At 41.2% G+C, this 72,089-nt stretch overlaps 1 protein-coding gene across 2 annotated transcripts; it reads left to right on the top strand.

The window, feature by feature from the left end:
- Positions 1 to 24,542: 24,542 nt before the first annotated feature.
- Positions 24,543 to 47,602, top strand: TNFRSF9 (TNF receptor superfamily member 9). Of its 2 annotated transcripts, XM_049877811.1 has the most exons (8): positions 24,543 to 24,611; positions 25,681 to 25,867; positions 26,587 to 26,694; positions 27,306 to 27,443; positions 28,002 to 28,068; positions 30,590 to 30,720; positions 31,609 to 31,743; positions 47,253 to 47,602. In XM_049877811.1, exons 2-8 carry the CDS (start codon positions 25,753 to 25,755, stop codon positions 47,339 to 47,341), a joined length of 783 nt encoding a protein of 260 aa, XP_049733768.1. In that variant the 5' UTR covers positions 24,543 to 24,611; positions 25,681 to 25,752; the 3' UTR covers positions 47,342 to 47,602. The 2 variants fall into 2 exon arrangements, with proteins under 2 accessions (XP_049733768.1, XP_049733769.1); XM_049877812.1 differs by lacking the exon at positions 31,609 to 31,743.
- Positions 47,603 to 72,089: the final 24,487 nt, after the last annotated feature.

The raw sequence follows: 72,089 nt of genomic DNA, 5'->3' as shown, positions 1-72,089 counted from the left end.
TAAATTCCCAGAAATGGGAAATGCATTTGAGCAACTCCACAGAAGTTGAAACACTTAACATTCCCACCAGCAATCTATGAGATCAAACAAAATTTTAAATATGTCAGTGTTTTCTAAGTTTCAATTTAGATTTTTAAAAATGTTTATTTTCAAGAAATAACTTTCTTTCCTTTGTTACTTTACAAAGCACTTTCATATATTTCATGTGATCCTTATAATCGTGGGGAGGGCTTTTTTATTTAAATTAAATGTAAATCGATTCATTTATGCAGCACTCTGCACTGCAAAAAAAATTGAATGTCTTTAAATCATTATTTGACATTTTAAGAAAATATTGTTTGGGGAGTTCTGGAATGACTTCATATTTGGCAAAGGAAGCAGGCAAAAGCCACCCTCTTTCAGCTTTGAAGGAGCTTCTAAAATAGAGACAGAGAGGGAGGGGAGGCAAGTGGTCAGATGTGTGCTTGAAGAACCAAGGAGGAAGTTCAGTAGATGGAAGGAAAACCAAAGAAAACAGACTGTTTTGATCCTGTCCTCATAGTGAAGTCTGGCAAGGAGACAACCATGCTCATGGCATGCTGCAGCAGGAGACAGCCATGACAGAGTAAAAATGGCAAAACAGATGGATTGGCAGAGACAGAGTTAACACTGCTGAAGCATCTGCATCACCATCAAGATCTAAAATGGACCTGTTTGTTGTTGTTAGGTGCTTTCAAATCAGCTCTGACTGACAGTGACCTCATGTAGAGCAGAATGACCACTGCCCGGTCTGAGCCCTCCTCACAGTCATTGCTATGTTTAAGCCCATTGTTGCAGCCACTGTGTCAATCCATCTCATTGATGTTCTTCCTCTTTTTCACTGACCCTCTACCAAGCATGATGTCTTTCTCCAGGGACTGGGCTCTCCTGATAACATGTCCAAAGTATTTGAGACAAAGTCTCACCATCCTCACTTTTAATGAGCATTCCTGCTGTACTTCTTCCAAAACAGATTTGTTTGTTCTTCTAGCAGTTCATGGTATATGCAATATCTTTGTCAACACCATAATTCAAAGGCATCAATTCTTCTTCGGTCTTCCTTGTTCACCGTCCAACTCTCAATGCATATGAGGCAATTGAAAATACCATGGCTTGAGTCCGGCACACTTTAGTCCTCCAAATGACATTTTTGCCCTTTTTTTTTTTTTAATAAAGAGGTCCTTTGCAGCAGATTTGCTCAATGCAATACGTCATTTGATTTCTTGACTGCTGCTTCCATGGGCATTTACTGTGGATCCAAGTAAAATGAAATCATTGAGAACTTCAGTCTCTTCTCCATTTATCATGATGTTGCTTACTGGCCCAATTGTGAGGATTTTTGTTTTCTTTATGTTCAGGTGTAATCCATATTGAAAACTGTAGTCTCTGATCTTCATTAGTAAGTGCTTCAAGTCCTTTTCACTTTGAGCAAGCAAGGTTGTATCATCTGCATATTGCAGGCTGTACATAAGTCTTCCTCCAATCCTGATGCCGTGTTCTTCTTCATATAGTCCAGCTTCTCAGATTATTTGCTCAGCATACAGACTGAATAAGTATGGTGAGAGGAGACCACCCTGACACATACCTTTCCTGATTTTAAACCACAAAGGGTCCTTTGTTCTGTTCTAAAGATTGCCTCTTGATCCATGTACAGGTTCCTCATGAGCACAATTAAGTGTTCTGGAATTCCCATTCTTCTCAGTGTTATCCATAATTTGTTATGGTCCACACAGTCAAATGCCTTTGCATAGTCAATAAAACAACAGGTAAACATCTTTCTGGTATTCTTTGCTTTCAGCCAAGATCCATCTGAATCCAGTTTGAATTTCTGGCAGTTCCTTGTCGATATACTGCCACAACTCTTTCTGAATTATTGTCAGCAAAATCTTACTTGTGTGTAATATTAATGATATTGTTCAATAATTTCCACATTCTGTTGGATCATCATTCTTTGGAATCGGCACCAGTATGGATCTCTTCCAGTTAGCTGGCCAGGGGGGCTGGACCTGAATCAGCATTAATTTTTATCAAATTAATACAATGCACATAGTTTTAAAAACTCAGATACTACCTATGATAGATTGGATTATTTTACAGAAATAGTCGCTTTTTCCCCTTCCACCTGCATGGGTCCAGTGTACTTCCTGCCCCTTGACTTTGGGTTTGGCCTTGCTTTGGCCAATGGAACGTTAACAGATATGACCTGAACAAAGGCTTGAAAATTACTGACCCAACCTGATACTTAGGCTTGCTGTCTTGCACTTTTGTATTGCCATAGGAAGAGCTTCCCCCCAGGGAAGTTGCTGCTCACCTCTCAAACTGGGTTTCAGAGTGAACTCACATGGAACAGAGCTGGCCCAGCCAACAGTACAAGACAAACCTGAAGACTGTACACTCAGGTTTTGTTACACAGCAATAGCTAACCAATACAGTATTAAAAGCCTTATATTTAAAAACAGTATTCCTCTGACTCAGACCTTCCTACCCCTCAGCTCTGCTGCTCAGAAGTAAATACTTTCAGCTATTTCTTCTGGTAATTATGTCATCATCCTTAACAATATGCTAATAATATTATTTCTCATTTACCAGATTTAGACATTGTATATTGGCTTCCTGGCAGATGTTATCACAGTTTTAATTTCACAGATGCAGACTGAGGTCCAGAGGAGAGAAATGATTATATACGATCCTGCCGAGCTTGGGCAAATGCGGGTATTCTGATGTCAACTTGCACATGGTACCCCCCATATACTCCGAGAGGACTACTTAATGAGTCATCAACACTCATGACACTCTCAACTTTATAGTTCATGCAGGTTTCTCGTCAAATTGTTACAGAACAAAGCCAAAAAAGTAAACCATTTACCAAAAAATAAGAGCTGGAGATTGAAACCCAAAAGGGAAGAACACGCTCTGCATTTCTCAAGCTGAAAGAACTGAAGAAAAAATTCAAGGCTAGAGTTGCAATAGTGAAGGATTCTATGGGGAAAATATTAAATGACACAGGAAGCATCAAAAGAAGATGGAAGGAATAGAGTCATTATACCAAAAAGAATTAGTCAATATTCAACCATTCCAAGAGGTAGCATATGATCAGGAACCAATGGTACTGAAGGAATAAGTCCAAGCTGCACTGAAGGCACTGGCAAAAAAGAAGGTACCAGGAATAGAACGAATATCAATTGAGACTTTTCAACAAACAGATGCAGAGCTGGAAGCACTCACTTGTCTATGCCAAGAAATTTTGAAGGCAGCTGCCTGGCTAACCGACTAGAAGAGATCCATATTTATGCCTATTCCCAAGAAAGGAGAGCCAACCAAATATGGAAATTATCGAACGATATCATTAATATCACGTGTAAGCAAAATTTTGCTGAAGATCATTCAAAAGCAGTTGCAGCAGTATATTGACAGGGAACTGCCAGAAATTCAGGCCAGATTCAGAAGAGGACATGGAACCAGGGATATCATTGCTGATGTCAGGTGGATCTTGGCTGAAAGCAGAGGATACCAGAAAAATGTTTATCTGTGTTTTATTGACTCTGCAAAGGCATTCAACTGTGTGGATCATAACAAATTATGGATAACATTGCGAAGAACAGGAATTCCAGAACACCTAATTATGCTTATGAGGAACCTGTACATAGATCAAGAGGCAGTTGTTCCGACAGAACAAGGGGATACTTTGTGGTTTAAAGTCAGGAAAGGTGTGTGTCAGGGTTGTATCCTTTCACCATACCTATTCAATCTGTATGCTGAGCAAATGATCTGAGAAGCTGGACTATATGAAGAGGAACGGAGCATCAGGATTAATGGAGGACTCATTAACAACCTATGAAATGCAAATGACACAACCTTGCTGAAAGTGAAGAGGACTTGAAGCACTTACTGATGAAGATCAAAGACCACAGCCTTCAGTATGGATTACACCTCAACACAAAGAAAACAAAAATCCTCACAACTGGACCAAAAAAGCAACATTGTGATAAATAGAGGAGAGACTGAAGTCATAGGGGATTTTACTTTACTTGGATTCATAATCAACACCCATGGAAGCGGGAGTCAAGAAATCAAAAGATGCATTGCACTGGGCAAATCTGCTGCAAAAGACCTCTTTGAAGTGTTGGAAAGCAAAGATGTCACCTTGAAGACTAAGGTGTGCCTGACCCAAGGCGTGGTATTTTCAATCGCATCATAAGCACGTGAAAGCTGGACAATGAATAAGGAAGACAGAATTGACACCTCTGAATTGTGGCGCTGGTGAAGAATATTGAATATACCTTGGACTGCCAAAAGAATGAGCAAATCTGTCTTGAAAGAAGTACGACCAGAATGCTCCTTAGAAGCAAAGATGGCGAGACTACGTCTTATAATACTTTGGACATGTTATCAGGAGAGAGCAGTCCCTGGAGAAGGACATCATGCTTGGTAAAGTATAGGGTCAACGAAAAAGAGGAAGACCCTCAACAAGATGTACTGATGCAGTGGCTGCAACAAAGAGCTCAAGCGTAACAACTACTGTGGGCATGGCGCAGGACCTGGCAATGTTTACTTTTGTTGTGCATAGGGTCGCTGTGACTCGGAATGGAATTAACTGCACCTAATAAAAAAAAAAACAAACTTTTTTTTTTTTTTAACAGCAGCAGCAACTGGCAATGCTGACACCTCCTAGTTCAGTTCCCTATTTCCAAGCAGGACGACCCCATCCTATCCACTACCTTTTTTTATTAAACATTTCATATGTCTTCATGCATCCCATTTTCAACCCACTAAAAAAAAAAAACCCACTGCCGTCGAGTCGATTTCAAGGAGTTTAAAATTATCACTTTCCTGCAACAGTTGCATCATTTAATTAAGAGATATAGTTCTGCCTAGGGGAGCTTGTTGTTGCTGTTAGGTGTTATGGAGTCGTTCTGACTCATAGCGACCCTATATACAACAGAATGAAACACTGCCTGGTCCTGCCCCATCCTCACAATTGTTATGCTTGAGCCCATTGTTGCAGCCACTGTGTCAATCCACCTCATTGAGGGTCTTCCTCTTTTTTGCTGACCCTCTACTCTACTAAGAAGAGCTTACAATTCAATAATGGAGAAATGGCGTTGACAATATTAGCAACAGCCACCCATAGGGGTTCTAAATCCTGGTTCTGAAAAGCAATTCCCCTTAGAATTACCCTGATCACAATAAATAGCAAAGAAACTGTTGCCAGGTTATATATTATTTTTTCATGGGTCACTTGCACCTAGAACCTCATCTTACTCTACAAATACTTTGAAAGAAATCATTATCTACATCTGTATCCTTTTATTTTATTCAAAGCACATCACTCTGGCAATTTCTTGTCGTTTATTTATTTATTGTCTATCTGTTCCCAGTCCTGTGAACTCCATGGGAGAGGTTCCCTGTCATGTTCACTGCTGAATCTAGCATTTATTAGAGCCCCTGGCACACAGCAGGTGCTTAATAAGTACTTGCTAAATAGTATCTTAATTTCACCCAATGTTACTTGACAGTTTCCTTTGATTCTCGCTATAGATTAATATTTGTTTGCAGAACATCCATTTACAAAGTGATTCAACCAATTTCTTGTTTCTCTCTGAATCTTATTTCCCAAGTCAAATTCACCTCAACAGTGAATGTGACATTTTATGTTCTATTGGGAAGTTAACATTATTGTTTCCAGGCAGCACTAAACAGCAGAGCTTTGAGCTGGTTCATCCCAGTCAGAATGCCTGCTGAGCCTGCATTTTCACCCCAGGTATACTGATTCAGGATCTACATTTTAACAAGATCCCAGGTGATTCTTATGTACGATATATTTTAAAAACCACTGTTCTACTAGTGGAAACGCTGGTGGTGTAGTGGTTAAGTGCTATGGCTGCGAACCACAAAGGCCGGCATTTCGAATCCACCAGGTGCTCCTTGGAAACTCTTAAACTTAGAACTAACTTAACCTGTTGCCGTAGTGTCCATTCTAATAGTGACCCTACAGGACAGAGTAGAACTGCCCCATATGGCTTCCAAGGAGCACCTGGTGGAATCCAGTTGCCAACCTTTTGGTTAGCAGCCATAGCTTAGTCACTATGCCACCAGAGTTTCCTGCAAACTCTATGGGGCAGCTCTACTCTGCCCTATAATGGGCTCATGAGTCGGGAAGACGGCACAGCAGCGAGCTTTTTTTTTGGGGCTCTACTAGTAGTTCTCAGAATTGGTCCCTGATCAGCAGTATTAGCATCGCCTGGGAACTTGTTAGAAATGCAAATTCTCAGCAGTGGTTTGAACCGGAACAAACCGGTTCAAAGCCCTGCTAAAGAGAGGGAATTTTAAACTACAGTTATTGGACCTAAGGAAGACATGTGAGACATTACCTAAATGTACTTCTCAACACCCAATGACGGTTGGGCTGAGAGCACGCTCCAGACAAGTGAGGTCCAGCAGAAACGGCAAATTTCCCCTCCAGAGCCCCCGAAAGGTTAGGTCGTCGAGACCCGAGAAGAGTGGGCGAGCCCTGACATTTGAGGCAGCGCTGGCTCCAGGGGGAAATTCTGACACCGAAGACTGTGAAAGGCCCCGCGAACTACTTCGCCTCTGCTCCGACCCCGTGTGAAGAGCCCCCGGAGCGCAGCCCACTCAGGGTAACTCCCCCGGGGACCCCACTGGGCTGACCCGCAGTGACGTAACATCCACTTTCGTCGGCCGCGTTGCGCGACCCCCGCGTCCCCGAAGTCGCCCGGGATTGGTCAAGCGGGCCCGCAGTGGGCGTGGCGGGGGCGTGGCGCACAAGGGGGCGTGGAGGGCGCGTTCCCAGCCGCCCGCGCGGTCGCGGTGGCCCCTGCGGCACAGGCTCTGCAGCTTCTCCTGATCTGGGAGTGGCCAGTGGGAAACAGGTCGGAAAGGTTACAGCTTTTGAGCGTATCTGGGTGACCGGGCCAATGGGTGACCGGGCCAATTGGTTTAGGTAAACACACACACCCCGCCGCCCTGGGGTCACCGTACGTCGGTGACCCCGCGGACTTTCGGGGCGAGACTGCGGCGCGCCGAGGGCGAGACAGGAAAATCGACGTCTTCCACCTCCCCATCCCAGATTTCCCTGGTGATCGAAGCCTCTGCGTTCACAAAAGACCACTACCATCTAACCAGTTTCCAATCCTGGGACCCTTGGTGTTTTGAAGAATCTAAATCCAATCCCTGTTGCGTTCAACGTGTTAATCACCTCCTTGGTGGTTTATTGGAAAGCAATCTCTCAGATTGTTTCCGGAAAAGTTTAACCCATGCTCTGCTGATCTTGACATCTTATTTCTCCAAGCGAGAGTGAGACTTGATTATTTGGTTTTCAGTAATGTGCTATCAAACAGCTTTTAAATTACTTTTCATTTGCAAAATGTGAATAATATCAGCCCATGGGTTCTGGAGGACCTAGTGATACCTTAAGTAGAACACCAAGCTCCAGGGAATTGCTCAGTAAATGATGGCTCCCTTCTTATAATTTCCTTTTGTAGTTCTTTATTGTAATTCTGCTTCAGTGGTATCTCCAGATTCCGATTATCTTGGAAACATAATGATGATCCAGGAGCCACGCCAGTATTTCTCTCAATGGGCAAAGTAATCAATATTTTACTCAGCTATATACATTTGAGTCTAGCAAGACTTAGTCCTGACTCCCTGCCCTCTGCCCTAGCCTGTAGATCCCTTTATTTTCTCCAGGCCCACTTACTCCGGGGGTTGTTAAGCAGTGGCTGCGCCCAAGATGAAAGCAAAATATTTTGGTGACCTTTTGCATCTTTACATTGTTTTGTGGAAGTGCTGACGTCACACACCTATGTAGGGCATTAAAATCGATACAGTGGTTATGTCTGCGTTCAAAGCCCTCTACAAGGTCTTTGCAGTGGCAACCCTGGTGGTGTAGTGGTTAAGAGCTAACCAAAAGGTCAGCATTTGGAATCCACCAGGTGCTCCCTGGAAACTCTATGGAGCAGTTCTACTCTGTCCTATAGGGTCACTATGAACCGGAATCGACTCAAGGGCAATGGGTCAATTTTAACTCTTCCTTCACTCATTTTCTCTGTTCCTTGAACATAGCCTGCACTTTGCCACCTTCATGCTTTGGTATCACCAATTCCTGTATCTGGAATGCCTCCACTTCCATATCAACCTTTCAACATATTATCTATCCTCCAGGATCTTACTACAGTGCCAATCCCTCCAGGAACCTTTATATCCCCATAATAATTTGTCCAGCTAATAGTGGAATCTTTAAGACTAGTCTCACATACTTTTGACATGTTATCTGGAGGGATCAGTCCCTGGAGAAGGACATCATGCTTGGTAAAATAGAAGGTCATCAAAAAAGAGGAAGTCCCTCAATAAGATGGATTTACACAGTTGCTGCAATGATGGGCTTAAGGATAGCAACTATTGTGAGGACGGTGCAGGACTGGGCAGTATTTTGTTCTGTTGTACGTAGGGTCACTATGAGTCAGAACTGACTCGAAGTCACCTAACAACAATGTAAGACTGTGTGGCCTTGTCTTAGCTATTTGTATAAAATTCTTCCTTCCTCTCCAGGCTGTGAAGGCTGTTGGGATGGTACCTTTTCTTTAAATGTGTTACAAAACAGCAAAGTTCATTCCAGAAGTATTTATTGAGCACCTGTCATGTGCCCTGGGTCACTGCTCTGGGTGCCAGAGATACAATACTGAAAACACAATGTCCCAACTCATGGAGTGTACATTATAGTGGGGGAAGATGGACAAATAAACAAATACACAAACAAATATATGTGCCAGGTGGTATATACTAGGAAGAAAGTAAAGGAAGGAAAGGAGATAGAAAGTAACAAGGAAAGGGACTTTTTTTTTTTTTTTTTTTTTTACCGGTGACTTCATTTTCTTATAACAGTTTTTTTAAATTTATTTTCTTTTTTTTTTAATAATTTTTATTGTGCTTTAAGTGAAAGTTAACAAATCAAGTCAGTCTCTCACACAAAAACCCATATACACCTTCCTACACACTCCCAGTTATTCTCCCCCAACGAGACAGCCCGCTTTCTCCCTCCACTCTCTCTTTTCATGTCCATTTCGCCAGCTTCTAACGCCCTCCACCCTCTCATCTCCCCTCCAGGCAGGAGATGCCAACAGAGCCTCAAGCATCCACCTGATCCAAGAAGCTCACACCTCCCCAGCATCCCCCTCCAACCCATTGTCCAGTCCAATTCATGTCTGAAGAGTTGGCTTTGGGAATGGTTCCTGTCCTGGGCCAACAGAAGGTCTGGGGGCCATGACCACCGGGGTCCTTCTAGTCTCAGACCATTAAGTCTGGTCTTATGAGAATTTGGGGTCTGCATACCACTGCTCTCCTGTTCCCTCAGGGGTTCTCTGTTGTGTTCCCTGTCAGGGCAGCCATCGGTTGTAGTTGGGCACCATCTAGTTCTTCTGGTCTCAGGATGATGTAGTCTCTGGTTCATGCGGCCCTTTCTGTCTCTTGGGCTCGTAATCACCTTGTGTCCTTGGTGTTCTTCATTCTCCTTTGATCCAGGTGGGTTGAGACCAATTGATGCATCTTAGATGGCTGCTTGCTAGCATTTAAGACCCCAGATGCCACTCTTCCAAGTGGGATGCAGAATGTTTTCTTAATAGATTTTATTATGCCAATTGACTTAGATATCCCCTGAAACCATGGTCCCCAGACCCCTGCCCCTGCTACACTGGCCTTTGAAGCATTCAGTTTATTCAGGAAACTTCTTTGCTTTTGGTTTAGTACAATTGTGCTGACCTCCCCTGTATTGTGTGCTGTCTTCCCAGGAAGGGTACTTTTTTAGAGAAGGGTCTAGGAAGGCTTTTTTCAGAGGAGGAGACATGAACAAGGTGAAGGTGCAAGCCATGTAGGTAATGGGAGGAAGAGCATTTTTAGACAAGAGAACAGCAAATGTGAAGTCCCAGAAGTGGACATGTGTTTGGCATATAAAAGAACAGCAAGGAAGCCAGGCCTATAAGACCACCAGTTGTCATTAAGCTGTCTCTGACTCGTGGTGACCCCACATATGTCAGAGTAGACCTGTGCTCCACAGGGTTTTCAATGGCTGATTTTTTGGAAGAAGACTGCCAGGCCATCCTTTGGAGGCACCTCTGGGTGGATTCAAAGGAGAGTAGTAAGCTGCAAAGTAGAAAAAGTAAGCAAGGGTTAGATCATGTATAGCCTTGCATTGTATATTCAATAAATGCTTCTTGAATTTATTGAGTTGATATGAGAGAAAAATTTAATGATAGTAATAATAAAACATGGAACTTGCTTGAGATTAAGTGTAACAGACCCTGTAGGCATACATAAAAAAAATTCACAGTTTACTCAAGTGCATTAACCAAAACCAAACCAAACCCACTGCCATGAAGTTGATTCCAACTCATAGTGACCCTATAGGACAGAGTAGAACTGCACCATAGAGTTTCCAAGGAGCACCTGGTGGATTCGAACTACCAACCTCTTGTTTAGCAGCCATAGCACGTAACCTGTATGCCACCAGGGTTTCCTAAGTACATTAGAACTCTTTTATTTAGTGTAGCAACATTTAACTGAATTAAAAAAAAAATCTTAATAGAAAACAGTGGCTTATGCGATGATCTTCCATTATAACAGAAAGCCAGAAGAAGAGGAGTCAGATTTGTGGAGTTAAAAATGGATTGGCTTGAGAATGGAATTATTTGGCACATAATACTGGTCACCATTAAAAAAATTCAGAAGGAAACAATCTAATTATTGATGTTCATCTTGCTTTTTATTTGGAGGAAAAAAAATGTTAGTTGACAAAACTTGAATTCATGAAATGATCAGGTAAATTTACGTATTTATTAATTTTAATAGTCTTTTCCCTCCCAAAGGCTAAAGTGGATGCTAGGGGTGAGGAGCCAGTAATTCACAGTCAGAAGCTGGCCTTTAGCACAACATAATAAGCTTCAGAGTAACGTTGCTTGTTGGGGCGATACTACTTTGATTACAGTCATCATTTGTACCCTTACTGGAAGGTGGCAACTGTCTCTCTTCCTCAGAATTTAAAGATACAGAACACTCATTTATTTAATAGCTTTTGGTTACATGCTCTTCAAAATACTTAAAAAAAAAAAATTAGTTTAACCTAGCTCCCCCCAGAAAGTGGCTAATATGAAGCTATGGGATTCTGCTCTTCATCTCATTTCTTAAAGTTTAAGTTGACTGTTAGTTTCTTCGCAATCATTCACGTAGATGAGATCAGCTGTGGTTTCCGATTTAGCTCTCATACCACTGAATTGAGTATGTCACTCTTGGTTGCTGAGTCAACACATCTTTTTATTCATTCACAGGAACAAACCATTACGAGTATCTCCTGAGTTGGCAGAGGCATCTGACCTCCTCTAACTTCACAAGGGGGAGAGAGGATCACCATCAGCATCAGCTCAAGGCTGAGTCCCTCTCTCCAACGTTTTTACCAGTTCTGACACCAGCCATCCCTCCCGCAGCACTCTTGACTTCTCTGGTGGGTTCGATAATTCGTTGCAACAACCACAGAGAACTGACAGGCAATATTCATGATTATAGCATTTATTAGGGAGATAACAGGTTGCAAATCACGATCAGGAATGACTCAGGATACAGTTCTTTGGTCAGGCCAGCTTCACAGGCAGTTCTCTCCCTTGCCCTCAGCTCCTCAGCCCTCAGCCCTTGGCACCTCGGGTCTCTTAGGCGCAGCCTCTGCTCTGTTCCAGCAAGTGTTACAAAGCTCTTTAACTCCATTGATAAGTGCCCAAAGGTACCTCACTCTACCAGTAAGCCTCAGCCCCAAAGGCACTCAACTTTCTCCCTCTGGGGGCTGAGAAACCCATTGCACCATCTCCTGCTAGTCTCCTGTTTCTGCTGCCTCTGCTGTTGCTGCTTCTCTGCCTCTCCTTCTCGCCATCTCTTGCTATCTCCAGAGTTACAGCTCTGTCTCCTGGGTCTAGGAGGTTCTCAGCACAGGGATCCCATGTCCAAAGGACATGCTCTACTCCTAGCTTTTCTTTCTCATGGTAGTCAGGTCCCCCCCTCTGCTCTGGGATTGGCACTCTTAAATCTAGTGGGATGGCAAAACTGACCAATCCCTTCACTAGGGTTCCATACACCTTATTTGCATGGTTCTACCCCACAGGGGTTCCATGCACCTTATTTGCATTATTAACAAGCTGTCCAATCTCCATGATGGGCCACAAGTAACTTATTTGCATAGTTCCAGCCAATCATTTGGTGGGAGTCAAAAGACCATGGTGAGAAAGTCCATATAAAACCAATCCATTGCACCATGGTTAGTCATAACTCTTGGCAAAATGTTGAGGTAGCTTTGGAACGGGAAGACCTATACTCCATCCCTGGCTTCTCTGTTCCTTAAAGTGTGGCAGTATGGCGTGGTGGGAAACTATGTGCACTCTAATGCTTGCCTGTCTGGGTTCAAGCCCAGCCCTGCCCCATGCTAGCTGAGTGATCTCCAGCAAGTTACTTGCCCTTGTGCCCCAGATTCCCCACGTACAAAACAGGAATAACAGAACCTACATACTTCAAAGGGTTATTGTGAAGATTAAATGAGTTAAGAGAGTTAAAGCTAGAACATTACTCAGTATAATAAGCACTAGATTCTGCCATTAATACTTGGGAGTTACTTGAGCTCCCTTAGCTTTCATTTCTTTAATATCAGGATAGTAACAATAGTTCTTACCTCACAGGGCTGGTAAGTGGCTAAATGAAATATTTAATGTGCTTAGGGTTACATCTGGAATACAGGAAGCAACCTGTAAGTATTAAAGTATTAAGTATTAGAAAATGCTTATCCATGGAGCATCTAGCTCAATGGACATAACATAGTTTATAAAGAAAATGTTCAACATTCTACTTTGGTGAATAGCACCTGGGGTCTTAAAAGCCTGTGAGCAGCCACCTAGGATACTCCACTTGTCTCACTCCTTGGGGAGCAAGCAAGAATGAAGAAAACTAAAGATGCAAGGGGAAGATTCGCCCAAAGGACTAATGGGCCACATCTACCACAGCCTCCACCAGACTGAGTCCAATACAACTAGATGGTGCCTGGCTACCACCACTGACTGCTCTGACAGGGATCACAATAAAGGGTCCCAGAGAGAGCTGGAAAAAAATGTAGAACAAAATTCTAACTCCAAAAGAAAGACCAGACTTACTGGCCTGACAGAGACTGGCCCCTGGACATCCTTTCAGCTCAGTAATGAGGTCACCCCTGAGTTTCACCTTTCAGCCAAAGATTGGACAGGCCCATAAAACAAAACAAGACTAAAGGTGCATACCAGCCCAGGGGCAAGGACCAAAGGGCAGGAGGGGACAGGAAAGCTGGTAATAGGGAACCCAAGATTGAGAAGGGAGGGTGTTGACATGTTGTAGGGTTGTTAACCAATGTCATAAAACAATGTGTGTACTCTTTAATGAGAAACTAGTTTGTTCTGTAAACCGTCATCTAAAGTACAATGGTAATAATAATAAAAGACAGACAGTACCAATTGTTGGAGAGGAAGTAGAGAAATTGGAACCCTCATTTATTGCTGGTGGGAATGTAAAATGTTACAGTCACTTAGGAAAACATTTTGGCAGTTCCTAAAAGGTTAAATAGTGTTATTGTGTGACCCAGCCATTCCATTTCTGGGAAATAACCAAGAAAAGTGAAAACATGTGTCCATATTATTATTCATAATAGCCAAAAAGTGGAAACAATTTAAATGTCCATCAACTGATGAATAGATAAACGAACCATGGTATATCCATACAATGGAACATTGGTCACCCATAAGAAGAATGAACTACTAACTGATGCCACAGCATGGATGAATCTTGAAAATATGCTAAGTGAAAGAAACCAGTCACAAAAGACTATAATTGTATGATTTCATTTATACGAAATCTACACAATAGGCAAATCTTAGAGGCACAGAACAGATTATTGCTTGCTTGGGGAAGGAGTGGATGGAGGAGAGTATGAAGTGACTGCTAAAATGGATGTGGAATTTTTTTGTAGGGTGATGAAAATATTCTAAGCTTTATGGTGATGGCTGTGCAACTCTTGGATATACTAAAAACCATTGAACTGTACACTTTAAATGGATGAATTTTATGATACTGGAATTATATCTCAATAACGCTGTTTTTAAAAAGTAGTAAATAAATAAAATAGTTATCAATACTCACAATCTGTTTAAATTCCATGGTGAAGGATTCATAGGTGAGGAGTACGGAAAGTGATATGCCATTTAAAAAAGTGCCATCCTGAGGAAAACGGTAAGGGATAGAAAATGTACAGGTAGGGGGAGTTTTTGTCTTAAGATATAGTGACAGAATCTTGATGTAAGGAGTCTAAATAAGAAACAACCAAAGTGAGAATAGATTTAAGAGCATAGAATTAAGAGCAAGAGAATAGAATTAAGAGCAAGTTTCCAAAACTGAAACGAAGTATTGAGTATCTGTATCAAAACAAGGCATTTATGTTAGCATGAAAGACAAGGAAGGGATACAGTATAGGGGTTGTAATCCTGGGGTCCACAGATCCCTAAGTTGTTGTTCAGTGCCGTCAAGTCAGTTCCCACTCATAGCGACTCTATGTACAACAGAATGAAACATAGCTCGGTCCTGCACCATGCCCACAATCGTTGTTATGCTTGAACCCATTGTTGCAGCCACTGTGTCAATCCATCTCATTGAGGGTCTTCCTCTTTTTCACTGACTTTCTACTCTACCAAGCATGATGTCCTTCTCCAGGGACTGATCTCCCCCGGCAACATGTCCAAAGTATGTAAGAGGTAGTCTCGCCATCCTTGCCTCTAAGGAGCTTTTTTGTTGTACTTCTTTCTTCTTTCAAGACAGATTTGTTCGTTCTTTTGGCAGTCCATGGTATATTCAATATTGTTCGCCAACACCACAGTTCAAAGGAATCAATTCTTCCTTAAGGGGCACAGATAAAATTCAGGGGGTCTGTGAAGTTGGACTGGGAAAATTAACATCTGTACTTTCACTAACCTTAAATAGAAATTTAGCATTCCCTTTGGAAGAGAAACATTTGAAATAGAAAAATTCACGAAGCACATTTGAAGGTGTAGTTCCTGTAGCTTTGCACCAATAGAAATCAAAATTGTTTTCATAGCTTGTCACAGTTCTTGCAGTTATCAGGAAAGGCCATTTACGTTCATGAGAAATTTGAAATTAATGTAGGTGTGTGTTCATAAAGAAGCCAGTATATTACCACATCATAAATTTGCTTTTTAAATGTTTGATAGCTGTATTTCAATACAATTTGTTTCCTTGATAAGCCTTTGTATTACATTTGATGCCCTTAAGAACATTACTGGGAGAGCTCTCCACCAGCTTAGGCTGATAAGATGGTTCTGGGCACAGAAAGAGTCCTGGGTAGGAGGAACATCGACTCTGGAGCCAGACAGTACATTGGAACCGTCCCTCTGCTCCTCAGCAACCAGGTGGCATTGGGCATCCGGCTACCTGGCTTCTCTGTGCCCAGTTCCCTCAAGTGTAAAACAGGGACAAAGACTGATATGAGGTACAAATGAGGAAATGCATGTGGGCTCACAGAATGCTACCAGTCAAACAGGCATGTAGTAATCGCTCAGTAATGTTAGCCATTGCTAGAAGAACATTTTATCGGAGACCTGGAAAAGGAGAGCTCACTGTACACCTTAGGTGGACATATGATTTCCTGAGGAAGGAGAAGAGAAATAATACGTTGGGTCACGAAGACGTAGGCAGACTGCAGCACCAAAATTAACAAATTCATCAATGCACCCATTTATCCATTCAATAAAGTTTTACAGAGTGCCCACCGTCTGCCTCTCAAGTGTGCGTCTAACATTTGTGGGGCCGAGAGCTAGTATATAAGTGGAGTCCATGCACACCATATGTCTCAATATCTAAACCTGGCAAATCAAGCTAAAGAAGTGCTAAATGTGGAAAACCCCAAAGTAACAAAATCAAAAAAGTATGGCTTTTATGTGACAAATTTGGCAAAAACATCAAAGATGACTGAATTTAATTATTATTGCAGATGTCCTTTGATGGTTCTGGCAATGTTTGAATGGGCGGTAAATAAAGACACAGATAGTTCATAGTTATTGTATATTTGTTCCATAAAATCTATTTTTCTTGCTTTCATTTCAGTTGTTATAATCGAGCACTCCACAGAATTTATGTTTCATCGACAGTAATAACTTGAAGGATTAAAAACATAATTGTGTTCAAAGTGTATAAAATTTGAATGTATTTTCAACAAAAATATAAATTTAAGTATGTAGAATTTTTTAATTAAAGTTATTTTTTCATGTTTGTTTTTAAAAATTACCTTTCTCCTGAATGCTTCCAAATCATCGATTAAAATGAAAAAATATAAATTGCAATTGCTAAATATAAAATATTTAAATAAAAGTTAGTTAAATAGATCTGAAATTTTTGTTTTCGGAATTTTATTAAATGTGTTTATGAAAAAGAAAAATGTTTGCAATTCTAGGGCTCAATGTTCTGGTTAATTCTAGTAAAGAGTCAGTATCGCGGTTCTTATGCTACATACAGCCACATTTAAGAGTAATATCATTTACAAAGAGTCCCTCAGACTGCTTGTATAATTGTTGTGAATCCCAGCTAATTTCTAGAACCACAACTTGGAACATAAATAGAATCAAGAAAATGCACCCCTGGAGCTGTTGAGAAACAATATTCCTTGTGCAGAGTCTACTATAGTCTTGGTAGCAAAGAAGGATTTGACAAATTAATCTCTTCTCTGACCTAGAAGCTGCTGTGACTCATATCCTCCCTGTGCTCTGAGACTCCTGGTCTCCTCATTGGACTGAGCCCAACCTCAAAGCATGGAGATCCAGTCACCTTTTGTTTCAAGGACAGAAAAAGAGAATCAGAGAAATCTTTACCTGGGGCCCAACGATGAAAGTCCCGAGACCAGATGGAGCCAGTGTTTTGAGTTATGTGTCCTCTGTGACAGTGTGAAGAGCCAGGTCCCCAGCACAAAGGCACCCATGTGTTAACTGTGTATGTGGGGGAGGGTGGAGGGTGGGGAGGGGAGCACAGTGAGAGAGATTTGTGATTTGTGGGGCTCTGTCCTGGATAGGGGACTCTGGTGGCACAGTGGTTAAGAACTCAGCTGCTAACCAAAAGGTCGGTGGTTCGAATCCTCCAGCCACTTCTAGGAAACTCTATGGGGCAATTCTACTCTGTCCTATAGGGTCACTATGACTCAGAATCAACTTGATGGCAACGGGTTTTTTTTTTTAATGAGTCCTAGATAGAACATGTTTTATTTAACAGTTTATTAGCTTGATTTATAACTTCTAAATAATTGGACATATGGTATGTGTTCCTTCATTGTATTCTTGCCCTGGACCCTGCACAGTGTTTGGGTATTCTAAAGTTGGAGATAAATATTCATGACTCATTAACATATAAGTGCATACCATAGAGAGAAAGTACAGAACAGGCAGGAGAAGAGAGCAAATTGGATGACTGCTGGCATCCCATTTTTCCTTACAATTGCTGTTGTCAGCTGCCATGGCGTCAGCCCCTGATTCTTGGCAACCCCACACACAATGGAATGAAACACTGCCCAATACCGCACCATCCCCGTGATAAGTTGCAGATCAGGGCATTGTGATCCATAGGGTTTTCACTGGCAGATTTTTGGAAGTAGATTCCCAGTCTACCTTCGTCTGGAAGCTCCTCTAAAGCCTGTCCAGCATCATAGCAACCAGCAAGCCTCCACTGAAGACAGGTGGTGGCTGTGCATGAGGTACACTGGCCGGCACTCAAACCTGGGTCTCTGCAGGGAGGGTGAGAGTTCTGTCACTGAACTACTAGTGCCTTCATTCCTTGTAATAAGTACTTCTTATTCTTTCTCTACTCTACCTTCTTCTTTTTCTCTGATTTTTTACTCATTTTCTTTTTTCTCCTTCCTTTTTATTTTATTCCCGCCTATTTTTTATTCTTCAGAATACCTATTGACGTCACAGTACATGTGTTCGTGATTTGTAGCTACCACCTGAAATGAGTGGATGGTTGAGGTTGAGGACACTGGATCTACTAGTTCCTTTGGGAAGTTTACAAGTATAAGCTGTGAATATTCCATGGATTAGATTGCTTCTAAGATGTGCCCTGGTAGACATAGACAGGGGCATATTGTATACTTTGAGAGCCTGTTTCTCTTTCTAAATATCTTGTTTATTTTATTTAGAATTGATGAGCCTTCATGCTATTTAGCCTCAAAGCACAATCACTTGATATATATATTAAATATCAGAGCCACAATCAACTACAACAAAACAAAATCTATTCACTGTCTTAGTGTAGAATGTGATGAAACAAATATTACTGTTAATGCTGTTAAAATGTATGTTTTGTTGTTTATCTCTGATTTAGTTTGGGAAGGCTTTGCAGAAGAGATAAATTTTTGTTGACGTTGTTGCATTTGAAAGATTAAAAAATCAAAAAACCAAACCCAGTGCCATCGAGTCGATTCCGACTCATAGCAACCCTATGGGAGAGAGTAGAAATGTCCCAGAGTTTCCAAGGAGCGCCTGGCGGATTTGAACTGCTGACCCTTTGGTTAGCAGCCGTAGCACTTAACCACTATGCCACCAGGGTTTCCTTTGAAAGATTAGAAGGCTAAAATGGGTAAAGTGATGTGAGACACATTTTAAAGCAAATGAAAATCACTAAAACAGTATTATACCTTTTGCTAGCTTAGAGAGTACGGCCATCTGGCTAGCTAATTTGCCTTAGCTTATTACGATGATTTTACCAAACAAGACTACAGTAACATGAATACGATAGAACTCTTTAAAAGTCTCAATAAATCTGAACATAACCTTCATTAGAATAATTCTAAAGTAGTTGGTTTTGCTTAATTGCCTGAAACAAAAAACCAAGCCTGTTGCTGTGGAGTTGATTCTATCTCATAACGACCCTACAGCACAGAGTAGAGCTGCCCCAGAAGGTTTCCAAGGCTGTAAATCTTTACGGAAGCAGACTGCCACATCTTTCTCCCACAGAGCCACTGGTGGGTTCAAACTGTTCACCTTCCGGTAGCAGCTGAGCGCTTTAACCACTGCACCACAAAGGCTCCTTTTGCTTAACTGCAGGGTGGCAAAACTAATCTTGAGAATCTTTCAGCAAAGTAAAAGCTTTTATGTCACTGCTCAGCTTGAGAGAGTGAACTAATTACTGTGCTGGGAAACTTGATACGTCACTTTCTGAGGAGGTAATTATCTGTGCCCACAGAATATCCAAATTGTAGATTGGTAAGCAGCATTTAGTTAAATGAAAGTACAGTCCAGTTAAATGTCATTGCTACAACGTTGAGCACATAGTACCACATGTAAATGAGGAGGTCACCTGGGTTAGGTGGTGACTTTGAAAGTGTAGGAGACAGCCAACAGTGTAATACTCCCACATTCAGCCAGCTCTGCTGAAGTGTGTGCGTGTGGGTGTGTGTGTGCGTGCGCTTGCGCACTTGTGTGTGGGGAGGGAGTGGGGAGGCGGATTCCCACAATTAGCTCAGGTAAGATGCCTCTCAGAATTTGGGAATAAACTTCGTAGACAGTCCAGACATTTTTCTCCTTTTCTGTTGCTATGTGCTTTATTGATGATCAGTGCTTCTTCCATGAGGGCAAGGGAGGCAAGGGAAGAAAAATTTCAAAATGGCAAGTCTCATAATAACAGTTACTGTTTTTTGTTTTTTTTTTTTGAGAACTATGTGCCAGGCATTGAGCTAAGTACTTCAAGCTCATTATTCCATTTAATCCTCACTAAATGAGGAGGCGGTACTGCTACCTCTGTTTTACAGATGTTACTGTATCTGGAAGTTAAGGTTGAAAAAAATTGAGGCTTTTAGAAAATTTAAGAAATTTGCCCAAGGTTATACAATCATAAATAGCAGAGCCTAGATTTGATCCAGGTAAGTCTAACAGCAAAGCTTGAGGTGGGGGTGGGGGGTGGGGAGTCAGAGGTTTTAACCACTGGGCTGTATTCTGTCACTCCTATTGCATGGGGCGGTGTGATGAAATTAGGGAAGAGTAGCGAAATTCAGAAATTCAGGCAGGTTTCGGAAGAGGACGTGGAACCAGAGATGTCATTGCTGATGTCAGATGGATCCTGGCTGAAAGCAGAGAATACCAGAAGAATGTTTACCTGTGTTTTATTGACTATGCAAAGGCATTTGACTGTGTCGATCATAACAAATTATGGATAACATTGCGAAGAATGGGAATTCTGGAACACTTAATTGTGCTCATAAGGAATCTGTACATAGACCAAGAGGCAGTTGTTTGAACAGAACAAGGGGATACTGCATGGTTTAAAGTCAGGAAAGGTGTGCGTCAGGGTTGTATTCCTTCACCATACCTATTCAATCTGTATGCTGAGCAAATAATATGAGAAGCTGGACTATATGAAGAAGAACTGGACATCAGGATTGGAGGAAGACTCATTAACAACCTGCGTTATGCAGATGACACAACCTTGCTTGCTGAAAGTGAAGAGGACTTGAAGCACTTACTAATGAAGATCAAAGACCACAGCCTTCGGTATGGATTGCACCTCAACATAAAGAAAACAAAAATCCTCACAACTGGACCGACGAGCAACATCATGATAAACGGAGAAAAGATTGAAGTTGTCAAGGATTTCATTTGACTTGGATCCACAATCAACAGCCATGGAAGCAGCAGTCAAGAATCAAAATATGTACTGCATTGGGTAAATCTGCTGCAAAGGACCTCTTTAAAGTGTTGAAGAATAAAGATGTCACCTTGAAGACTAAGGTGCGCCTGACCCAAATGATGGTATTTTCAATCACATCATATGCACGTGAAAGCTGGACATTGAATAAGGAAGACCAAAGAAGAATTGATGCCTTTGAATTGTGGTGTTGGCGAAGAATATTGAATATACCACGGACTGCCAAAAGAACGAACAAGTCTGTCTTAGAAGAAGTACAACCAGAATGCTCCTTAGAGGCAAGGATGGCGAGACTGCGTCTTACATACTTTGGACATGTTGTCAGGAGGGATCAGTCCCTCGAGAAGGACATCATGCCTGGCAGAGTACAGGGTCAGCGGAAAAGAGGAAGACCCTTGAGAAGGTGGATTGACACGGTAGCTGCAACAATGAGCTCAAGCATAACAACGATTTTAAGGATGGCTCAGGACTGGGCAGTGTTTTGTTCTGTTGTGCATGGGGTTGCCATGATTCGGAACTGACCCCATGACACCTAACAACAACAACAACAAGCAAATCAAAACCACAATGAGATACCACTTTACAGCCACAAAGATAGGTATTAAAAAAAAAAAAAAGGAAGGAAAATAACAAGCATTAGTGAGGGCGTGGAGAAATTGGAACCCCCATACATTGATGGTGGGAATGTAAAATGGTGCAGCTGCTGTGGAAAACAGTTTGACAGTTCCTCAGAAAGTTACAGATAGAATTATTTTATGATCCAGAAATTCCGCTCCTAGGTAAATACCCAAGAGAACTGAAAACTAATGTCCAGACTAAAACGTGTATGTGAATGTTCATAGCAGCAGTATTCACAACAGCCAAAAGGTGGAAACAATCCAAATGTCCATCAACTAATGAGTGGGTAAGCCAAATGTACTATATCCATACAACGGAATATTGTTTAGACATAAAAAGGAATGGAGCTGTGATACGTGCTATGACATGGACGAACCTTGAAAACATTACGCTAAGCAAAGAAGTTAGACACAAAAGGCCACATATTGTATAATTGCATTTATAAGAAATGTTCAGAACAGGCAAATCCATAGAGAGACAAAGTAGATTAACAGTTGCCAAGGGATGTGGGTGGGGGGATTGGAACTGACTGCTAATGGGTATGAAGTTTCTTTTCGGGGGAGATGGAAATGTTCTGGAATTAGATAGTGGTGATGGTTGCACGACACAACGAATATCTAAAAATCACTGAATTGTGCATTTTAAAATGGTAAACTTATGTGAATTATATCTCAATTTTTGAAAAAGCAACTTCAAGTCCAGATCTTGGAGGTCCTTGAATAATGGACTATAGAGTCCAGGTTTTATTTTGTGGGCAACGAGCAACTACTGGAAGTTTGTAAGGAGGATAGTGACAGGATAAGGCCTTCTTTAGAAAGACTGAGTCTATGATGGTGGGTGTGAGAATGGAGAAGAGAGGGCAGCTATAGGGATGAAAAGGGCCCAGGGAACTGATTTGATGTTGGTTGAGTGCCTATGATGTCAATATAGTAGTTCACTTAATCTTCACAAACCTATAAGGATTGTATAGGAGGAAATGGAAAGCAGAGAGGTCAATTAGCTTGCCCAAGGAGGGTCTGGTGGTGCAGTGGTTAAATGCTCAGTTGCTAACAGAAAGGTTGGTGGTTCAAACCCACCAACCCCTCCGAGGGAGAAAAGACCTGGTGATCTGCTCCCATAAAGATTACAGCTAAGGAAGTTCTATGGGGGCAGTTCTGCTCTGTCCTATAGGGTGGCTATCGGTCAGAATTGACTCAAAGGAAACGAGTCTTTAAGGTCACACAGCTATCAAGACAGAGTGCCAGGATTAGCCAGCACAGCCCTCAGACCTGCGTCTTCCTGCTTCTACAGTTGAAGTGGATGATGGGGATACAGGAGGGTATGAGTGGCTGAGGAGGGAGAGGCCAGTTCTCCTAACAGTTCATGTCATTAATGCTCTGATAAACTTACCAACAAAGAATTCGATGAGATCCAAAATTATGGAGGCTCCATTCCACGGCTGAGGGTGAGCCTTTTGGAGACAGAGCACGCCTTGAATTTTAGCCTCACCACCTAATAGTAGGGTTTCACAAAACCTTTGAACAAATCTCCCTTTTTTTGTCTGTAAAATGATGATAATGATGATGCTAATGGAAACCCTGGTGGCGTAGTGGTTAAGTGCTACGGCTGCTAACCAAAGGGTTGGCAGTTCAAATCCGCCAGGCGTTCCTTGGAAACCCTATGGGGCAGAGTTCTACTCTGTCCTACACGGTTGCTATGAGTCGGAATCGACTCAACGGCACTGGGTTTGGTTTTGGTTTTTGGTTTAATGAAATGGGGATAATAACAACCATCTTGCACAACTAGTGCTGGAAGGATTAAATAATATAACATGTAAAGTGCTTAGTGTGTAGAAGTGTTTAATAAATATTAACTTCCTCCTTTCTCCTCAAGGAGCCCTGGTGATGCAGTGGTTAGGCTTAAGTGCTCACTGCTAACCAAAATGTCAGCAGTTCGAACCCATCCTCCTCTTCTTTTTTCTTCTCTTTTTTCTCTATGTCCTTTTCCTAATCTTCTTCCTTCTCCTCTTCCTTAAAAAAAAAAAATTGAAATCATGGTTTTCTAAAAAGTTCTCATAAATCTCAACTTTACGCAATAATGTCACCGCCACAAATTTTTACGCTACGCTTTGTTCACCACCACCACCCCCTCTTTGCTTCTCTCTGCCCTCTGCTTCGTCATATGTAATCCTTATGCAGAAAGGAGCACAGTAGAAAGCAGCCGGCAGTTCTGAGTCCTACTCCCAGCTCCCCTTCCTGCTGCTAATACGACTGGATTCATAGCCTCAGTTTTCTCATTTGCATACTCCTGCCCCAATAATGATAATGTCAACTTAGAATTTTTTCAAAGATTGCATCAGTTGAAGTACTCGTTTGGTGTCTGGTACATCAGCAGCAAAGGAGCCCCTGGTGGTGCAATGGTTAAGCACTCAGCTGCTAACGGAAAGGTTGGTGGTTCGAACCCACCCAGCAGCTCTACTGGGTGATCTGCTTCCATAAAGATTACAGCCAAGAAAATCCTATGGAGCAGTTCTACTCTGTAACATATGGGGTCACCATGTGTTAAAATCAACTTGACAGCAACCAACAACATCAGCAGCACTCAACAAACGATAGTTAGGAGCCGCTGGATTTTGCAAGTAGTTAGCCGCTTGGCTACTAACCAAAAGGTTGGAGTTGGAATCCACCCAGCAGTACCACAGATGAAAAGTCCTAGTGATCTACTTCCAAAAGGTCACAGCCCTTGAAACCACCATGGAGCGCAGTTCTACTCTGAAACACACGGGGTCGCCATGAGTTGGAATCAACTCTATGACGACTGGTTTGGCTTTTTCATAGTGTCACTATTGTTATGGGGTTAAGAGATACAGTGTGACAAGAATGTTAATCGTTATTTAGAAGATTTCGTACCTCATGTCTCAAATATTTTAAGGATATGATGTGGGGAACTATTTTAAGTGACAATATCCTTTTCCCAATATCATCTGGGAAATATCCTAACAGTGGAGACCTGCTTCCAAGAAATGGGCTTTAGTACCATTAACGAGTGTGGAAGGGGGTCTGGGGGATTTTGGGTCAGCAAATACCAAATGAGGGAATTTCCCATGGGGCCCCGCCCCCGGCTGAGTCACCAAAGCTGACTGTGTCTAGCCTGCAGCCCTCCCGGAGCTGCAGAACCCTCTCGCAGCTCTGAAGATCAAGGAGTGGAAAGTTCTCCACCAGCCCTGAGACCTCAAGGTTTGTCTAATTGGGAAGGGGGGTAGGGGGTAGGGGGGGAAGAGGGATTGGAATTGAGGTGAGGTGTGGATAGAAATTTTGTTCCCTTTCCGAATTTCTAGACTTCCCCCCTTCTAGTTTGTAATAACTTGTGTTCAATAGCCTATTCAATGAAGATCAAGAAGTTGACCTTGAAATATTCTTTAATCCTCAGTTTTGTTACCATATGAGCTTCAAATCTCAAAATGAGCAAATATATGTCGGTGTTTAAGAAACTATGATGATGATTTGGGCAGAGTGGTGTTTCAACATTTAGGCAATTGGGTGTTGAAACTTTTCACATGCTGCTCAGTCTAAGAAGGAGTAGTAATGATGAGATGTCTTATGGAGCTGAGCTGTCAGATGCCGCTGAGATTCTCTTTCTTGGGACAATATTTCAGGGGCAGCAAGCAACTGGTATTGTTGGAAGCTGGATGCTAATCTGTCTATGAAAGTATCTATGAAAGTCCCCAAAAGTTCCTGCCATTGTTATTTCTGGATTTGGGCAGAACATTTTGGAAAGTCTTAGTTATCTAGTGCTTCTAGATAGAGGAATTTCTATGATAAGATAAGCATGACTAAACACATAGCTTTGGGCAGGTTTGCCAAAGTTGAAGAGTATGCTTTCTATTATGGATTGAATTGTGTCTCCCCAAAATATGTGTTGTAAATTCTAACCCCTATACCTGTTATAATCCCATTTGGGAATGAGTTTTCCTTGTTATGTTAATGAGGCAGTATTAGTGTAGAATGTGTCTTGAGTCAATCTCTTTTGAGATATGAAAGAAGCAGATTAAAGAAGCAGAGATGGGGAAAGATAGATGCCATGCCACATGAAGATCACCAGGAAACCGAGGAACAGAAGATGAAGAGACAAGGACTTTCCTCCAGAGCCAACAGAGAGAGAAGGCCTTTTCCATCATATCTTATTATTAATTGGTCCTGAAATACCCTGAGTTCATGTCTTGTAGAATCAGATAGGTCATGGTTGGAATGAAAAAGTTCTGGAAGGAGACATCATCTCATTATTTGAAATTCTTGCCTTTTGTAGAGTGACATACGTGAAATCAGCTAATTTGATTATTAAAACTCATTGGGAATCTGCTTTGCTAGTATCATATCCATGCAAGATTTCATCATGGGGAATGGCTATTACAACATGGTGGCAACAGTACTCTTGGTCATGAACTTTGAGAGGACAGGAGCAGTGCAGGATTCCTGCAGAGACTGTCTAGCCGGTAAGAGCCAAATTCATGCGTTCATTTGATCTGTCCTGTTGAAAATACAGTTCAGTCAGTCTGCTCGTCAGGGCTAATGAGCTCCTTTTTAATTACCTTTTATTTGCTCATTTACAAATATTTATTGGATGATACATACTTATTGTGTGAGTAGAACCAAGTCACTTAACTTCACCTGGGGATAATAAAGAACGTATCTCTTAAGGTTGCTGGAAGGATCCTATAAAGGGTTTAGATGAGCGTGTGGCCCATGGCAAGACCTCACTACACCTTAACATTGTCTGTAGGTCTTGTACTTAAACTGGAGGCACAGCAGGGAATAAGCCAGAGCCAGAGGACTTAACAGAGTGGGGAGAGGTGGACAAATTTAAATCTTAGTGCACCAATGACGGGCATTGGTCTCCTCCTGGATCCAATCAGCATTCCCCATGAATCATTCTGTACCATTCAATAGATAAGGGAAATTTTATTTCTCCCACTGATTTATTCATTGCAATACCTGTGTTTTGTTATTATAATTGTGTGATTATGCTGAAGGCAATCTTGTTAATGTGCAATTTCAAAAAGTCAACCAACAAAATAATGCCTAGCATTGTGGCATCTAGAAAGTTAATAATTCTTTTATATTCTAATTTTCTTATTTCTTGTAAACTTTCATAATGCTTTAGGAGGTGCGTATGTGCTGTTAAACATGTGCAGCTATCGTCTACCTTTCTTAGGTACTTACTGTGTGAAGAACGAGAGTCAGATTTGCAGTCCTTGTCCTCTAAATAGTTTCTCCAGCACAGGTGGACAGATGAACTGTGACATGTGCAGAAAATGTGAAGGTATGATTTCCCACATGTATTCTTCATCTACTGGGGAGACAAGCATTGATTCCCTGTGGTCATTACCACTGGAGTACTGGGTGGTGCAAATGGGTAATGCACTCAGCTGCTAACTGAAAGGTTGGAGATTCAAGTCCAGCCAGAGGTGCCTTGAAAGAAAGGCGCGGTGATTTACTTCCAAAAAATCAGGCACTGAAACCCTATGGAGCACAGTTCTACTTTGACACACGTGGGGTCACCATAAGTTGGAATCAGTTCAGTGGCAGCTGGGCAACTGGTGGTCCTGACCTCTATTAGAAGGCATACGTGCCAAAGGTGCTGGTTTCTCTATCAACAGGCAGGACCAGTAAAGTAATTTATTACAGTGGTGATTATATGGGGATTGAGCTTTTTAAATACTAGAAGAAACATATGTTTGACAAGGGAGAATTTTTTAATTAGCAAAATATAAACATGTTTTTTCCGGAGATTGAAAAGTAAACTTTATACTCTAAGGTCATTAATAACGTTATAATAGAGTAAGCATGGATTTTATTGCAGAATTTTTCTTCAAAAATTTGCTTCCTGAATGTGGAGGTCAAGCGTAATGTAACATTGCGGGGACTTTGCAGGTGTTTTCAAGACCAAGAGGGCGTGCTCCCCGACCAGGGATGCAGAGTGTGAGTGTGTCTCAGGATTCCACTGCTTGGGGGCAGGGTGCACCATGTGTCAACAGGATTGTAAACAAGGTCAAGAATTAACAAAAGAAGGTAGGTTTGTTTTTGTCTAATCTATTATAAGTTGGCTATCTAGACCTGGAGTTCTGGTGGAGCAGTGGTTAAGAGCTCGGTTACCAACCAAAAGCTTGGCAGTTCAAATTTACCGGCTGCTCCTTGGAAACCCTATGAAGCAGTTCTACTCTGTCCTGATGGGTGATTATGAGTCAGAATTAACTCCACAGTAATGGATTATCTAGTCCTAACTCATTAGCTTTGGTTTTGATCCTTTGAATATAAAGTAAAAAAAATTTTTTTTTGTTTAAACTTAAAATTAAGTAATGAACCACAGAGCCACCAAGTATGTGACATTTTCAAAATTATTTTTCAATAAATGGAAATAATTTGAAATCAGAACGTCTGTCATTCACCAGGACCATGCATTTTCATACATTTTATACATGTTTAATACTCTGTGTGCAATTAGAATGAAAACTTTAGTACATTTGTGTACATTGTATTAAGTTAATGATCTACTATGTTCATCAGATGTAAAGTTATGAAACAATGAAAGTGCTTCCTTTTTAATTATTGCTTCAATTTTTATGCAAGGTTGTAAAGACTGTTGCCTTGGGACATTTAATGATCAGAAAAATGGCATCTGTCGGCCCTGGACAAAGTATGTATAACATTAATTTCCTTTGGCTTAGAGAAAAATATGGTTTAAGCTTTTTTAAAGACAAGGAATGCTACCTTTGAAGTTTTTTTTTATGTCTATGAAGTGTAGACATAGCGTTGTTGTTGTTAGTTGTTGTCTGACTTATTGCAGCCTTATGTACAGCAGATGGTCCAACACCATCTTCAGCACTGTATTGGACAATATTCTTTTATAATTCATAAGGTTTTCAATGGCTAATTTTCGAAAGTAGATCACCAGGTCTTTCTTCCTGCTCTGTCTTAGTCTAGAAGCACTGCTCAAACCTGTCCACCTTGGGTGAACCTGCTGGTATTTGAAATACTGTAGCATAGCTTCCAGCGTCACAAGCCACCACAGTATGACAAAATGACAAACAGGTAGAGGCATATAAGATACTAATAGGCAGCATGGGAACAGTGTGAGGTGATGCAAAGTGGGTATTTCCATGTTGCTGTTGTTGTTGTTGTTAGGTGGTGTCGAGTTGAGTTTGACTCATGGTGACCCCATGTGACCGAGTAGAACTGCCCCATAGAATTTTCTAGGCTGTAATATTTACGGAAGCAGATCGTCAGGTTTTTGGAGCCTCTGTGTGGGTTTGAATTGCCAACATTTCAGTTAGCAGCCAAGTGTTTAACCATTGTGCCACCAGGGCTCCTTTTGCTGCCTCTTACCTTCCCTCTTTAACCAATCCCTATCCTCATGAGTCGAATGCCAGCAATGAGAATGTTATGTGTATTTCCCACCCTCAAAAAATAACACATACTTGGGCAAACGAGACCACCACACGTACTTAAACATCAACAACATAAGAGAGAACATGCTGTTGACTTGTGTGATCCCACCAGGGCTACTCAGTACGTGTTTTGCAGACAGGGCTGGCTCACGAATGCTGTATGTTCATGGCAAGAGAGCGAGCTTTTAGATATCTTTATGGCAGTTGACAGAGTCATTTTTTGTCTGTTGACTCTAATAATAAAACATTGGGCCTTGCATTTTGTCTACTTTTGTTCTCTTTTCATTTGATTTTCCAGTAATTCATTTTTATTATATTTTATTAAAGGATAGGCTCATAACATTGGAATTTTTTTTTTTAAGGGTCTTTCAATACAAATAGTTCAGAGTAGTCAAGTGAGTCTGCATGAAAAAGTGGGATTTGAACTGGGCTTTGGACGATGGGTAGGTTTTGAGTAGATAAAAGGGTAAAGAGCAACAACAACAAAAAAACACCCAAACCTGTTGTCGTCAAGTCAATTCCAACTCATAGCAACCCTGTAGGACAGAGCAGAGCTGCCCCATAGAGTTTTCAAGAAGCATCTGGTAGATTTGAACTGCCGACCTCTTGGTTAGCAGCAGCAGCTCTTCACCACTACACCACCGGGGTTTCCAAAGGGGTAAAGGGAAAGAGATAGTAACAACAACATTAAAAATAATAATGGTGATGTCATTTCTGTTAGAAGGTCCCTGGGTGGTACAGTTTACTCTCAGCTACTAACCTTAAGGTTGCAGTTCAAACCCACCCAGCAGCATCACGAAGGAAAGCCTTGGCCATCTGCTTCCACGAAGACTGTAGCCAAGAAAGCCTTATGGAACACAGTTCTACTCTGTAACATATGGGGTTGCCATGAGTCAGAATAGACTCAATGACAATGCATCTGGTTTTTCGATTTTGGTTGTTGTTAGTTGCTGTCTAGTCAGATAAAACTAAAAACCCACTGCCATTGAGTCGATTCCAACTCATAGTGACCCTATAGGACAGAGTAGAACTACCCTATAAAGTTTCCAAGCCTGTAAATCTTTACTGAAGCAGATCGCCACGTCTTTCTCTCGTGGAATGGCCGGTGGGTTTGAACCACTAACTTTGGTTAGCAGCCGAGCACTTTAACCATTTTACCACCAGGTCTCCTGTTGATTTGAATAGCTACCATTTATTGAGACTGTCACTAGGACTCATTCATTTGCTCCTCATGACAGTCCAGGGAGCATGTACAGTCCTTGTTTTGCAGATGAGGAAACTGAGTCTTAGATTTCATAACTTGCTGAAAGTCATTCTGCAAAGAGGGTAAGCTAAGGCTCAAACCCTGTCTGTCTGTCTGTCTGAAACTCCTAACCCTGTGCTAAGTTGTCTGTCCTTTATATATGCCAGAGATGTCCAAATATGATTAAGAAGCTGGGGGCAAGAGACAACCCAGGTAGAACAGCCTGTCCTAAGCTGTCATGGAACAAGAAGGAGCCCAGCATGGCTCCGTGCCTGGGAAGGAAGACGAATCCAGTTAGGTGGGTAGAGTAGGGAGGACTATGGAGAGACTAGAAATCTATGTGAAAGCTAGAGGAAGCCAGATGGTGGAGAGGAAATCTATCAAAACATTTTCACATTGCCTGTGGGCCCAGCCCACACATCTTTATCACTAGTCAGCTTCATTGGGTAAAAAATGTCAATGTTCTTAAATTAGAATGATCTGTTTCTGAATTACTTATTTGAACTCTTTTCATTGGACTATCCCAGCTGTTCTTTGGAAGGAAAATCTGTACTTGCAAATGGGACTAAGAAAAGGGATGTGGTGTGTGGACCACCTGCAGCAGACTCCTTTCCGGATACATCCTCGGTCACTGTTCCTGCTCCCGAGAGAAAGCCAGGTAGCTGGTTTGTTGCTGTTACATCCAAGGGAATGTGTGATGGCTATTCCGGTTGGTGTCTAAACCACCTGGCTATCTCGATGCCTCATATCTTTCTGCCTACAGAGGCACCTCCGATACCCCTTCCTACTTTTACCCTGGCTTCACGGGAGCCACCAGCTCTTTCTCAGGTGTTTGCTGTTCTCTCAGTCACAGGTTCACATTAGAAAGCAGGGCAAGTAAGACTTGACCCAAACTGTTGCTATACCTTTGTCAACAACAAGTAAAGGGGGTGGAAGGACCTCTGATGGAATCTGGTGGCTACCCCCTGACCTCCAGCAGAGCAGCCCCCATGGCCTCCATTCCTGTGGGCAAATATTCTTAAATATTTCCATGCAAGAAGAGACTTTTATTTCCTGTGATAATATTTTCTATATGTTAGACCAAACCAGTTGCTGCCAACTCCTATTCACAGCAACCACAAGTGTGTCAGAGTAGAACTGTGCTCCGTAGGGTTTTCAGTGGCTGATTTTTCAGAAGTATATTGTCAGGACTTTCTTCTGAGGCACATCTGGGTGGATTCAAACCTCCAGCCTTTAGGTTAACAGCCAGTTGTGTTAACCATTTGCACCACCCCAAGTCCTATAGAGCACAGTTCTACTCTAACACACATGGGGTTGCCATCAGTTGGAACAGACTCGATGGCAATTGGTTCCATATGTTAGAAAGGCCAAACCAATCCGAGAAAATTACTAAGGATTTTTTTTTTTTTAAGTTTTCTTAACATGCAGACAAGTTTGCTAGATTGGCAGGTTGGAGATGCCACTTCCCATCATGCTCAGGGTAAACATAGGCATATTTGCATATATATACATTTCTGCATGCATTTCTTCTGTTCTTGTTTTCAAGATCACCACCCACAGATCATCACCTTCTTTCTTGCGCTAATATCGGCTGCCCTGCTATTCCTGGTGTTCTTCCTCGTGGTCCGTTTCTCCGTTGCGAAATGGGGCAGAAAGAAACTCCTGTATATATTCAAGCAACGTAAGACTAATATAAAAGTATTAGATATGCGCTCTTATGAGGCAAAGCTTTTTACAGTAGAAAGGCCAATTTTTATTTTAAGTTACTGAAACTCCTTATCCAGCAGATGTGATTTGGCCATGTCTGGAGACATCTTTGGTTGTCATGACAGGGTGGGCGCTACTGACATCCAGTGGGTGGAGACCAGCGATGCTCCTAAATTCTTCAGCCCCAAAATGTCAATAGTGCCAAGGTTGAGAAACTCAGGCTACATCCAACGTTCTAGGAAAATGACAACTTAAGTATGCGGCCGTCTTGGGTGCGTGGGTGGGTGCATGTGTGCGTGCCTGCGTGTGTGTGCGTTTTAAACCAGTTGGACGTGCATACTGGCAAAAGGTAATCACTGAATAATCTTTCCACCACCTAGCACAGCTCCTCTGGCTAAAATGATCATTAACCTGAGCTTAGACCCACAACCTGAGGAAGGGCTAGAGAACTAGGAGGGAATTTGTTTAATGGAATGGATTATTATAACACCAATCTGGATTCAATGAAAACTTTTAATAATGGAATTCATTCATTAATTTATTAATCAAGATACTATTTCTATAAGGAAGCCAGCAAGTGTCTGGTGGGAATCAGCATTCATAAAATAAGTTTATTGATGGGTCAACCTATTCTTTGTCTTTGTGGAGGACAGATAACAAGCTAGACTTAATAAATTGAGTTCATATACAGAAGATTTCCAAGGGTAAAAGTGTAACCTGAAATATCAGAATAAGTCAGATGAGTGTCTATTTGGAGGTTGTTAAAAATACATGTAGGACAGCACTAATAAAATCTTATCTGAAGATATTTAAAGGTCCTTTTAAAGCAATATAAAACATTTTGTGTACTATGGGGAAATATATACAAAAGCACATAAATGTAAAGCTTAACAAATTGTTGTATAATGAATGCCCACATGACCCTACCGTGTTGTTGCTAGTTGCTGTCGCATCAAGAAACAGGACTCTCTCTGCTCCCTGGAAGCGCCGGTGTGTCTGTTCCAGCTTACGACCCTTCCCTCCCACTAGGACTAAGCACACCCAGATTTTTGTGGTTTTCACTTCCTTGCTCTTTATAGGTTTGCTACTTAATAACACAGTTTAATGTCTGGTTTTGAACATCAGACAAGTGAAATCACACTGCATGCATTCTTCTGTATCTTGCTTCTTTTGCTCAATATTGCATCTTTAAGATTCATCTGTGAATTTTTTAATATCTTTAGTTGATTTTCATTGCAGTATGCTATTCTATTGTATATCATAGTTTGTTTATCCATTCTAATATTGATAGACAATTGGGTTGTTTCCAGTTTGTGGCTATTACAGACAATGATGGATGAATATTTTTGTCCATGTATTTCAGCACATATAAGCACATGTTTCTGTTCTTTGTTTTTTTGTTTTTTTTTTTCCTAACTAGAAATAAAATTGCTGGGACATGAAAAAAAAAAGGAATGTGTATTTTGGTCCTTGGTAGATATACCAAACTGGTTTCCAAAAATGGTTGGACTCCTTTATACTTACCTGGTAGTAAATAAGAGTTACTTTTGTTCCACATCCCTGTTAACATCTGATATTATCAGACTTTTGATTTTTTATCTATCTGGTGGGTAGATAGTGGTATCTCCTTGTGGTTTAATTTGCATCTCTCTGATCACTAGTGAGGTTGAACACATTTTTATGTTATGTTGGCCATCTGGATTTCCTTTCCTGTGAAGTGTCTGATAGGTCTTTTGAGCATTTTTCTATGAGGTTGTTTGTCCTTTTCGTGTTGATTTATAGGAATATTTTAGTCTCTTGCTCATGTGCTGCAAATATCTTTTTTCCACTCTGTGGTTTGCTCTTTCATTCCCTTTTTGAAGTCTAACCCTCTAAGTAATCTAATTTAAACCTCTAAATTTCTTATCGGAGCCCTGGTGGCACAGTGATTAAGTGCTTGGCTGCTAACTGAAAGGTCAGTGGTTAAAACCCACCAGCAGATCTGATGCAGATTACAGCCTTGGAAACCCTATGGGGCAGTTCTATTTTGTCCTATAAGGTCGCTAGGAACCAGAATCAACTTGATGGCGTGGGTGTGTAAATTTCTTATCTAATTTAAACATCCCTGATTTAAAGGACTCTCCATCCCATCCCCACCCTAAACTATAACAAAGTTGTTTATAAAATGCTTTTCCCGAAAAGCATTGATGAGTAATTCGTGAGTTGCGATGGAACGGTAATCCGTTTTTTAATTTTTAGGTTTTTTTTTTTAACCTTGAAATAATTATAGATTCACAGTAAGTAGTAAAGGCAGTGCAGAGAAGTCCCGTGTACCCTTCATGGGGTTATATCGTATGTAACTGTAGTATAATACCAAAATCAAGAAATTGACATTGACACATTGTGTGTGTATAGCGCTGTGTCATTTTATCAAACATGTGGATTTGCATGACCATCAGCGCAACCATAATACAAGACTGCTAGCTCCCTCCGGCTACCCTTTATAACCACGCCCACCTCCTTTTCCCCCCACCATCCCTAATCTCTGGCAATCACTAGTCTATTTTCCATTTCTATAATTTTGTTATTTCCAGAATTTTATATACATGGAGTCATGCAGCATGTGACCCTTGGAGATTTTTTTTTTTTTACTCAGCATACTGCCCTTGAGAGCCATCCAAGTCATTGCGTGTGTCAATAACTTGTCCTGTCTTATTGATAAAGATTATTTCATGGTATGATTGTATTGCACTTTGTTTTACCATTCATGTACTTAGAGGCATTTTGATTGTTCCTAGTTTCAGGCTATTACATGTGAAGCTGCTATGAATAATTGTGTACAGGCTTTGTGTAGACATGAGTTTTCATATTTCTAGGATAAATGGCCAGTGGTGCAACTATAGTTTTTAAGAAGCTGCAAAACTATTTCCCAGAGTAGTTGTACCATTTTATGTCCCCACCAGCAATGTAGGAGAGATCCAGTTTCTCTGCATCCTTGCCAACATTTGGTACTGTCACAATTTCATATTTTAGCAGTTCTAATAGGTGTCTAGTGATATCTCATTGTGATCTTAATTTGCATTTCCCTAATGGTTGAAGGTCTTTTCATGTGCTTTTTTGTTATCTGTATTTCTTCTTTGGTGAAATGTTCCTTCATGTTTTTTGCCTGTTTGACTAATTCGATTGTTTTTGTTTTTGCTTTTTACTGTTGAGTTTTGAGAGTTTTTCATATGTTCTGTAAGAAGCCCTGGTGGAGCAGTTGTTAAGAGCTTGGCTGCTAACCAAAAGACTGACAGTTTGAATCTACAAGGTGCACTTTGGAAACCTGATGGGGGCAGTTTCTACTCTGTCCGTAAGTTCTCTATGAGTCGGAATTGACTATACGGCAATGGGTTTATATATTCCAGATGAGTTCTCTGTTATATAGTTTATAAACATTTTCTCATGTTGTTGTTGTTGGTTGCCTATGAATCAGTTTTGACTCACGGTGATCCCGTGTGTGCTGAACGGAACTGCTCCATAGGGTTTTCAAGGCTGTGACCTTTCGGAAGCAGGTCACTAGGCCTGTCTTCTGAAGCACCTCTGGGTGTGTTTGAACTGCCAATCTTTTGGCTAGCAGTTGAGCACTTAATCACTTTTGCCACCCAGGGACAAGTTCACCCTCTTAACAGGGTCTTCCACATAGAAAAAATTTTTAGTTTTGGGACAGTCTAGCTTATCATTTTTATTTCATTGATTTTCTTTATCGTTTTATGTTTTCAATTCCATTGGTTTCTGCTTTTATCTTTATTATTTCCTTCCTTTTGGTTTATTTTGCCTTTATTTTTCTACTGAGGTAAAAGTTTAGAATATTGTTTTGAGACTTTTCCTCTATCCTAATGTAAGCATTTAATATTATAGGTTTCCTCCTCAGCACTGCATTAGCTACATTCTCCAAATTTTGATTTAAAAAAAAATTTTATTCAGTTCAATTTTTAAATTTTAATTTCCCTTGAGACTTTCTTTAATCCATGGATCATTTTTAAGTGTGTGGTTTCCAAGTGTTTGGAGATTTTCCTGTTTTCTTTCTGTTATTGATTTCTAGTTTAATTTCATTCTATCCAGAGAATACACTCTGTATGATTTCAGTTCTTTTTAAATTTGTTTGTTTTTGTTTTTATGGTCTAGGATATGGTTTATCTTTGTATATGTCCTGTGGGTGCTTGAGAGGAGTGTGCATTCTGCTGTTGCTGGGTGGAGTGTTGTACAAATATTGATTAGTTCTAGTTGGTTGATGATGTTGTTGAGTTCTTCTATATCCTTGCTCATTTTCTGTCTGGTTGGCCTATCAACTGTGGGATAGGAATGTTGAAATCTCTAAATACAACTGTAGATTTGTCTATCTTTCAGTTTTATCAGTTTTTGCTTCACATGTTTTGTGGCTCTATTATTTGTGTATACACATTTATGATTGCTATGCCTTCTTGGTGAATTGACCCTTTTATAATTATATAAGTCCCTCCATGTCTGGTAATTTTCTTTGCTCTAAAGTCTACTTTACCTAGTATTAATATAGTCATTTCTACTTTCTTTTCATTCATGTTTATGTGACATACCTTTTTCCAGCCTTTTATTTTCAACATACTTGAAAGTAGTTATATTTGAATCGAGTTTCTTTGTACACAACATACAGCTGCGCAACTTTTTAAAAATTCACACCACTAATCTCTGTCTTTTAGTCAATGTATTTATACCATTTATATTTAATGTAATTTTTGCCATTTTAGGGCTTAAGTCTGCCATTTCTTTTCTGTTTATTCTCTCTGTTTTTTTGTTTGTTTTGGTTTTTCCTGGCTTCCTATGAGTAACTTGAACAATTTTTAGGATTCCATCTTGATTTATCTGTAGTTTTTTTATGTGTATCTCTTTGTATAGTTCTTTTAGTCATTGCTGCAGGTATTACATTATATATAACTTATCACAGTGTACTACTGTCAACGTTTTACCAATTTAATGAAGTATAGAAACCTCACCTCTCTTTACAGCCTTTTAACCTCTTCCAACTTGTAATATACTTTTAAATATTTCTTCTACATACATTGAGATCCATGTTAGGCAGTGTTATCATTTTTGTTTCAATAATAAAACACAATTTAGAAAACTCAAGAGGAGAGAATTCTATTGGTTTTGTCTGTATGTTTGTTCTTTTCATTGTTCTTCCTTCCTGATGTATAAGGCTCCTTCTATTATCATTTTCTTTCTGTTTAGAGAATTTCCTTTAACATTCTTGTAGTGTGGGTCTGCTGGTGGCAGATTCTCTTAATTTTCCTTCATTGAGAATGTCCTGATTCATTTCTCAAAGATATTTTCCCTGGATATAGAATTCTAAGTTGACAGTTCTTTTCTTTCAGCACTTGAAAAATGTTGTGCCATTTCCTTCTGGCCTCCATGGTTTCTGATCAGACACCCACTGTCATTTGAACTATTTTTCCCCCATAAGTAAGGTGTTTTTGCTCTGTCCCACTTTCAAGATTTTTTTCTTCATTTTTTGTTTTCAGAAGTTTGACTATGATGTGTCTTGCTGTGGATTTCTTTGAGTTTACCTTGTCTGGAGTTTCCTCAGTTTGTTGAATCTTATGCCTTTTTCATTTTTTCCAAATTTGAGAAAATTTTGGGCATTATGTCTTCAAATACTTTTTCACCCCTACCCTATTTTTCCTCTTCTTCTGGGACTCCAATGACACAAATATTAGATCTTTTGTTATAGTCCCGTATGTCTCTGAGGCTTCGTTCATTCTTTTTTTCTTTTTTTTTCCTTCATTCTTTTTTCTCTGATATTCAGATTAGGTAACAATTCTTCCTTCTTTCCCATTCTGCTGTTGAGCCCATTCATTGATTTAAAATTATTTGATTATTTTAATTTTCAGTTCTAAAATTTCCATTTGGTTCTTCTTTATATCTCCTGTTTCTTTCAGAGACTTTCTTTTCCTTTTTTTCCACATGTGTTCCTAGTTGCTTGTTGAAGCATTTTTATCACAGATGCTTTAAAATCCTTTCCAGATAATTATAACATCTGTGTCATCTAGGTGCTAGCATCTGCTGATTGTCTTTTCTCATTCAAATTGAGGTCTTCCAGTTCTTGATATAACACGTGATTTTTTTTTAAATAATTTTTATTGAGCTTTAAGTGAACGTTTACAAATCAAGTCAGTCTGTCACATATAAGCTTATATACACCTTACTCCATACTCCCACTTATTCTCCCCCTAATGAGTCAGCCCTTCCAGTCTCTTCTTTCGTGACAATTTTGCCAGTTTCTAACCCTCTCTACCCTCCTATCTCCCCTCTAGACAGGAGATGCCAACACAGTCTCAAGTGTCCATCTGATACACGTAGCTCACCCTTCATCAGCATCTCTCTCCTACCCATTGTCCAGTCCCTTCCATGTCTGATGAGTTGTCTTCAGGAGTGGTTCCTGTTCTGGGCCAACAGAAGATTTGGGGACCATGACCACAGGGATTCCTCTAGTCTCAGTCAGACCATTAAGTCTGGTCTTTTTATGAGAATTTGGAGTCTGCATCCCACTGATCTCCTGCTCCCTCAGGGGTTCTCTGTTGTGCTCCCTGTTAGGGCAGTCATCGGTTGTGGGCAGGCACCATCTAATTCTTCTGGTCTCAGGAGGATGTAAGTCTCTGGTTCATGTGGCCCTTTCTGTCTCTTGGGCTCATAGTTATCGTGTGACCTTGGTGTTCTTCATTCTCCTTTGATCCAGGTGGGTTGAGACCAATTGATGCATCTTAGATGGCCGCTTGTTAGCATTTAAGACCCCAGACGCCACATTTCAAAGTGGGATGCAGAAAGTTTTCATAATAGAATTATTTTGCCAATTGACTTAGAAGTCCCCTTAAGCCATAGTCCCCAAACCCCCACCCTTGCTCTGCTGACCTTTGAAGCATTCAGTTTATCCTGGAAACGTCTTTGCTTTTGGTTCAGTCCAGTTGAGCTGACCTTCCCTGTATTGAGTATTGTCCTTCCCTTCACCTAAAGTAGTTCTTATGTACTAACTAATCAGTAAATAACCCTCTCCCACCCTCCCTCCCTCCCCCCTCGTAACCACAAAAGTATGTGTTCTTCTCAGTTTATACTATTTCTCAAGATCTTATAATAGTGGTCTTATACAATATTTGTCCTTTTGCATCTGACTAATTTCACTCAGCATAATGCCTTCCAGGTTCCTCCATGTTATGAAATGTTTCACAGATTCGTCACTGTTCTTTATCGATGCATAGTATTCCATTGTGTGAATATACCACAATTTATTTACCCATTCATCCATTGATGGACACCTTGGTTGCTTCCAGCTTTTTGCTACAGTAAACAGTGCTGCAATAAACATGGGTGTGCATATATCTGTTCGTGTGAAGGCTCTTATTTCTCTAGGGTATATTCCGAGGAGTGGGATTTCTGGGTTGTATGGTAGTCCTATTTCTAACTTTTTAAGAAAACGCCGGATAGATTTCCAAAGTGGTTGTACCATTTTACATTCCCACCAGCAGCGTATAAGAGTTCCAATCTCTCCACAGCCTCTCCAACATTTATTATTTTGTGTTTTTTGGATTAATGCCAGCCTTGTTGGAGTGAGATGGAATCTCATCATAGTTTTAATTTGCATTTCTCTAATGGCTAATGATCAAGAACATTTTCTCATGTATCTGTTAGCTGCCTGAATATCTTCTTTAGTGAAGTGCATGTTCTTATCCTTTGCCCACTTCTTGATTGGGTTGTTTGTCTTTTTGTGGTTGAGTTTTAACAGAATCATATAGATTTTAGAGATCAGGCGCTGGTCGGAGATGTCATAGCTGAAAATTCTTTCCCAGTCTGTAGGTGGTCTTTTTACTCTTTTGGTGAAGTCTTTAGATGAGCATAGGTGTTTGATTTTTAGGAGCTCCCAGTTATCTGGTTTCTCTTCATCATTTCTGGTAATGTTTTGTATTCTGTTTATGCTTTGTATTAGGGCTTCTAAGGTTGTCCCTATTTTTTCTTCCATGATCTTTATCGTTTTAGTCTTTATGTTTAGGTCTTTGATCCACTTGGAGTTAGTTTTTGTGCATGGTGTGGTATGGGTCCTGCTTCTTTTTTTGCAAATGGATATCCAGTTATGCCAGCACCATTTGTTAAAAAGACTATCTTTTCCCCAATTAACTGACACTGGGCCTTTGTCAAATATCAGCTGCTCATATGTGGATGGATTTATATCTGGGTTCTCAATTCTGTTCCATTGGTCTATGTGCCTGTTGTTGTACCAGTACCAGGCTGTTTTGACTACTGTGGCTGTATAATAGGTTCTAAAATCAGGTAGAGTGAGGCCTCCCACCTTCTTCTTCTTTTTCAGTGATGCTTTACTTATACGAGGCTTCTTTCCCTTCCACATGAAGTTGGTGATTTGTTTCTCCATCACATTAAAAAATGACATTGGAATTTGGATCGGAAGTGCATTGTATGTATAGATGGCTTTTGGTAGAATAGACATTTTTACTATGTTAAGTCTTCCTATCCATGAGCAAGGTATATTTTTCCACTTAAGTAGGTCCTTTTTAGTTTCTTGCAGTAGTGTCTTGTAGTTTTCTTTATATAGGTCTTTTACATCTTTGGTAAGATTTATTCCTAAGTATTTTATCTTCTTGGGGCTACTGTGAATGGTGATTGATTTGGTGATCTCCTCTTTGATGTTCTTTTTGTTGATATAGAGGAATCCAAGTGATTTTTGTATGTTTATCTTATAACCTGAGACTCTGCCAAACTCTTCTATTAGTTTCAGTAGTTTTCTGGAGGATTCCTTAGGGTTTTCTGTGTATAAGATCATGTCATCTGCAAATAGAGATAATTTTACTTCCTCCTTGCCAGTCCAGATGCCCTTTATTTCTTTGTCTAGCCTAATTGCTCTGGCTAGGACCTCTAGCACAATGTTGAATAAGAGTGGTGATAAAGGGCATCCTTGTCTGGTTCCCGTTCTCAAGGGAAATGCTTTCAGGCTCTCTCCATTTACAGTGATGTTGGCTGTTGGCTTTGTGTAGATGCCCTTTATTATGTTGAGGAATTTTCCTTCAATTCCTATTTTGGTGAGAGTTTTTATCGTAAATGGGTGTTGGACTTTGTCAAATGCCTTTTCTGCATCAATTGATAAGATCATGTGGTTTTTGTCTTTTGTTTTATTTATATGGTGGATTACATTAATGGTTTTTCTAATATTAAACCAGCCTTGCATAGAAAAAAGAGAAAAAAGCCTTGCACACCTGGTATAAATCCCACTTGGTCGTGGTGGGTTATTTTTTTTGATATGTTGTTGAATTCTATTGGCTAGAATTTTGTTGAGGATTTTTGCATCTATGTTCATGAGGGATATATGTCTGCAATTTTCTTTTTTTGTGATATCTTTACCTGGTTTTGGTATCAGGGATATGGTGGCTTCATAGAACAAGTTAGGCAGTATTCTGTCATTTTCTATGCTTTGAAATACCTTTAGTAGTAGTGGTGTTAACTCTTCTCTGAAAGTTTGGTACAATGCTGCAGTGAAGCCGTTCAGGCCAGGGCTTTTTTTTGTTGGGAGTTTTCTGATTACCGTTTCAATCTCTTTTTTTGTTATGGGTCTATTTAGTTGTTCTACTTCTGATTGTGTTAGTTTAGGTAGGTAGTGTTTTTCTAGGAATTCATCCATTTCTTCTAGGTTTTCAAATTTGTTAGAGTACAATTTTTTGTAATAATCTGATATGATTCTTTTAATTTCAGTTGGATTTGTTGTGATGTGGCCCATCTCGTTTCTTATTTGGGTTATTTGTTTCCTTTCCTGTATTTCTTTAGTCAGTCTGGCCAATGGTTTATCAATTTTGTTAATTTTTTCAAAGAACCAGCTTTTGGCTTTGTTAATTATTTCAATTGTTTTTCTGTTCTCTAATTCATTTAGTTCAGCTCTAATTTTTATTATTTATTTTCTTCTGGTGCCTGATGGATTCTTTTGTTGCTCACTTTCTATTTGTTCAAGTTGTAGGGACAGTTCTCTGATTTTGGCTCTTTCTTCTTTTTGTATGTGTGCATTTATCGATATAAATTGACCTCTGAGCCCTGCTTTTGCTGTGTCCCAGAGGTTTTGATAGGAAATATTTTCATTCGCATTGCATTCTATGAATTTCTTTTTTCCCTCCTTAATGTCTTCTATAACCCAGTCTTTTTTCAGGAGGGTATTGTTCAGTTTCCAAGTATTTGATTTCTTTTCCCTAATTTTTCTGTTATTGATTTCCACTTTTATTGCCTTGTGGTCTGAGAAGATGCTTTGTAATATTTCGATGTTTTGGATTCTGCAAAGGTTTGTTTTATGACCTAATATGTGGTCTATTCTAGAGAATGTTCCATGTGCACTAGAAAAAAAAGTATACTTTGCAGCAGTTGGGTGGAGTGTTCTGTATAAGTCAAAGAGGTCAAGTTGGTTGGTTGTAGCAATTAGGTCTTCCGTGTCTCTATTGAGCTTCTTACTGGATGTCCTGTCCTTCTCCGAGAGTGGTGTATTGAAGTCTCCTACCATAACTGTGGAGGTGTCTATCTCACTTTTCAGTTCTGTTAAAGTTTGTTTTATGTATCTTGCAGCCCTGTCATTGGGTGCATAAATATTTAATATGGTTATATCTTCCTGGTCAATTGTCCCTTTAATCATTATGTAGTGTCCTTCTTTATCCTTTGTGGTGGATTTAACTTTAAAGTCTATTTTGTCAGAAATTAATATTGCTACTCCTCTTCTTTTTTGCTTATTGTTTGCTTGATATACTTTTTTCCATCCTTTGAGTTTTAGTTTGTTTGTGTCTCTAAGTCTAAGGTGTGTCTCTTGTAGGCAGCATATAGACGGATCGTGTTTCTTTATCTAGTCTGAGACTCTGTCTCTTTATTGGTGCGTTTAGTCCATATACTTTCAGCATAATTATAGATAAGTACGTGTTTAGTGCTGTCATTTTGATGCCTTTTTATGTGTGTTGTTGACCATTTCATTTTTCCACTTACTTTTTTGTGCTGAGACGTTTTTCTTTGTAAATTGTGTGTTCCTCATTTTCATAGTATTTGACTTTATGTTTGCTGAGTCGTTATGTTTGTCTTGGTTTTTATTTTGAGTTATGGAGTTGTTTTACCTCTTTGTGGTTACCTTAATATTTACCCCTATTTTTCTAAGTAAAAACCTAACTTGTATTGTCGTATATCGCCTTGTATCCCTCTCCATATGGCAGTTCTATGCCACCTGTATTTAGTCCCTCTTTTTGATTATTGTGATCTTTTACATATTGACTTCAATGATTCCCTGTTTTGAGCATTTTTTTCTTTTTAAAATTAATCTTAATTTGTTTTTGTGATTTCCCTATTTGAGTTGATATCAGGATGCTCTGTTCTGTGACCTTGTGTTGTGCTGGTATCTGATATTATTGGTTTTCTGACCAAACAATTTCCTTTAGTATTTCTTGCAGCTTTGGTTTGGTTTTTGCAAAGTCTCTAAGCTTGTGTTTATCTGTAAATGTCTTAATTTCGCCTTCATATTTCAGAGAGAGTTTTGCTGGATATATGATCCTTGGCTGGCAGTTTTTCTCCTTCAGTGCTCTGTATATGTCATCCCATTGCCTTCTTGCCTCCATGGTTTCTGCTGAGTAGTCTGAACTTATTCTTATTGATTAAATTTTCTCTTTATCTTTGGTTTTGGTAAGTTTGATGATAATATGTCTTGGTGATTTTCTTTTTGGATCAATCTTAAATGGGGTTTGGTGAGCATCTTGGATAGATATCCTTTCGTCTTTCATGATGTCAGGGAAGTTTTCTGCCAACAGATCTTCAACTATTCTCTCTGTGTTTTCTGTTATGCCTCCCTGTTCTGGGACTCCAATCACACACAAGTTATTCTTCTTGATAGAGTCCCACATGATTCTTAGGGTTTCTTCATTTTTTTTGATTCTTTTATCTGATTTTTTTTTCAGCTATATTGGTATCAATTCCCTGGTCCTCCAGATCTCCCACTCTGCATTCCAATTGCTCGAGTCTGCTCCTCTGACTTCCTATTGCATTGTCTAATTCTGTAATTTTATTGTTAATCTTTTGGATTTCTGAATGCTGTCTCTCTATGGATTCTTGCAACTTATTAATTTTTCCACTATGTTCTTGAATAATCTTTTTGAGTTCTTCAACTGCTTTATCAGTGTGTTCCTTGGCTTTTTCTGTAGATTGCCTTATTTCATTTCTGAGGTCATCCCTGATGTCTTGAAGCATTCTGTAAATTAGTTTTTTATATTCTGTATCTGGCAATTCCAGGATTGTATCTTCATTTGGGAAAGATTTTGATTCTTTAGTTTGGGGAGTTGTAGAAGCAATCATGATCTGCTTCTTTATATGGTTTGATACTGACTGCTGTCTCTGAGCCATCACTAAGATATTGTAGTGATTTATTCTATATTTGCTCACTGAGTCTTATCTTGTTTTGTTTTCTTTCAGTATACATAGATGGGCTACTAGATTGCACTGTCTTGATTGTTGTAGCCCTTGACTCACTTATGTCCTATTATCAGCTGGTTTGGGCTGTTACCAGATATATACGCCTGAGTCCATTCACTATTCTTGAGTAGAATCTGATTTTGGGTCATCAAGTGTGTGGTGCAGACTGTCACCTATCCACCTAGAGAAGTAGTGGTGATAGTTGTGTGCACCAGATTCTAGTAGCAGCAGGGGTTCACACTCCAGGGGGGACAGGATGCTGACAGGCTTCCCCCAAGTGCCAGTGAGGTAGGTGTGTCTCTATTCCTAAAGCACCTTGGTGGGTGGGCTCTAGCAGCTGTACCTTAGGCCCCCAATGCAAGTACCTCTACAGATTGGTAGGTGTCACCCTCCTTAGATCCCCTAAGGCAGGAGGCTAGGTGGCCTGGGGGGAGCTTCAGCCCTCACTTCCCTGTTGTGGGTCTGTTGAATACTCAGAGATATCAGACCTGGGAAACTTGTCTTTCCAGTAATGCGCTAAAACAATTACAGTCAGATCCCTATCAGAAATGCCTTTGCATTATAATAGCCACCTTGTTCCCTGTAGGGATGAAAGCCCAAGACTGTGGATCACATATGCTTGGCTGGAGCTGGTTCTGTGTTTTTAGTCCAATTAGGGAAGAATTTTTGGTCCCTGGGTTTTTTGTAGCTGCTTCTCTCAGACCAGGAGAATGGGTTAGGAAAAGACCTAAATAAATAAATAAAAGAAAAACTGCAGCGCAGTTCAGTCTCTGGCTCAGGAAATTCCAATGTTAATGAAGCCGCCTGGGAAGGGGAAGCAAGGGTTCAGATAAATAGGAGAGAGTAGCACCCCGGAATATAGACAAAGTTACTTATCTTGCTTGGGATGACTGTTTTATCTGAGATTCCCGAGGGGTGCGTCGACTGTCCCATGCTTGCGCTGTCTCAGAAGCCATGGTTAGTTCCTCCACTCCCAATCCAAAGCCCAGCGCCAAGGTTCCCTGGCTGGGAAGGCGCACTCCCGGCTCCAAAACCAGTCGCTGTCTCCCGATGACTTCTTCTCCTGTCAGCCACGTCACTGCGCTGTCTGCGTGCACTGGCTGGGCTTCCCCTGAGGTCACTTCTGGGGGTAGGGACGCGTCCCGTGTTTGCGCCATCTCAGGATGCCATGCTCAGCTCCCCTGCGCCCAGTCCAAAGCTCAGCACCAAGGTTTCCTGACTGGGACGCTGGCTTCAGGCTCCGAAAACAGTCGCTGCTTCCCCATGGTTGTTCATTCTCAGTCTCTGTCACTCAGATCAACTCTTTAGATCTGTGTTTGATGGTCAGGGTTCGTAGATTGTCATGTATGTGATCGATTCACTTGTTTTTCTGAGTCTTTGTTGCAAGAGGGATCCAAGGTAGCGTCTACCTAGTCAGCTACTTGGCCCCGCCTCAACATGTGATTTTTTTAAATAAAACCTAGACACTTTGGATATTATGTTATGAGACTGGGTGTAAATCTTGTATTTTCTCAGGCTTCCTCTGACACTGCTCCAGCAGAGGAATAAGGGTGCTGTCTTGTTACTGCCAGGTGAGGGTGGAAATCTAGGTTCTACACTAGACTTCCTAGCGGTGGAGAGTAAGGGACTCCTGGGTAGTACTGAGTGTATGTGGACATTCGGGCTCCTCACTAGGCCTCTTCCAATACCACTCTGGCTGGGATAGGGATGGGCACCTTATTACCACTCCCCTGGTGGTCTCCACTGACACTGAAGGAGGTGAAGTGTGGTGGCCTCATTAATGACAAGTGATGGTGACAGTCCAGGCTTTCTACTACACCTCCTCTGATACTACCCCACTGAGGAGGGGGAGGTGTGCCTTGTTATAGCCTGGTGAGTATAACAGTCTAGACTTTACACTTGACTTTCGCCAGTGGGCTTAGGGAGTGAAGCTCCCATTTTTTCTGTGGTATTTGGCTGGAGTAGAGCAGTTATTGTCTAAAAGTTTTCTGTTTTGCTATTCTGCCCTTTTCCTGGTAGTGTACAACAAATAGCAAGCTTTTCTTGGGGCTCTTTTTGTCTGTGCCCATTGGCCTTTCTAGGTTGCTGGCTTCTACAGTTCTCAGCCTAAGATATATGAAGCAGAAAGGAAACCCAAGGAACTCACCTGAGGGGATCCTGAGGCCCCTAGTTGTTCTGCCTTCTTCTCTCCACTTTTTGGAGTCCTCTTCTGTTTGTTTTATATATAATGTTCATAATTTTTAGCTATACTTAGCAGGAGGAATAGAGGAAAACATGACTACTCCATCTTTCTGGAAGTAGATCTCCACTGATATTATTTCAAAAGTAAAAAGACATCTCATTGATATTTCTGAAAGTCTCTGCCAGATTTTCATAAGCTCTGGTGAAATAGTGTGGTTATTGGGTTTTTGGTTATTTTTTATAGTAGCAAGCATGCAAAGTTGGGGTAGGGCCTTTTGCTTTGTCAGACTCTAAGGAAATACCTGCTTAGGACTGAAAAATGCTCAGCAGTAACACAAATAGTTCACACTAACCGGTAAAAGAGAACCTGAAAGATAATGCATACCTTCATAATACATAAATCGGCTCTTATTAATAGATGGAGGTAGTGGGGGATAGCTTTAAAATTTTGATGCCATAAGCATCTCATTCCAAAGGAACTACTAATGTTCAATCTAAGTAACTCTGAAGACTAAATTATGTGCTGCGGAATCAAACCTGCAGTTATGTTTGGTACATGGCTAATATTTTTATACTGTAGTGATTCACGCTCATGATTTTTTTTAGCCACTTTTAGAAAACAAAAAAAGTAGTCTTTAAGAAATCAATAAAAAGTATTTGTAAAAGGAGACAAATCTTAAATAATCTTGAGAAAAACTTGTACTTGCTATTATCTATCCTGTTGATGGCTTGTTAAAATCCAGGTTGAGAATGATTTGTGGAAAATAATTGTTAAATGGTTAACACAGACAATAAAAAAGAAGTATCTTTTAATTTTTTTTTTTTTTTTAGCATTTATAAAACCAGTACAGACTGCCCAGGAAGAAGATGGCTGTAGCTGCCGATTTCCAGAAGAAGAAGAAGGAGACTGTGAACTGTGAAGCAGAAACTCAAATCGCTGTTGGGACTCTCTTGACAAGAAGCAAAGGAGAAATCAAGTGATCCCCCTACCACGTCCTTTTAAAATGAAAACACCATCCCCGATAGTACCTAGGGCTACCCTCTGACAAGTTTTTTCCAAATGCTAATGAGTTGGCCTTTAAAAATGTACCATTTTTAACAGAACAGAAGGATGAGCAAGAGCTAGTAGTCAAAAGGCATTTTCTAGATGCTACCTAACAGACTTGGACTAGTTTTTTTTTAACCTAAAGAGAATACATTTTCAGTTTATCATGTAGGCCCAATAGTTCTGCTAAAATTTTAATCAAAGCCAATTCCATTTTTTCTCCATGCTAATATGGCATGTGACAATAGTCCATAAAACATAGACCATTCTTAACCAAAAATTTCACTGGTTCTATCAGTTAGCACAATGACCTCCTCACTGCCAGGGGGAGATTGGTAAGAGCGCCCCAATCTGGAATCCAGGGGAAAAAAGTCCCAGACCTCAATGATGAATGTCTGAAAGTGTTCAAAGGTCTTTGTGTATCCTGTGGTCCTTCATCTTTGCCACTTTTGCCTTTGTTCCACTCCCCTCTGAGCCAGGTCTTATATTTTTTTACTCGTACAAACTTTTTATGTAATATATTTTTTTAAATAATTTTATTTATTTTGTTGCTGTTGTTGAGAACACACACAGTGAAACATACACCAACTCAACAGTTTCTACATGTACAATTTAGTGACATTGATTAAATTCTTCAAGTTGTGCAACCATCCTCACCCTCCTCTTCTAAGTTGTTCCTCCTAGTTCATTGCATAGTCCTTCAGGTCTTAAAAGCTTACAAGCAGCCATCCAGGTCTTTACAACTGGTCTCTATTTGCCTGGAGCAACAGAGGAAGAAGGAGAGTCAGGAATAGGAGGAAGATATGGAATGTGTGGCTAATTGCCTCCATGAACAACTGCCTTCTTTGCCATGAGACCAGAAGAACTGGATGGTGCCCAGCTACCATTACTGAACATTTTGATCAAGGATTCTATAGATGAATTCTGATCAAAAGGAGGAAAATGCAGAACAGAATTTTAAAATCGCATGGACTCCAGATTTTCTGGAGCCATGGAGGCTGAATGAACCCCCAAAACTATTGCCCTGAGATAATCTTTAAACCTTAAACCAAAAATATCCCCTGAAGTCTTCTTAAAACCAAACAATAGTTTAGATAACTAGTAAAAAATGTCTGCCTTGAACATTACACTCTTTTAAGAACTATCTGTATGGGATCGAATTGAAGAGAGCAACTCGAAGGATTAGATAGGAATCTTAGAGGGCAATGAGTTTTTATATAATACTTAATACATTTAAACTAATATATGAAGCATGTATGAAAGTTACAGAGCACAGTAATAAAATGAACACCTGTGAGTCCAAATTTCAGCAATATTCTAAGAAAATAACTGCCTGAAAGAAATTTAATGCAATAATAAGTATTCCTTTTTTTCTTCCTTAAAGGATTATTTTCTTATGCTTTGATGTATGACATAATATATACAAGTTCAGAAAATATTTGTTGATGGGCATATATTTTTATTTAAATAGATGAAGTACTTCCATTTGGCGTTTTCTTTATTATTTTGATAAAGAGTTTGTTACTATAGTAAAAGGTGAGAGTAATATTTAGGGAAGATTTTTTTTTTTTTTTTAACTTTCCAAGAAATCTTACCAAACCCCATGAAAACACTTCTCTTGGTAGTAAGAAAGACACAATACATCATACAGAACAATAACATCTGAGATTCAATTTGAATACCCGTGACCTACTTTGGATGACCCATACTAGATCTTTAGGAGGAGTTGATGGGTAGAGCAACTGGTTAAGTGCTTGGTTGCTAACCACAAGCTTGGCAGTTAGAACCCACCCAGGAGCACCTTGAAGAAAGGCCTGGCAATCTACTTCTGAAAGGTCCCAACCTTGAAAACCCTATGAAGTGTAGGTCTATTCTGTATACATGGGGTTTCCATGGATCAGAATCAACTCAATGGAAACTGTTTTGGTTGTTTTGTTTTGTTTTTTAGATCTGTGGGTGAAGCTGTCTGATGTTTTAGGATCCTGAGTGGCCTCAGAGTCCTGTTGACCTGATATTCTGGCAAGAATAAGAGAAGAATTATTGGTGGTGCAATTCTTTGAAAACAGAAAGTTTACAAAGCTTAGGGAGTTTACCAGTGCCATCTCAGGAACACAGCTGTCCTTCCAAACCACAAAGCTATAAATTCTAAAGTGGTTTCCCCTCTTGGCTTAGGGCACAGGGCGTTTAATTCTCTGTTGTCCATTATCCACACACAGAAAAGTAACCGGTCACATCCCATAGACTTGAGTTGGAAACATGCAGGAAAACTCAGCTAGACTCTCATTTGCCCCATATTACCCAGAGGAAATCTACGGTTGATTCTGTTTGCCTGACGGAGGTTGTTTTTATTGCACAGACTGCATGATAATCTTTATCAGTAGTATATTTGAGTGTAAACGTTATAAATGAAAAAAACACAGGAACTTGGAGGATGAGTCATCTCTCCCCTAAATGACGGTTAACAAAGGAAAAAAACTGAGACAGAATAAAATGACCCCCCCCCAGCCTTAGAGTTAATTTAGGAAATCCAGTAGTTAGGGTTAATAGAAATAGCTGTAAATTTTCTCTCATAAAAATGAATTTAAGTGTTTAGAGATAGACAAGTTGCAAACAGTTTCCTAAAAAGGGTAAAAACAAAAGCTTAGGTTACTTCTGAGGCAAATTTTGGTTTTCTTCTCTAGTGGAAGAATCTGATGGAAACTTTTGATATGAGGGGCGTTTGACTACTAAAGTGGGCGTTGTGTGCCTCTGCAGAGCAGATGTTTCCATCTGTGGGTGGGATGTACACAAAGACCATGGCCAGAGTGGGTTGTGTGTGGTCTGTGCATGGTGGGGCCAGAAGAGTGATCACCACCAATGCTTTTACGAAGGACCCTAGACTAAAATACAAATCTACCATCTTCACAGAAAAAAATCTAAGGAAAAAAATTACTTATTTTTTAACCTTTTAAGTATTTTTCAACTTGATGTTATTGTTGGTAGGTCCCATCAAGTCAATTCCAACTCATGGCATCCCTGTGTGTTACAGAATAGAACTGCCCCAGAGGGTTCTCTTGGTTCTAGTCTTTACAGAAGCAGATTGCCAGGTCTCTCCTCCTTGGAGCAGCTGGGTGGATTCAAACCACCAACCTTTCGGTTAGCAGCTGTTGTGCCATCAGGGCTTCTTAACTTTCTGTTACAACTGCAAAATCAAATCATACACAAAGGCTAAAAATAAAATCATATGCCATTCTTTGTAAACAATGGAACCCTAGACTATTTTGAGGTATGTTAAAGATTTATAGTTTGGGATTTCTTTTGCTTTCTGCATTGGACTTACTAGTCACATAAAATGGATGCTGTCTTTATATAAATATTGATTCAGATAGATGTACTTCAAGTTAATTAAATTGTCGAAGCAGCCCCAACAATATCTCTTTTATACATTCATCAGAGAGGCTGGTTCTGAAACACTGTGACTCCTTCATTGAGCAAACATCTAGCCAGGTGTCTGCCCTGCACCAGACACCTGTTAGGACAAAAGGCTCAAAGATGAAGGACCCACCTTCCCCTTGAGGGACGGACAAGCGCAACCTGATCAGTGCTGCCGCATGGTACAAACAGAGTTCTCGAAGAGGACTCTTAGTCTGAAGCAAAGCTATGGCAGACCTGCTCTGTGCCAGACATCAGGCCAGGCATCGGAAATATGGCTCTGAAACAGAAGAGAGTAGCAGCCCTCTCTCCTGGAAGGTTCAGGCTGGTAGAGGCAGCTGTGCGCTAGGGAACCTGTGTGCTTGTAGGGAAGCTAGGTGTTGGGAACACTCGCACCAGAAGGGGGTGCTGCCTCGGATGATGAGGATCAGCAGGAGGAGTAGGAGAGCCTCAGGCAATGTGCTTCCTGGAAGCAGCAAAGGGCTCGGGCAGATGGGAGAGAGGGCTGAGGCTGGGGGCTGAGGAGGGATGAAGGAAGCAGGGGCCAGATACTCTCAGATGTTATAAGCGACATTACGATGCACAAATTTAATTGCATTGGATTTGCATTTTAGGAAGATCTCCCTGACTACAATGACAAAAACAGATTCAACTTAGAAGCTGAGTTCAGAGGCTTCCCCAGGAATCCAGGGTGGGATGCAGTCATGAGAGAGGAGAGCCGGGGAGGGGACTGAGCTGGGGGAGGTAGAGGATTGGGCCCTGCTTTCAGGCTTGGGCAGTGGTTCCCTTCTCAGAGCCAAGGAACCCTGGAAGAGCAGCTGGGGGAGACCAGGAGAGGCCAACCAGTGTCGCACAGGACCCTGCAGGATGCCCAGTGGAGGGTGAGTGAGGCCAGGAGGGTGCTGAGGTCACAGGCAGAGCCTGGGGGTGGCCAGAGTAACCTGAGGCCATGAGTGGGTTTGGGGGAGTAGAATGGCATCACAGAGGGCAAGGGTCTCCAGAATCCACCAAACGAGAGAAAGTAGCCAGAGCTAAGGCCACTGAGAAGCCAGAGAGACGACAGCCAAAATATGCAATGTGTTTAGCAACAAGGCAGTCACCTTGACGAAGGCCCTTTCAGGGGGGTGTTTACCATAAGAGCCAGGCTGTGGGGGATGAGGAACAATGGGATATGACAATGGTGACTGACAGTAAGTGGACTCAAACTGTGGAGCCAAGGTTTGAGATCACCAAGAAAGACATTACTCAACAAGCACTGGTTGGAATAACACTTTACTCACTGATAAGGATTGGTTCCATGTGTGGGCATCAGTTCCCCAAGGCCAGCAGATCTCACTTCGTAGTTGACACAGTCCTGGTGGTCTACACACACCCCTCTTCTGTGCTGCAGATGAAAGGACCCTGTTCCCACTGCCAGAAACAAAAATAGGTGGGAGCTGGCCAGATGCCATATGATACGCAGGCTGAAGCAGGAAGCAGTACGAACAAGGTTTACTGTGTACTCAAAACAGGAAAAGAGTTTCTCTGAAAAGGAAGGAGAAACTGGGACAGAGGTAGGCTCAGAGACCAGTCTCCACTATCTGGGAATGTTAAGGCCCAAGGCTCTGATTAGGTGGGCCAGGTGAGAGCTGGAAACGCACAACAGAAGGGTTCCCAACACAAACCCTTCCAAAGTTTGGTAGTGAAAGAAAAAAGAACATAGAGTAAGAACTAGTGGGCTACATGGGGCCTCAAGGTAGCTGCCAGAGAAAATACAGGACATTCAGTTTTTTTTTAGTATAAGTGTGTCCCATGCAATATTTGGGACATACTTATTCTAAAGAATTATTCGTTATTTACCTGAAATTCAAATTTAACAGACAGGCATCCTGTATTTTTATTTGCTAAATCTGGCAACCCTTGTTAAGGGTCCCTGGGTGGCACAAATGGTTTGAGTTTGGCTGCTAACCACCCACCTGGTGCCATAGAAGAAAGGCCTGGCAATCTACTTCTGTAAGATGACAGTCATTGAGGATCCTATGGAGTGAAATTCTACTTTGACACACATGGGGCCTCTGTGAGTCAGAATTGACTCAATGGCAGTGGAGTTAAGGGGGGAATATTTCCCTTATAATTGGTGAAATTGGTTAAATTTAACAAGGTTAAATGCTGACGTTAAAGAGAGTGTCTAGAAAGAGGGACAGGAAGAATCAGTGCCTGGGACTCGGCGGTGCTGGGGCCCAGAGCACAGAGGAAGGACTGATATTTTCATTCTAATAGGACAGGAAGGAGCCCTGGTGGTGCAATGGTTAAATGCTTGTCTGCTAACTGAAAGGTGGGCAGTTGGAATCCCCCAGCAACTCTGCAGGAGAAAAGACCTGGCAATCTGTTTCTGTAAAGATTATAGCCTACGAAACCCTGTGGGACAGTTCTACTCTGTCCTATAGGATTGCTATGAGTCGGAATCAACTCAAGGGCACACGACAGGAGGATAGGGGCAAAGACAGTGCAAATGAGCTTGTAGTTGGGTAGGTGCCTGGGCTTGATGGAAGGAAGAAGAGAAAATGCCTTCCAGAAGGTTCTCTGCACTCCCTTGCTGGGACTGGGGGTGGGGACCAGAGGATGGGGCAATAAACAACTGTTAAGTAGGGGCTGAGAGAGCTGATTGGGGAAACCCAAAACCTTGCTCATTGGAGGCCAGAGACCTTCATCCTGCAGGGGTGCTGCTCCCTGGAAGGGCCAAGAAGAGGCAAAGAGGACGGACCCAGGCTGGGGTTTTCCAGGAGAGTGAGACGGATGATCAATGGGATGAGGAAATTGAAGACATTGGCAAGAGAATGGCAAAATGCTCCCCACTATACGTCTTACACATTAATTCCAAAAAACCCAGTGCCCTCGAGTCTATTAAAGGCCATTTTAATATACTCTTCAGTCTTTCTAAAGACATGGCTAGTCGGGTCACGAAAACCCAGGGTGATGATGAGGTCTCAGCAGAAGTGCATTATATAACAGCCTCTTTGGGTGGAGGAGTATTCTGAGGGTGAATCCACCACAAAGTTAAATTTAGCTTCTGCTGAGGACATCAGGATGGGAGAGGTCTCAGTTGAAGTACACTCCCTTCCTGCCTTCACTCCTTCCTCCATGGTCTCCTCCCACCCCTGACCCAAGTCTCATCTTCTCTCGACAGAACAAGTAGAGCACAGAGCCTCCGATCCTAGAACATGACCTTGGCACTGACAAGGATCGGGAAAGCACTGCAATATACATTACATCCCAGTGGCCCTCATCAGCACCTGACATTACATTGTATATTTGTTTATTGTCTGCCTCTAAGACTAGAATGTCACCTCCTGAGATCAGGGGCTGTCATGGGTTGAGTCATGTCTTCCATAAATATCTGTCAACTTAGCTGGGCCATGAGTCCCAGTATTGTAAGATTGTCCACCATTTTGGGTATTTTCCTATGTGTTGTAAATCCTATCACTCTGATGAAATGAGATGGATTAGTGGCAGTTATATTGATGTGATATACAAGATTAGATAATGTCTTAAGCCAATCTCTTTTGAGATATAAAACAGAGAAGTGAGCAGAGAGACAGAGGGACCTCATACCACCAAGAAAGCAGCCCTGGGAGTAAAGCGTGTCTTTGCACCTGAGGTTCCTGCACTGAGATGCTCCCAGACCAAGGGAAGACTAATGCGTCACAAGGACCTTCCTCCAGAGCAAACAGAGAAAGCCTTCCCCCGGAGCTGACACCTTGAATTTGGACTTGTAGCCTACTAGACTGTGAAAGAATAAACTTCTCTTTGTTAAAGCCACCCACTTGTGGTATTTCTGTTATAGCAGCATTAGATGACTAAGAGAGGGGCTTTGCCTGATTTCTGTTGTACCCCCGCACATGGAAAGTGCCAGTAACTATGGGCTGATGGAGTGAATGGGATCCAGAAGGTACGTTGGTAGCCATCCACTTATGGCACATGTAGCAAGAAAATACTTGTGCAACACAAACTCTTTTCACTTATAATGAGTTTTACCAACTACTCTTCTGCCCCCATTGCCCAGTGTTATGGATTGAATTATGAATACGAACAGATCCAAAAAAGAGAGTACTAACCATTATACCTGTGAAAGCGACGTTGTCTGGAAATAGGGTCTTTGAAGATGTTGTCAGTTAGGTTAACGTGACATCATGCTGGAGTGGTAGTTGTTGCGTGCCATCAAGTCCATCGAGTCGATTCTGACTGCCCTATAGGGTTTCCTAGGCTGCAATCTTGATGGAAGAAGTCCTGATGGTCCAAGGTCAGAGGTCTGAACCCACCAGCCACTCCCCGGGAGAAAGACGTGGCAGTCATTCTGCTTCTTTAAAGATTTACGGGGGCAGTTTGCCACATCTTTTCTCCTGTGGAGCTTGAACTGCTGACCTTTTGGTTAGCAGCAGAGTGCATAGCCATTGTGCCACGAGGGGTCCTTATGGTGGAGTAGGGTGGGTCCTAATCCAATATGACTGACGACGTCCTTATAAAAGGGAAGAGAAACAGAGACAGGGACCCATAGGGAAGGCACTACGCGGCACCATAGCTCCTAGCCAAGGAATGCCTGCAGATTCTCCCTCAGAGCCTCAAAAGAAATCAGTAAGGCTGACATCCTAAACTCAGACTCTCAGCCTCCAGAACTGTGAGGCAATGAAATGTCTGTTGTTTAAACGCACCCTCTTTGTGGTATTTTGCTAAGGCAGCCCTAGGAAGGTAAGACACTCCAGGCAGACAAAAGTTCAAGGAGCTAGCCACTGCAGTTCCTTAGAACTTTAAGACTGATAGTGGTTGATATTTTTCTAGCTATGATAATGATTGCTTCTCACACCAGAGGGGCTGGTAAGAAGGCAAAGCACAATATAAGTTATTTTTCATTTTGGAGTTGTTTGTTGTTAGCTGCCATTGAGTCAGCCCTGACTCTGTAGAGATCCTGTGAATAACAAAATGAAATGTTGCCCAGCCCTGAAGCATCTTCATGGTCACTGGTATTTTCAAGTCCCTTGTTGAGGCCACTGTCTATTTTGAGTGCTTTCTAACCTAGGGGCTCATATTCCAGCACTATATTGGACAATACTCTGTTGTGGCCCATGGGGTTTTCATTGGCTAATTTTTAGAAGTAGATCACCTGGCCTTTCTTCCTAGTCTTTCTTAGTCTGAAAGGTCCACTGAAACCTGTCCGCCATGGGTGGCCTTGTTGGTATTTGAAATGCTGATAGCATAGCTTCCAGCATCGGAGCAACATGCAAGCCACCACAGTACAGCAAACTGGCAGATGGGTGGAGGGGTTCTTTAGGGGAAAGTTAAAGATTTTATCTGCTGTTTGGGAAGCATGAGTTCCTGCTCTGCTTCTGCTTAGCAAAGCTGAGACTTGGATGGAATTTCGGTTTTTGCTCTTGTGGGTACCGGCCATCTCCTGTGACATTTAAAAATAAAAATTACCCCAGCACGAAAGAGACAACTTCACCTGTCAAACACAGCTAGGTAGGAAGAGATCGCATTTGACTAGCACATGCTGGCATACTTAAGGCTTCCCCTGGGCAATACGTTTTCAAGACTTCTTTTCCCTACTGTTATTTATTAACAAGCTTATCCTGAGCCAGGATCCTCTGAAAACATTTCCATCCCAATATACTTAGTTAAGCAATTTTGAGACCATACAGTGTCAAGGTTAAGTTCATGGGTTTTGGTCAGTCCAAGGTCTGACTGTAGACACAGTTTCTTCATATCCGAGCACCCTTACGCAATTTTACATAATTTTCTAAGCCTTGGTTTTTCTCCTCTGTAAAATGACACAGTGCTGTTGTGGAGATTAAATTAAAAAAAGGTGCTCAGCACAGTGCCCCACACAAACCAAGCTCCCAGGAAATGTTGTTATCTCATATTATCATTAAATAAACGTGAACAACAGGTTTAGCCAGGCTTGCTGCAAGAGCACTCACTTCTATGGAGTAATTTAAAATTTCTGGTGCAAGAAATGCGTATAACTCAGTGCGATTATAATGGCACATCGTGCAATGATGGTGTTTCCCAAACACAGACACTGAATACAGAATATCCCGACTCTAAGAGGCTCCCAAAAATCAATCCAAGCAAAACTGTCCAAAGTGAGGATGCCAGCTCACCTCCTCCTGTGCAAGCTGGTAACCATCAATGTGTTCCTGATTCCTCCTTGTTCCCTGCAAAAGTACAGGAAGCCAAAATTGGCATGGGTTTCCCCTAAAATTTAAATGTATGGGGTCACTATGAGTCAGAATCAACTTGACAACAACAGGTTTTCCCCTTAAATTAAGAACATTTCGTGAATTAAACTTTACAAATGAATTCTGCACATGTGTTTGATAGCGAGACTGTATTCTGTCACTTTTAGAAGGCAAATTCCTGGTCAGATTGTGCACTCTTAGCCTATAACTATCTGTTTATTGAATGAAATTATATTATATGATGGTTATTCTTGGGCCACAAACCTATTGTTTGAAGAACATGGTTTTAAAAAGAGAATAACAACAACCTATAGATCTTAAGTATAAGGCATTTCTAAAAATAAACTTACATGTTTATAAACTACTATAGAAAAAATAATGCTTTATTAGAATTTTTAGATATCAGTGATCAGCCTTAATAATTGTCAAGATAAAACCAAAAAAAAAAAAAAAACATCGCTGTTGTGTCAGGGTAGAACTGCCCCATAGGGTTTCCAAGGAATGCCTGGTGAATTCGAACTGCTGACCTTTTGGTTAGTAGTGGTAACTCTTAAACACTATGCCGCCAGGGTATAGTGAAAAGACAGAGGTTATAAATAAAGTTATGGAACAAAAGTTTAAAAACTGTTTCAAAAGATCATGCTTAAATTATTGCAGATAACTAGTAAAATCAGATTGGTTTTAAATGATACAATATTTTCATTGACAGTTTTTTTTTTGTTAGGCCATACAGCTATACGATGTACATTTTTTATTAATATAGCAATGAACTTCTCATACACTTGTGAATGGTTTTCTAGGATAAGTCCTAGAAGTAAAATTGTGAGACTACAAGGTATGTGAATTTAAAATGTTAATTTTATTGTTAGCTCTCATCGAGTTGGCTCTTGACTCAAGGTGACCCCATGCACAACAGAACCAGACGCTGCCTGGTCTTAGGCCATCCGCACAATCGGTAATGGATTGATTCATCGTGATCCATAGGCTTTTCACTGGTTCATACTCATAAGTAGATCACCAGGCCTTTCTTCCTACTTCATGTTAGCCTGGAAGCATCACTGAATCCTATTTCGCGTCCTAACAACAGACAAGCCTCCACTGACAGATAAGTGGTGGCTGTTGCATGAGGTGCATTGGCCGAGAATTGAACCCAGATCTCCCAAATGAAAGACAAGTAATCTACCAGTGAAAGACTAATGCCCCCTAAAATATTGGTAAGAATTGCAAAATTGCCCTTTGGAAAGCTATACCAGTTCACTCGCCAATCAACAATGCAGAATCACAGATTTTTAAATTGAAAGGGAAATAAACACCTAGCCCTAGATGGAAGAAGTAGACCTCTCAAAGTTATGTAGCTTTTGCCCAGTTGGACCAGCACCAGGTTCTCCTGGCTTCTGGTCCATAATCTTGGCTGTCTAGCTGTAATCCTAATAGGTAGATGACAACATGGGGGATTGAGGCTTCAAAACTAGAATATTCTGGCGTGAGCAACATTCATATATTTTCTTTTTTCCCTCCGCTGAATTAGGCGTTGTTGAGTTAAAGGCTTAAGGGAGTCTCAGGAACATAAAAAAATCTCTGACATAGCACCAGGAACTCATTCCGTTATCTTTTTAAATGTTGTTGTTAATATTTTAAAGAAACCATATGCCAGAGGATCTTTTGCCAGCGACAGGAAGTGAGCCGGCTCTAGCATGTGGATAAAGGAGGACTGGGTGGAGTAAATTCACGACTCCCTGCAGGAGCACTCCTGGCTGAACCTTTAAGGCCAAGTCTGTCGGTCTCCCCAATGGGAATGCAAAATCTATCGAGGGCAGAGATGGTGGCTGCCATTTGGATCAGGACGTTTTACTGTCAGTGCTAGTAAGAAAAAAAAAAACAGCTTCCAAATTATTTTTATTTTTTCTATGATCATCTAAGTGTTGAATTAAAAAAAAAAAACTTCCAATCCCAACCAAAGGGAGGGAATTAAACATTTATCCTGCCTGTCCCACATCCATCATATTTCAGAGAATCAATTTTTGATTCATAAGGGAAGTAATGGCATTAGATAAAACACCATTTTACAATCCCCAATGAAATAATTAATTCAGACAAAGATCTTCAAAGGATGAAACCACTAGATGAAGGTGAATAAGAGAATCAAAAATAGATATTTGGATGGATGGATGGATGGATGGATGGATGGATGGATGGATGGATGGATGGATGGATGGATGGATGGATGGATGGATGGATGGATGGATGGATGGGTGGATGGGTGGATGGGTGGATGGGTGGATGGGTGGATGGGTGGATGGGTGGATGGGTGGGTGGGTGGGAGGGAGGGTGGGAGAGTGGGTGGGTGGATGGGGGTGTGGGAGGGCGGGCGGGCAGATGGATGGATGGATGAGATAAAACTTTTAATCCAGTATTTAGCAAGAAGCTTCATATTCACCTGGATTTCAAAGTTAAATTCATTATCTTCTCCCCTAAAATCTGTTCCTCCTTAAGGGTTCTCTGTCTTGCTTGATGGGATCTCAATCCACACAATCCCCAACAAGAAACCTGGGTGTCATCCACGCTCTCTTCCTCGCCTCAACCATCCAAGCTGTCTTAGTCATCTAGTGCTGCTATAATGGAAATACCACAAGTGGATGGCTTTAACAGTCCAAATTCAGGTGTCAGCTCCAGGGGAAGGCTTTCTCTGTCAGCTTTGAAGGAGGATTCCTTGTCAGCAATCTTCCTCTAGTCGAGATGCTTCTCAGAAGCAGGGACCATCTTTCCTCATTAACATCATAGAGGCAGGATTTACAACCAAAAAAAACCAAACCCATTGCCCTCTTGCCAATATCTTCAACTTCCTCATCCCATTGATCAACCGTCACACTCTCCAGGAAAATCCCAGCCTGGGTGTGTCCTCTTTGCCTCTTCTTAGCCCTTCCAGGGAGCAGCACCCCTGCAGGATGAAGGTCTCTGGCCTCCAATGAGCAAGGTTTTGGGTTTCCCCAATCAGCTCTTCCAGCCTCTACTTAACAGGTTGTTTGTTGCCCCATCTTCTGGCCCCCACCCCGAGTCCCAGCAAAGGAGTGCAGAGAACCTTCTGGAAGGCATTTTCTCTCCTTCCTTCCATCAAGCCCAGGCACCTACCCATCTACAAGCTCATCTGCACTGTCCTTGCCCCTATCCTCCTGCTGTCGTGTGCCCTTGAGTCGATTCTGACTCATAGCAATCCTATAGGACAGAGTAGAACTGCCCCGTAGAGTTTCCAAGGAGTACCTGGTAGATTCGAACTGCTGACCTTTTGGTTAGCAGCCATAGCACTTAACCACTACGTCACCAGGGTTTCCAGATTTACATCAGGTAAGAAAATCAAACAATACCGGGAACCATGGCCCAGCTCAACTGATACACGTATTTTTGGATGGACATAATTCAATCCATGACACAAGCAATTTACTTCCTCAGCATCTCCATAGGGTGAAGCCAAAATCCCGATCACCACCCAAGCCTGCCAATGAGCCAGTCTCACCCTCTTCCTGTCCCCTACTGAATTATAGGGTAGCAAATTTTGGAGTCCTGGTGATACAGTGGTTAAGAACTTGGCTGCTAACCAAAAGGTTGGCATTTTGAATCCACCAGTTGCTTCCTGAAAACCCAATGGGGGCAGTTCTACTCTATCCTATAGTGTTGCTATGAGTTGGAATTGACTTGATGGCAACGGGTCTAATGGGTTGATAGTATATTTTATTATATAAATATGTACATACACATAAACACACACACAAATAGCACATATTTATTTGGATATTTGTGTATTGACTATCTTCCATTACTGGAATATAAGCTTTGTAAGACAAGGAACATATTTGTTCTTTGCTGTAACCCCAGTGCTTAAACAGAGCCTGGCACAGAGTAGGCTATCAAAAAATATTTGTGGAATGGAAGAAAAGTACAAGGAAGAATGCCATTGAGTGCTAAGTGATGATGGACTTGCATTTAACCCAGAAAGCAAAGGAAAAGTGAAGAGCCACAGTCTGCCAAGCGTCTGTGGTGCCCTCACCTCGCATTAGCACAGGGTTCGTAGTGTGGGGTCCACTGCCAGGCCTGGGGGTCCATGGACTTCCCAGGGAGTGTGTGCAAACCTGGGTGGGATCATGCATCATGCCGATTTGAGGGTTGGTAATCTCGGCCAGACTCTCAAGGGGGTGTGGGGCTCATAAGGAGGTAGAAAACTGCACTGGGGCCAGCATGAGGTGGTGAGCAGATCCCAGGGGTGACACTGCTAACCTGGGGTCACCTAGCCTGTCAGACCACCTTCGGAAAAGGGCTGCATTTCCCTGGGTCTTTGGGCTTTTATTAAACAAGGGTCTGGAATTGTGTTGTTGAAGGCCCCCACCTAGTTCATGAATACTGCTGCTATAGGACTCTTAGTCTCCTGTGGCTGCCCTAACAAAATATCACAAGTGAGTTAGGAAATAATATTTGAATCATTATTCCTTGTCCTTGAGCATAGAGAATGTGACCCAGCTGGAGCTGGGCTCACAAGGGCTCAAAAAGACACAGCAACTGGGCCCTGAGTTATAAAGACAATAGCTAAAATAATCTTGGAAAATATCTTTTAGAGAACCTTTCTCATAAGCCAGAACACAAAAGACTTTTCAGTCTTATATTTTTCTATTAACATATAGCAAAAAAAAAAAAAAAAAAAAAAACCCAGTACCGTCGAGTCGATTCCGACCCTATAGCGACCCTATAGGATAGAGTAGAACTGCCCGATAGAGTTTCCAAGGAGCGCCTGGCGGATTTGAACTGCCACCCCTTTGGTTAGCAGCCATAACACTTAACCACTACACCACCAGGGTTTCTATTAACATATAGTGTATACAGTATATAGAAATATGCTGGACCAATGAAGTACCTCCTGACTGTCGGTTGCTGAAACCTGTACAAGTGATTGTTAAGAAAGACAATTCAAAATGTAGGATCACAGTTTCTAGCCAATCTATGAAAAGGTGAAGCTTTCGATGTTTTGCCCATTTGTAATGTTAATATATACTGATGACTTTGTAATGTTCTCTGGACTTGGGCAGACATGGCTGTGGCAGCATGCTTGTCTGTTTCCCCATTCTTGCTTATTCTGTAATATTTCCTTGGACTCAGGCAGACATGGTTCTGGCAGCATCCTTGTCCGCTTTCCACTTTTGTCTTTTTGAATATATGCCGGTTAAAACTTCCTTTTTGCTTTACTAAACTTTGTGATTTTTTTCCCCTACAACACAAGGTAAGGGGCTTTAAAAAACAGAAATTTATTTTCTTACAGTTCTTGAGCGTAGAAGTCCAAACCAGGGTATGACCCATGCTGATTCCCTCTGAGGGCTCTGAGACAGGAAGTGTTCCATGCCTTTCTCCTAGTTTCTGGTGGCTGCCAGCAATCCTTGGTGTTCCCTTGCTTGGAGACGTATCCTCAAGTGCTGTCTTCCCCCTCTATGTGACTGTTTCCATGTCTCTCCTCTTTTATAAGAGGTCACTCAGAAGGTATTAATATTAGGACCCACTTGTCTTGGTCATCTAGTGCTGCTATAACAGAAATACCACAAGCGGATAGCTTTAACAAAGAGAAATTTATTTTCTTACAGTCTAGCAGGCTACAAGTCCAAATTCAGGGTGCCAAATCCAGGGGAAGGCTTTCTCTCTCTGTCAGCCTTCTCGTCAATCTTTCCCAGACTAGGAGCCTCTCCGCCCAGGCACCCCAGGTCCAAAGGATTAGCTCTGCTCCCGGCACTGCTTTCTTAGCGGTATGAGGTCCCCTTGTCTCTCTGCTCGCTTCTTTCTTTTATATCTCAAGAGATTGCCTCAAGACACAATCCAGTCTTACAGGTTGAGTCCTGTCTCACTAACACGACTGCCTCCAGTCCTCCCTTATTAACATCTCATAGAGGCAGGATTTACAACATATAGGAAAATCACACAATGCCGGGAATCATGGCCCAGCCAAATTGATACACATACTTTGAGGGGGACATAATTCAATTCATGACACCACCCTATTTCTCTATGATTTGGTTAACTAATAACATCTGCAAAGAAAAAGCTTATTTCCTCAATCAAGGTCATAATCACAGGTACTGGGGTTAGGACTTCAACATATATCTTTTTGGAGGACACGATTCCATCCATAACAGACTTCAATCTTTTAAACCAGTCATTTTCAAACTAATTCAGGGGAAGAACACACAGAAATCATGACAATCCTGGCCCAAATCAAGACATGAAGTACTGAAGTAATATCGACTATTCAGTCACATTAAATGAACCAGCAAATCTTTTATGTGGATGATAATTACATTAGCATGTGTGTAACTCAAAGGCACAACCAAAAACATGTCCAGACACAAACAGCTGAAAAAAGAAATATCACCTATATACAAGTTGTCCCAATAAAAATTGTTTGCTGTTGGTCCTATTAACATACAGTGGTAGCCATTTGTCAAATGTTTAAGAGTTACTGGAATAAACATTAACAGTGATATTATTATGTCTGTTAACTTAAAAAAAAAATACTTGGTCCAATCTGAAAATTGTTGACTTAGGCAGAGAAAGTAACAAGACTATAATTGTATATATATTATTGATCTGATTTATATAACAGGAAACAGCAGCAGCCATATACTAATACAATCTTCCCTACTTGATTGATTTTGTCATCCCCATAACATTTTATACCTTGTGTACAGAACCTCTGAAGATACTGTGCTGCTTCTTTCAATTCTTGCAACTTATTTTCTGAGAGAGAGAAAGTAAAGGCTATTCAAATGATACTTAATGATACAAATGATACTCAAATGATAAAAAATGAATTTATCCCAGAAATACAAAGATGGTCTAATATAATGAAATCCATTGAGATAATTCACTGTTTTAATCAGATAATTAATAAATTAATTTCCGTATTAATTATCTGATTAAAAAAGAAAAAAGGCATATGTTTTTCTCAACAGATGCTGGAAAAGCATATCATACAATTTGATATCCATCTATGATTAAAAAAAAAAAAGGTTTAGCAAACTAGGAATACAAAGGGATGCCTTGAGCTCAGTTGTAAAAATCTACCAAAAACCTAGAGCAGACATCATATGCAACGTTGAAATATTACTAACATCCTCTTTAAAATCATGAATGAAACAAGCATCCCTGCTACTACAGCTTCTGTTCAACGTTGGACTGCAAGTGCTAGCCATTGATCAATAAAAAGAAGACAAACAGCCACAGAAAAATGGGCAAGTGGCATGAAGAGGCAATTCACCAAGAAGGAAACACAAATGGTCACAAACACATGAGAAAGATGCTCAACTGTCCTCCTCAGAAGGCAGACAGAGGTGAAAATATTATTTTACATCTATCAAATTGGTAAAAATTAAAAAGCAGACAATACCAAGTATTAGCAAAAATTTGGAGTGGTAGAATTCTGGTGGGAGTATAAACAGAGGAAATCTTTTTGAAGAGCAATTTGGGAATACTTGATGAAGTTGGAAATAGGCTGTCTTAGTTTCCTAGTGCTGCTGCAACATACATGCCGCAAGAACAGAAATTCATTTTCTTGGAGTTCTGGGAGCTGAAAGTCCAAATCAGGGTCTCTGTCATGTAGATTCCTTGTAGGTAGTCCCAGCCATTCCTTGATTCCTTGACTTGTAGATGACCTTCTCATGGCGTCTGTCTCCCCTGTATGTATGTCTCTGTATCTATTCTGGTCTTCTTATAACTGAGAAGCAGTTAGATTTAGGATCCACCGTACACAGGTATGATCTCAACTGATTGATTGACTGCATTATGGAAGGTGATAACATTACATTGCATTAGATTACATTATGGAAAGTGATTACATTACTTATATTACATTATATAATGGAAGCTCTACAAAAGGCCAGCTGATATAATTACGTGTAACTTTTTTTTTTTTATCCCATGACAGCAACTAGACTAGTGTTTAGCCAAACAACTGGGAATCATAAACTAGCCAAGTTGACACATAAAATTAAATTTAAATTAACCATCACATAGGCATATCCTATGACCCAGCAATAGCACTTCTAGGAGAACACCCTAGAAAAACAGGTGGCACATTTACGACTAGGAAGGCATTGTCTGAAATGGCAAAATCATTGAGAACAACCTAAATGTTCCTCTACAGGAAAATTGATAGATGATGGTATATTCATAAAATGAATTACTATATGGCAGTAAAAATTTATACATGACTGTTGTATATTACAACACAAATGCATCTCACAAGGATAAGGCTAGGGAAAAGTAAGCAAATTTAAAAGAATACACACAAAATAATATATGTAAAGTTAAACATGAAAAGGTATATAGATATACAAAGCTACTTGGTAAAAATGCAAAGATATGGCTGCAAATGACAAACACGACTTTCAGGTGAAAGTTCTTTCTGTAGTGGAAAAAGGGAGAAGCAATGAGGAAGGTTAGATAAGTGTTTAACTGTGTTGCTATGTTTATCTTCTAAGCTGTATGGTGGATATGCAGGTATTCATCAAATATTCTTTAAATCCCTTTTCTTTGTCTTGTTATTGACTCATAGCAACCCTATGGGACAAAATAGAACTGCCCCACAGGGTTTCCTAGCCTTTCATCTTTATGGGAGCAGATCACCAGGTCTTTTCTCCTATGTAGCTGCTGGTGGATTTGAACAGCTGACCTTTTGTTTAGCAGTTGAACATGTAACCATTGCACCAACAGGTCTCCTTCTTTCTATGTCTTAAATACCACATAATACAAAGTACATAAATATTTAAGAGTAAGTAGTAAACAGCAATGGGGGCAGTGTGGTTCAGTGGTAGAATTCCCACCTTCCGTGTAGGAAACCCAGGTTCTAGTCCCAGCCAACGCACCTTATATACAGCTATCACCCATCTATCAATGAAGACTTGTATGTTGCTATGGTGCTGAACAGGTTTCAGCACAGCTTCCAAATTAAAACAGACGAGGAAGAAAGACCTGGTGATCTACTTCTGAAAGTTAGTCACAGACCGATACACTACTGATCGTGGGGATGGTGCAGGACCTGAGAGCATTTCCTTCCATTGTGCATGGGGTAGCCATAAGTCGGAGCTGACACCACCGCAACCAACAACAATAAACAGATTGTATTCTGAAATCAAAGTTGTTGTTAGGTGCCCTTGAGTTCATTCCAACTCATAGCAACCTTATGTACAACAGAACGCAACACTGCCTGGTCCTACGCCATCCTCACAATCATTGCTATGTTTGAGCCCATTGTTGCAGCCATTGTGTCAATTCATCTCATTGAGGGTCTTCTTTTTCATTGACTCTACCTTACGAGGAAACCCTGGTGGGATAGTGGTTAAGAGCTATGTCTGCTAACCAAAAGATCAGCAGTTCAAATCCACCAGGCACTCCTTGGAAATGCTGTGGGGAAGTTCTACTCTGTCCTATGGGGTTGCTATGAGTTGGAATTGATAGCAATGGGTTTGGGTTTTTTTTTTTTGTTTCTACCTTACCAAGTGTTATGGGTTGAATTGTGTCCCCCCAAAATAAGTACGAACTTGGATAGGCCATGATTCCCAGTATTATGTGGTTGTCCTCCATTTTGTGATTGACGTAATTTTCCTATGTGTTGTAAATACTAGTCTCCACTTGTAGTTAATGAGGCAAGATTAAAAAAAATAAGATTAGATAGTGTGAAAGAGGATTACGGTGGGATGTAACGCTCTCACTCAGGTCACATACATGATCCTACGTAAAAGGAGTTTCCTTGGCGTGTGACCTGTATCATCTTTTATTTTACAACAGATAAAAGGAAAGCGAATCGAGCAGAGATACCACCAGGAAAGCAGCACCGGGAGCAGAACACGTCCTTTGGACCTGGGGTTCCTGCATGGAGAAGCTCCTAGTCCAGGGGAAGATTGATGACAAAGACCTTCCTCCAGAGCTGACAGAGACAGCCTTCCCCTGGAGCCCTGAATTTGGACTTCTAGCCTCCTAGACTGTGAGAAAATAAATTCCTCTTTGTTAAAGCCATCCACTTGTTGTATTTCTGGTATAGCAGCACTAGATGACTAAGACACCAAGCATGATGTCCTTCTCCAGGAACTGGTCCCTCCTAATAACATGTCCTAAGTACATGAGACAAAATCTTGCCATCTTCACTTCCTAGAAGCATTCTGACTGCATTTCTTCCAAGATAGACTTGTTCCTTCTTCTGGCAGTCCATGGTATATTCAGTATTCTTCACCAACACCAGAATTCAAAGGCATCAATTCTTCTTTGTTGTTGATGTTGTTAGGTGCAATCGAGTCAGTTCCAACTCATAGACACCCCATGCACCACAGAACAAAACACTGCTTGGTCCTCTACCATGCTCACAATCGTTGCTATGCTTGAGCGCATTGTTGCAGCCACTGTGTCAATTCTTCTAGTTGAGAGTCTTCCTCTTTTCCGCTGACTGTGTACTTTACCGAGCCTAATGTCCTTCTCCAGGGGCTGATCCTTCGTGATAACATGTCCAAATTATGTAAGACGTGGTCTCGCCATCCTTTGTTCTAAGGAACATTCTGGTTGTACTTCTTCCAAGACAGATTTATTAGTTCTTTTGGTAGTCCATAGTATATTTAATATTCTTCACCAATACCACAATTCAAAGTGGCAATTCTTCTTCGGTCTTCCTTATTTATTGTCCAGTTTTCTCATGCATAGAATGCAACTGAAAATACCATGGCTTGGGCCAGGCACACCTTAGTCTTCAAGGTGACATCTTTGCTTTTCAACACTTTAAAGAGGTCCTTTGCAGCAGATTTGCCCAATCCAAAGAGTCTTTTGATTTCTTGACTGCTGCTTCCATGGGTGTTGATTGGGGATCCAATTAAAATGAAATCCTTGACAACTTCAATCTTTTCTCCGTTTATTATGATGTTGCTTTTTGGTCCAGTTGTGAGGAGTTTTGTTTTCTTTATGTTGAGGTGTAATCCATACTGAAGGCTGTGGTCTTTGATCTTTCTCAGTAAGTGCTTCAAGTCCTCTTCACTTTCAGCAAGCAAGGTTGTATCATTTGTAGGTCAAATGGGTAATAAAAAAAAAACCATGAAATTCGTTTTTTGAATCCAAATTGGGCTGCTAATCAAGTAGGAACAAAGCATCGATTAACTCCTGCACCTCAGGTATAAAGCTATTTTGGCTCACGGCTATCAAAACACAGCAAACCTGCTCAGATCCTAAAGGGCTGTGGCTCCTCCCTCCCTTCATTCTATCTTCCTTCCCACCTTCTCTTCCATCTTCTGTTCCTCCCTCCCGCCCTCTCTTCCATCTTCTCTTCCTCCCTCCCTTCCTTAATTCCTCCTTCATTCCCTCCCCCTTCTCTCCCTCCTTTCTTTCCTCCTTTCTTTCACCATCATTAAGCATGACACTCAAATATAAATATAAGAACACACATGAGCAGGAATTTATTCTAGCAACCCTTGATTTTTCCCATTTCATTAGGGATTTGGAAAAGCATTCAAACAATAAACTGGAAAGAACAACAAAAACTCTCCACCGCAAGAGGGCAGTAATTACCACTAGTGTGCAATCCCCAGGCATTGGATCAAAGGAAGACAGCAGTGGGCAGGAAAGGAACCAAGATATGATCTAACTCATGCCTCTCCCTTTATGGGTGGGAAAAGGAAGACCTGAAGAGGTTCAGTGCCTTGCCTGAAATCGTGGAGCTAGTTGCCAGAGTCTGCTATCTTCAAAGGTTAGCACGCCCGAAATTAAAAACAGAAATGATCGCAATGAAACAAGAGGTACCTTATTAAAGATATCCTTCCTCAATAATTTAGGAGTCTAATGATCATGTACAACTCACCAAAAGAAAGAAAACATATGATCAGGGGCAGGAAGTAAAAATATAGAAAAAGCAACACTAACAACCAAGACCATTTTTATCATTTATGACATATAAATCACCAGAGGCGGTGGTGGTCCAGTGGTAGAATTCTTGCCTTCCGTGTGGGAGACCCAGGTTCTATTCCCAGCCAATGCACCTCATATATAGCCACCACCTATCTGTCAGTAGAGGCTTGTGTGTTGCTATGATGCTGGACAGGCTTCAGTGGAGCTTCCAAACTAAGATAGTCTGAAAAGAAAGATATGGTGATCTACTTCCAAAAATCAGCCAGTGGAAACACTGTGGATCACAATGGTCCGATCCACAACCCATCATGGGGATGATGCAGGACTGTTGTCCATAGGGTCGCCATGAGTCAGGGACCAACTCAGCAGCAGCTAACAACAACAATATGACCTAAGTGTTGATGGGAATGATTTTTGGGGTATTGACCAAAAGGGTAAAACTGTCAGGCCAAGTGTTTGCCCCAGAGACAATCCCTGCTCTACAGAACCAGGAGATGACATCCTGCCCAGAACTCAGAGAGACCAGAAGACAGAGTGTCTCTAACTTTCAGATGGAAAGTACCATCAGGGTGAGGGCAAATATTGCTTCTATAAGGATAAAACAGAAACCTTGGTGGTGCAATGATTAAGCACTTGGCTGCTAACCAAAAGGCTGGTGGTTTGAACCCACAAGCAGCTTTGCAGGAAAAAAGACCTGACAATCTACTCCTGTAGAGATTAAACCAAACCAAACCAAACCCATTGCTGTTGAGTCACTACCAACTCATAATGACCCTACAGGACAGGGTAGAACTGCCCCATAGGGCTTTCAAGACTATAAACCTTTATGAAAGTCAATTAACACATCTTTTTCCTGTGGAGCTGCTGGTGGGTCCGAACCACAGACCTTTCAGTTAGCAGCCAAGTGCTTTAATCACTGAGCCACCAGGGCTCCTTTCCCATAAAGACTACAGCCTAGGAAACCCCATGGGGCAGTTCTACTCTGTCCTATAGAGTCACTATTGGGTTGCTATGAGTTGGATTTGACTTGACAGGCAAAAAACAACACAACAAGGACAAAACTCTACATAAAGGAGTCCGGTCTTCTTATCCCCCACAGGGAGGCCAACAGTGAAAGGATGAGACTCAAATGCTCCGTCTGATTCCAGATGCTGTTATGACTGGGAGGAGGACTTCTGCCTTCTAAGCAGCCTTGGTGCCCCTACCCCCCAGTGGTGCTCTCAGCTGTGACTCTGCCGCTCTCCCCCACCACATCTCTCACCTCCTTCTTCTTACACGGTCTGCTCAAACATCGCTGGCTTTTTTTTGTTTTCTGTTCTTTGAGCCCGTTAAATTTTTTGTGCCTTAAACCAGTTGCCATCAAGTTGACTCTAACTCACGATGACCACGTGTGTGTCAAAGCAGAACTGTGCTCCACAGTGCTTTCAATGGATGATTTTTTTTGGAAGTAGATAACCAGGCCTTTCTTCCAAGGTTTCTCTGGGTGGACTTGAACCTCCAATCTTTCCTAGCAGCCGAGCTCATCAACCATTTACACCCTTCAGGGACCCCTTTCCTGCCTTAGCGAATTTGGAATTTCCTGTTCATTCTGCCTGGAATGATTTCCCCACCTACCCAACCCCCAAGGCTCAGACCCGTACATTTAATTATCTGCCGGACAAGTCTGCACGAAACCTCGAAGACGGCACAAACTCAGGATGTTCCAAATGGGTCACGAGTTCTTGCTTTGGATTTGACTGCCCTGGGTTGAATTCTGCTCCTCCACGATGACGACTGGGTAGTTACTTAGCCTCTCCAAGTTTATTCCCTCCTTTGTGAAACAAAGGCAATAATACCCGCATCGTAGTTTTTTTTTTTTTTTTTTTTTGTGAGGTTTTAATGAGAGAATACATATAAATCCTGTAGCGCAGTGCCTGACCTTAGAACTCCTCAATGAACGGCAGCTTTAAAGCCAAGGGTAAACCAGCTCCTCCCATCCACATTCACTGCACCCTCCCAGCGCCCCAAAGCTGAAAACAGATTAGCAGCCTGTGATGGTTAATGGTATACGTCAGCTTGGCTAAGCTATGATTCTCAGTGGTTTGGCTGATACCAGACTGGGTGCTCTTCTATAATGTAATATAGTGCAATCACCTTTCACGATGTGATCTGATGTGATCATCCAATCAGTTGAAAGGGCAGTTTCCTTAGGGATGCGGCCTCCCTCTATTATATAAACTGATTTTCTGACAAAGCGCATTCTCTCAACTGTGCACTCTTCTTGTTGCCTGACTTTTGGGTACTGTGATGTAAGCCTGCAGAAGTCTCCGGCCTGCCACCTGACCTACAGGTTTTAGATTCGCCAGCCCCTACAATCCCTTGAGGCAGCAGAGGTCCTCAACCTGGAGGCAGACGCACAGATTGCTCACTTGCTAGCCCCTACAATTGCTCGAGCTATTTCCTTGAAGTAAATCTCTCTATACCTATGTATCTATAAATCAATATCTACCTGTACCTGCTGGTATTTGAAATACTTGGATCCACAATCAATGCCATGGAAGCAGCAGTCAAGAAATCAAAAAACTCATTGCACCAGGCAAATCTGCTACAAAAGACCTCTTTCAAAATTAAAAAACAAAGATATCACTTTGAGGACTAAGGTGCGCCTGACCCAAGCCATGGCATTTTCAATCACCTCATATGTGTGCAAGAGCTGGGAAATAAGAAAGACTGAAGAAGTTGATGCCTTTGAATTCTGGTGTTGGTGAAGGATATTGAATGGACTGCCAGAAGAATGAACAAATCTCTCTTGAAAGAAGTACAGCCAGAATGCTCCTTAAAAACAAGGATGATGAAACTTTATCTCAGGTACTTTGGACATGTTATCAGGAGGGATCAGTTCCTGGAGAATGACATCATGCTTGGTAAAGTAGATGGTCAGCAAAAGAGAGGAAGATGGGTTGACACAGTGGCTGCAACGATGGGCTCAAACGTAGCAACGATTATAAGGATGGCACAGGACCCGACAGTGTATTGTTCTGTTGTACATAGGGTCGCTATGAGTCGGAACCAACTCAATGGCACCTAACGACAACAATTTTTCTTTATGCACAG

Source organism: Elephas maximus, chromosome 3, assembly GCF_024166365.1.
Source record: "Elephas maximus indicus isolate mEleMax1 chromosome 3, mEleMax1 primary haplotype, whole genome shotgun sequence".
Taxonomy (NCBI): domain Eukaryota; kingdom Metazoa; phylum Chordata; class Mammalia; order Proboscidea; family Elephantidae; genus Elephas; species Elephas maximus.
This window is presented reverse-complemented; position numbering and strand designations above follow the sequence as displayed.

What these genes read in the sequence shown, in the direction of transcription:
- TNFRSF9 (XM_049877811.1), top strand. Translation starts at nt 25,753, where the DNA reads ATGCAAGATTTCATCATGGGGAATGGCTATTACAACATGGTGGCAACA. An exon ending in CTGCAGAGACTGTCTAGCCG is followed by an intron (nt 25,868 to 26,586) that starts GTAAGAGCCAAA and finishes TACCTTTCTTAG; the next exon opens with GTACTTACTGTGTGAAGAAC. An exon ending in CATGTGCAGAAAATGTGAAG is followed by an intron (nt 26,695 to 27,305) that starts GTATGATTTCCC and finishes GGGACTTTGCAG; the next exon opens with GTGTTTTCAAGACCAAGAGG.